Here is a 69,948-nt window from a genome sequence, read left to right on the forward strand (position 1 = left end):
GCCACTTCCCCCCTGTCCCTCACCTCCCCCCACCATCGGCCCCTCCGCTGGGGCACGCCACCCACAGGGCCCCGCACTGACCCCTTCCTCCTCCAGGGTCTTAGCTCTGCCGGTGGCACCACGGCCCTCCAGCTGCCCCAGCCAGGTACCTTATACCTGTCTCACCTGGAAGCGAGCCCGATCTCTTTAATCCACTCTCCTCACTGTAGTCGGGGAGGTCGTTCTCAGATGCAAATCCAGTCAACTATCCCAGCTTCTTAGCTTAGCTTAGAAAATCTGGATATCTAGCCCCTGCTGACGGCAGGCGCCAGCGCCCTCCATCCCAGCCCCGCCCCCTCCCATGTGTCTGGGATCGCTGCTCCTTCGGGGAAACACACCGCCTAAGCAGCTATCTCCTGCTCATCCCCAGAAGCCCCGCGCCGCACCGGGTCCGGGGCGCGCTCCCCACCCCGCACGCAGGCTGCCCGACGCCCGCACAGCGGTGCCGTCACCGGCCGGGAAGGTGGAGGAGGCAGCAGCAGCCTCGCCTCCTGTTTCACGGTCCGTTCCTGGCACACAGTAGGTCCTGGTAACATTGTGTGTCTCTTATCAGGTTGTACTCGTCAGTCCTCTGGACTCAAAGCTGCCCGGTGGCAGGCGGGTCCTTAGACTTTGTGTCCTCGCATGGTGCCTGGCGCAGAGCCCGCGACTCTTCAGCGGAGGAGTCTTTCGTGTTTCACAATCAGCCCCTCGAATGGATTTGCCAGCATCGGCCTCGGCAGTGAATTTGTGAAATACACGTTTGACAGCCTTCGATTTGAAATACAGCCCTCACAATCAATATTAGTATAAAAACAGCATTCGTCTTTATGTGACTAATAAGTCAGTCCGTGGGAGCAAACCCGATCCCAAATTCTAAATCCTGTGCACAACTTGGCACTAACGTTCCCAGCGTCTACAGAGCTTGGCCCGTTATTTCGTTATCAGCCTTTGTGATTTGATGCTGTGTCATATAATGACATTTTTTAAAAAATAAGCTATCTTTTATTTTAGGATATTCTTTTTTTTTTCTGTGAAAATGATAGATTTGTGTCTTATGAAGAAGTCTTAAAAAAAAAAAAAAAACCCGTAGGTCATGCTCATTCTCCTAGCCACACGCAGACCACACAAAGTCACCCCAACTGTGGTCCATGGGTGGGCCCCGCCCACAAGTGGAAAGCTTCACCCCGCAGGCAGGAAGGCAGATACCACCCACTGCAGTAGCCGGACGCCCCTCATATCAAAAGTTTCCATCAGCGTGACATCTTCCACTAGAGAAGAAAACAAAAATTTGTCTCAGAAGTAACCTAAGGCCATTTTTAGGCTTTTAGAAAACCATGCCCAACGTGTATATCCCAGAATGTTGTTCTTTATTGTGATCGTGGAAATTTACATTCGTGTCTACCAAGCTTAATTATTGAACTTCCTAAATTAACCCCCAAAGAAGATCGTTTTATTCTGCCTTGCTTGCCTCCCCTTTGCTAACTTCCATTTTGGGGAAAAGATGGCTCATACTCCAAGTTCCTGTGTTTTTCATTTATAAGTGTTATACATTATACCAAAATCTGCTATGACAAAAACGTTGTACATTCTGTGTAATAAACACAGCCTCTGTCAGAGAAGCAGAATAAACTGGGTTTTCTGGGCTTAGGATCTGGGACAAACGGGTTGAGGGAAGTTATCTTGGGTGACCTGAGCCTCTGGGGCATGGCCGTCGCCTCTGTGTGTGTGGATAAAGGACAACAGAGAGTTAAACGCCATGTGTTCAAAGCCGGGAGGAGAAGCCGTGCTATAATTCATACTGTTGTGGTTTGAAAGGGCGAAAAAAAAAAAAAAAAAAAAAAAAGAACGTCACACCTAGCCCTGTTTCTGAAGTGTCACTGGGAAACTCCCTAAGGTCTGCCTCCTACTTTTAAGGATTGTACCACCAATGACAGTTCTTAGTCTTGCCAGAAAACCAAGGCCCCAAGGTGAAAAGCCAGGTGAAGTTGCATCATCTAATTCAATTAAAAAAGCACATGCTTTCTGAACATCTGTGATTATATCATACATCAAAGCAAAAGTAAATACATCCTTTAAAAAAGGGGGCAGGAACACCTGTGATTACATTAAACTTGTCTCAGGTATCAATTTTCTTGGACTGTTGCTAAAGTTTAAACCCAAGTGATAGAACCATTCGCCGAGTCATCTGCAACTCGATGCTTCCCCCCACCAAGAAAAATCATTTGGTAATACTCATTCAAGATTTGAGAAATAAAAACCAAACCTCTTCGCAACCAGGAATGGGAGAATAGAAGGGCATTTCTTAACCTGATCATATATTTACAAATAAAGAAACAAACGAAAGACCCTGAGAGCATCCCCCGTAAATAAGATCAAAACAACAGATGACTACTTCGTACAGGGGGTTGTGGCAATTCGTCAAGCAGTACATTGAGCAAAAGGAATAAAATAAGAAGGACTAGGTAAGGAAGAAGCTGTTGTTATTGCAAATAACATGATGTCTACAAATCTGCAAAGAGTCTACATATATATTACTGGAAACAATAGAAAAGCAGTTTAGCAAAAAGCCTTATTTAAAGCAATATAAGCAAATCGGCTACACCTCTGTACTTCAGCAACAAACAAAACCACCTAAAAAAGCAACGGCAAGTGACCTAGAAATCTAATGAAAATGCACAAACAATTTCCGGAGAAATAGTATAAAACTTTATGGAAGGACTTAGAAACCTGTCCTACCCGGTACCGAGAACTGTTCTAAAGCTTCTGTAACAGAAACAGTGCAAATTGACCAACAGTACAGAATGGAGGGCCCGAAACTCACCCAAGAATATGTGAAAACTGGACGAATGTCAGAGGCAGCTCTGCCCACCACTGAAAAGCTGAGCCATCGAATAAATGGGACTGAACTGTGCTGATCCATGCAAGACACTCAGAATTGGATCACTGCCTCACAACAGTCATTCCTGATAGATGAGACTTAACTATGAAAGACAAAATTTAAGGCATTTAGAATGAAATGTGAAGCAATATCTTTATGATATTGGGGCAGGGAAAGAATTCTTCAACGAGGGAAAAACAAAAAAGTTAACTGTGTAACAGACGAGTTGGAAATTTAACCAAATTAAATTAAGCACGTTCCCTCTTGTTACCCAAAAGACACAATTAAAAAGAGAAAAAAAAGACGGACAAAGCCTATATTTATAACACATATGTGACGAACAATTGTTATCTAGAATAGATAAAGCATTTCTATGAATTGATAAGAAAAAGACCAACAAGCAAGTTTGAAAAATGAGCAAAAATCATGAGCAAGCATTTCACAAAAGGCTTTATAAAAGGACTTTAATGACAAGAGACTCATAAGGAATTAAGGAAACGCAAAATAAGACCACCGTGGGCTGCCGTCTCACACCAACTAGGGTGGGCAAAACTAAGTCCAACGATGCCAGAAGAGAGTAAGGATGGGTCAGTGGAACACTCGGACTTGGCTGACAAGAGCAGAAATTACAGCAGCCACTCCGAAAAGCAATTTGACACCAGAGTAACCTTTTTATTGTTCAGAAATATTTTCTGCCCCTCCCTGTGCGAAGGTGACACTTTATGCCCTATTGATGCCCGGCGTGGTGGCATGACTTACTCTAAAAGTTAGACTCTAACCAACTGCGTATGAGCAATGTGTATCCAACCCTTTGCCACCAGATGACCAATGTTCCAAGTATCAGCTGCCCCCTCCACCCAAATCCCAAGTGAAATAATAGGGGACAGACCACAGGCAGCCTGCAGTAGGTGAGTAGTGACAGCGAGAAATGCACCTCTGTTTTGTGGTAATACATTGAGTTGTGGGGGGTCGTTTGTTATTCCTGCATAATTGGGCTCATCCTAAGTGATATAGTACTCGCTCATAAAGTTGAACACTCATATGCCCTATGATCCAGAAATTCCCCTCTAAGAAAATGTCTCCAGAGACCCTCTTACACAGGAAACACATAAAATAGCATCCGTAGCAATGCTGTTCATAATTGAAAAAAACCTGGATACAGCCCTCATGTCCTTTGGGAGAAAATGAGTTGATAAATTATTGTATATGTGCAAAATTATACAGCAATTAAAACGAATGCATTCTAAGCAACACACGGCAATGTAAACGAGTCATAAATATAATTTTGTGTCATTAAAGCAAGTTAAAGACGTCTCCACACAGCACAATACCATTTTCAGAAAGCTGAAAAACAAACAGAAGGAAATAAAATAGTTTTAGGGTGCATAAGTATATAACACATGATTTCTTTTTAAGCAAGGAATGACAGCATTCCTGGGAGGCTGCCTGGAGGTGGGGAGGGAGGCGGGCGGAAGACGAAGGCGAGAAGCAACACCCAGACAGATGCTCTGATCCCGACTTTGACCCTATAAAGGGTCAGACAGTAAATATTTTAGGCTTTGTGGGCCATAGAGTCTCTCGTCCCAACTATTTAATGCAAGGGCTGCCTTTGACGATTTATAAACAAATGAGTGTGGCCGTGTGTCCCAGTAAGACTTCATTTATGGACTCTGAAATTTGAGTTTCCCCTGATTTTATATGCCATGAGATATGATTCTTTTTTTTTAATTGCTTTAAACCATTTAAACGTGTAAAAACCATCCTGAGCTCAAAAGCCATACGAAAATGCATAGTATCTCAGATATGACCCAAGAGCATTCTGCGACTCTCGCTCCAGTCCTCTGGTGTGGCTCATGGGTCTGCACGCTGTGATTTTGCTTCATACCTGTTTCATTTATTAGTTTAGATGTATAAAATATTATTTTTAAAGTTTTTAATAATAATAATAATAATGATAAAAACACAGCAGCCCCGGCTCGGAGAGGGGAGGGGCGTAGGACAAAGCCGGAAGGGTGGAGGATGGACAGGCCCACAGGATATGCGAGGACATTTGAACTCTTTCCAAAACACTTCCTCAAGGTCTGAGATGCTTTTGCTCTTGACCTAAGACGTTGGTACTGTCGTCATTCTCCCCTGACATAAGAGGAGGTCATTGTGTTAAATGACTGAACCGATGGAAAATTTGATCGGGGACATTTCCTGTACCTTGTGGCTGATTGCCATATGTCATATTAGTGTGCAAACTCACACACACACACACACACACACTCACACACACAACCTCAAATTCATTTTGATTATAACTTTAGCTGGACTATTGGTCTGCATGATTAAATTAAAAATAAGTCTCTAGATTTCAAAAGAACTAGCCCAAACCTGTCGAGCAGTATCTAGAAAATGCCCCTTTTACCACCCCCACCCCCCATTGTCCCACCCATCCTCTGTTCTGTCAGAAGTGGCACATTTTTAAAGGCTAACTCATTAGCATGTTCGAAGCAACGCATCGGGGTGAACCCTGGGTGCTGTCGAGGACCAGGACGGCGTCTTTTCTTTTAGAAGGACGGTAGCGAGATCACTCGTGTCTCTGTGTTGGTTTTCCTCAGCGGCGTCCGAACAGCTTTTGGGGTTCCTCGTCACAGTTCGCAGTCCCCTTCTTCTTCCTCCGGAAATCGGCAGCTACAGCTGTCTTCCTCTTGGGCAGTTTGTACTTGTTTCATAAACGCTAAAAAGATATTAAAAGATGTGTGTCGTTTAATGTTCGTTTTCTAAAAGCCGCAGCAGCGGAACCTCTCTCCCTAGCAAACGTTCTCCACTTCAGTTCGAACAAACACATCGACAAGAGAGGTGAGGGCCAGTGTGGACTTTTCCTCGGGATGTTTTGACTTAAGAGTGTTTCTTTTTACCAAATACTTTGATGGGTCCTGAGAAACTATAGCCTTTGTTTTCCACAATGGCTAAAATCAGTCTTGGGCGTGAATCGCTATAGCATAAAATTTGTCACGTCCCAAACATGGCTATGGTTTCAGCGAGGGTCACTCGGACTCCGTGCTGGAGAGTGTCTTGTGCACAAAGTGCCCGCGGCACCAGGACATCACAGGTCCTGCTACCATTTCCATCTATAAGTAAGGAAGGATCCGATTTAGGCATTAGTTTCCAGGTCTCCTTTTATCTATTAGTGTGAATATTTTTGTGCCCGCTAAGCAATGTGTAATCCTAAACAAACACTTGTTTTTATAGCCCGACAAAGCCCTCCCCCGATTTTACATGCCTGTAAGTAACTACAAAAAAATAACCCCAACCCAACAACGATACTATCTCCAGGAATTTATGAAAAAACTGGCAAGACATTCAGAAAGATCAAGGGGACGTCATGTCCCAATTCATTTTACGCAGCCCCTATAACTCTGATACCACAACCAAAGGCTGGAAACCTACGAGCCAATATCCCTCATGAACGTAGCTGTAGAAATGCTTAACAAAATATTAGCAAAAAGAATTCAGCACCATATAAAAGGAGTTATATACTATGAGCAAGAGAAGTTTAGTCCAGGGATGCAAGGCTGGTTCAATATTCGAAAATGAATCCACGTAATCCATCATCTCAAGAGGATAAAGAAGAAAATGACATGGTCTTATCAACTGATGCAGAAAAGGCATTGGACAAAATTTAACGTTCATTCATGACTCTAAAAATTTTCTCAGAAAACTAGAAACAGAGGAGGAAATTCGTCAACTTGATAAAGATCTAGTAAAAATCTACAGCTCACATCATACTTACTGGTAAAAAACTGAATGCTTTCCCCCTAAAATTGGAAGCAAGTTAAGGGTGTTCGCACTCAACACTCTCGTTCAGCATAGTGCTTGAATTTCTAGCCAGCACAGTAAACCAAGAAAAAGAAATAAAAAGCATACAGATAGGGAAAGAAAAAGTAAAAGTGTCCCTATTTGCAGATGACATCATGTTCTATATAGAAAATCCCAAGAAATGTACAAAATACTCCTAGAAGTAATAAGTGAGTTCAGCGAAATCACACGACACAAAATTAACCTATGAAAAAATTGTGTTCCTATATACTACAATGAACCCATGGAAACCAAAGTTTAGGATACTATACCATTTGCAGTTGTTTAAAAAATTTAAATACTAAGGCCTAAATGTAACAAAATAAATATGTACAGGGCTTGTATGATGAAAACTACAAAATACTGATGAACTAAATCAAAGAAAATATAAATAAATGGAGAGACAGACAGTATTCATAGATTGGAATAAATAACAGTAAACATGTCAATTCTCCTCAAATTGATGTACAGGTTTAACACAATTGCTATCAGAATCCCAGCTGATTTTTCGTAGGTACAGATAAGATTATTGTAAAATTTATGTGGAAGTGCAAAGGAACTAGAATAGCTACACAGTTTTGAAAAAGAAGAATAAAGCGAGAAGAATCACTCCAAACACCTAATTTTAAGACTTCTTCTATAGCTACAAGAATCAAGACTGTGTGGTATTGGCAGAAGAATAAATCAGTGGTACAGAAGAGAGAAACCAGAAACAACCCCCACGCAAGTATAGCCAACCGATTTTTGACAAAGGCACGGAAGCAGTTCAATGGAGGATGGATAATGTTTTCAGCAAATGATGCTGAGCCACTGGGCATCCAGAGGCAAACAAACAAACAAACAAACACAAATTGGATCGAAACGTCTCACGCCTAATACAACTTGACTAAAAAATGAGCCATAGTTTTAAATGAAAAACATTTAGTAGGGAGGTAGACAGAGAAGAAAAAAAATAAATGAAACAAACAAATGAACAAATAAATAAATTGCTCTTGCAAACAGCTTTAAAAAAGAAAAAGAAAAACATTTATAAGACAACATGGGAGAAAATCTAAATCTTTGTGACCTAGAACGTGGCGAAGCCTTCTTAGGCATGATTCCATAAATTAAAGAAAGGCAAATTGGACTTCATCAAAATTAAAAACTTTTTCTCTGCCAAAGGCCCTGTGAAGAGGATGAAAAGGAGAGCTGCGGACTGGGGGGGAACACTTGAACACCCCATAGCTGACCAAGGACTCATCTAGAAGACATAAAGAACTCTCAAAAGTCAACAGTGAAACAAGAAAAAAAATTCTATTGGAAAATGGGCAAAACACATGAAGGAACATTTCACTGAAGACGTCTAGATGGAAAGCAAGCAGAGGGGAAGATGGCCACCCTTTAGGGAAAGGCAAATTAAGACCATAAGGGGCTGTCACCACACACCTGCTAGAACACGTGGAAGAAGAAACCGTGGCAATACAAAGCACAGGCAAGGGCGAGGAGAAGCCAGGTCGCTCACGCATCGCTGGCGGAATGCTAAATGGTACAAGCCTCTGGAAAAATAGTTTGGTGGTTTCTTAAAAAACTAAACATGTACTTACCAGGGGACCTAGCAACTGACCGCTGGGCATTTATCTCAGAGACATGAAAACTTACGTCCACACGAAACCTCTACCTGATGATTCACAGTGGCTTTACATGCAATCGTCAAAAACTGGAAACAACCAAGATGCCCCTCGATGGGTGAATGACCAAACAAAGTGTGGCATGACCACACCGAGGAATACTAGTCAGCAATGAAAAAGAGCGAACTACGGAAACACACAGTGACCCGGATAAATCAACGGCACGAAGCCGAGTGGGAAAAAGCCAGTCTCGAAGGTCACATCTTCATGATCCATTTATACAGTGTAGGATTCCTTTTATATAACCTTCTTGAAATGACAAAATTGTAAAGATAGAAAACAGATTCGTGGGTGCCGGGGGGTAGGAATGATAAGGGGGACAGGGAGTGGATGTGACTTAAAGGTCTATCGGGAGGGGGGTCTTTGCGGTGATGGAATAGTTCTATGTTCTGGGTGTGCTGGTGGCTACGCCAATCCACGCGTGTGATAAAATGACATACAAGCATTCGCACCCAATGCACCAACGTCAGTCGCCTGGTTTGAATGACGCGTGACAGTTCCTAAAACGTAACCCCACGAATGGCCCATGAAACTTTTCCGCATTGTCAACAAAGCACGTATCGGATGCATTCGTGATAGTCTTACGTTGCTTGAGTAAACACAGGAATTTCTTTCTGCCCTGTTTAACAGCGGAGAAGCGAAGAGCGAGGAGGAACACCAGGAACAGCACGGCCGTCGATAACAGCGTGAGGAGGGAGACGACGATCGGGGGCACGCGACCTTCAAAAGAAGAGCACAGGGAGAAGCGCATGCAGCCGCGCAGCTCTGCGAGCGCACGTACGTATTCACACCCGTAAACCCCCGATCGCGCGAAGCGGCGCCTCGGGCATCTCTGACCAGCTACCTTAGTCGGCTTGCCTGCACGTGAAGAAAACTTTTTTTAAAAAAATATCTTCATAATTTTCTTAGAAGCCCACAAAAATTAAGTGCTTTGGCCTATCTATACTTGACCTTTCTATACGGTATACAGAATCCATGAGGCTCCATAATCCCCTTTCCTCGGCTTCGTGAAGCTGGAGTATCTTTTTGGGTCAAGCCTCGCCTTGCTCCGCTTACTCATGTGTAAACGACAAAATGACAAACTAAATGGCAAGTACCCCCCAAAATCAGTGGGTCCCTCGATGGCAGGATCAAAAAGGGAAGGCATGCTGGAAGCGCCTGCTGTTGGCAGAGATGTAAGACCTCAAGGTATCGGGGTGATTTAGAGTCCAGTGGGAATGGCTATGATACAGTCACATTGATTTAACAGAAACAAAATAGCTACCTGGCTCTGGCGCAGGGGCAGGCATGGTGACGGGGGGTGGACCTGGAGGGAAGGCAGCCGAGGTTGGTCCACATACCACGTCACTTTCCTTGGTCCCATTCACGAGCACAGATTTTCCGTCCAAAGAACAGCTGAGGGAGTCCGATGAAAACAGTTCAGATCATTAAGCAGGTACGGATAAGTTTAATTAAAAACATTAATATTTTCCACTCGATAAAGCAGCCTAGTCACAAAGATGTGTGGGTCTGTCCCTTTGCAGAATGACGTTGGACAAGTTATGAAATCTCTCTAAACCTCAGATTCTAATCTGCGAAATAAGATATACACACTCCCAGGACTGTTGTGAAGAGTAAAAGAATGACCTGTGACACTTTCATGTGTCTGATTCACTCCCAATAAATGGTAGCCACCATAATCACCACCATCACCATCACCATCACCATCACCATCACCATCACCATCATCATCACCATCACCATCATCATCTCCATCATCATCATCATCATCACCATCACCATCATCACCATCACCATCACCATCACCATCACCATCACCATCACCATCATCATCATCACCATCACCATCATCACCATCACCATCATCATCACCATCACCATCACCATCACCATCACCATCACCATCACCATCATCATCACCATCACCATCACCATCACCATCATCATCTCCATCATCATCACCATCATCATCACCATCACCATCACCATCACCATCACCATCACCATCACCATCACCATCATCATCTCCATCACCATCACCATCACCATCACCATCATCATCTCCATCAACATCACCATCATCATCACCATCACCATCATCATCACCATCACCATCATCATCATCACCATCACCATCATCATCACCATCACCATCATCATCATCATCACCATCACCATCACCATCACCATCACCATCACCATCACCATCACCATCACCATCATCATCTCCATCATCATCACCATCATCATCACCATCACCATCATCATCACCATCACCATCACCATCACCATCACCATCACCATCACCATCACCATCATCACCATCATCATCACCATCATCATCACCACCATCATCACCATCATCATCATTATCCTTATATCCCTTTCCCTTGCCCCTTTATATAACCCAAACCCTCCCATTCTCCAAAGCCAAGTTCAATCTCACTTTCTGTTCAGACTCATTTGACCACTCTAAACAATTTAAGTCAAAAGACCTTTCAAAACAATACAAAAAAACTTTCTATTTCAAACCAATACTTTTGTAAAACATAATAAAAATGTAATTGTAAAATAATAATAAAAATGACTTTTCTAGTAAGAAAATCGAATGAAAAAAGAACAACAGCATTTAAAATGCAAGCCCTAAATTTTTATTGTTAGAGCTGACAGACAGACACGAGTGACCGCCAACTTGCCTTAAAAGTTTCTAAATGCCTAAGGCCCTGCCTCCCTGAACGTGCTTCATCTTGTTTGATCCAGGAAGCTAAGCAGAGTCGGGCCTGGTTAGTACTCGCATGGGAAGACCACCTTAGGAAGACCAAGTACTATAGATGGTAAAAAAAAAAAAAAAAAAAAAAGCTCCTAAATGCCGTGTGTAACTGTGGCCCGGATTGCATGAGTGAAGAGCTATTCCCAAGTACACCGTTGGCTTTCTCGCTCCCTGCCACGGCTTTGTTTGCCCAAGTTCATGTTACGTTTTAGAGGGCAGGACACAGACTTCACCTTCTTCTCATTCTCAGCGCTGGCACTGAAGACTTAAGGATGAGCTGACCGAAGAGGGAAGACAAGAGGCAGCAAAGGGTGGAAGGAAACAGGAGGACAGCTGAGGCAGACAGTGGCAAAGTCGGCCAGCAACGCTGCCCGACGCCCTGGGCACCTTTGCTGGAGAAAACGCCCACTTCGCATTTCAAGGCACTGTTACCTCCTGCTGCTCCCACGCTGCCTGCAGCATGTTATTCTATGCCCGTGTTTTAAAAAGCTTCAATGATAACACTCTTTGTCTTTAAAAGAGTTAACCCAGATGCTTTATTTTGTAAGCAAAAGAAAATTAATACGTACTCTGTCCAGGGTCGACAGGTGCTACTTTTCTGATCGTTAAATGTCCCAAAGGAGCAGTCTTTGCAACCTTGCATAAAAATTAAAGCAGCAGTGAAAAAGGAAGAATTTTCATCATTTTGTAACTTTCCCTGTGATGAACATAATCACATAATAAAGCCAGTAACTTAATTCAATCTACACAGATTGTTCAATAGTTCCTGAAACAAAACCCTAACTAGACTGAAGTTTTTTTCCTAATTGTACCAGCATTGTATCTGTATGTAGAGGAAGTATGAAAATGCATGATCCTGGTGAATAACAAATGTCGTAATTTCAGATTATTGTTATTGATTGAAAAATAGTTTGTAAATATCATATACTTGACTCAGGGATCCATTGCTTGTTACTTGAAGGTTCTACAAATTTATATCTTAGTCTATATTCGAAGGACCAAAACCTAAGCTGATGACCTGTGCCTAGATGGTGAAATTGAGCTAGATCGAAGACGAGCACACCTACCCTCTTTGGCTAATTCTTGACCTTGCTGACAGTCCTGTTCACACATCCTGCATCCTGTCCCCAGGCAGTGGAATCCTGCGACGCACTCGCACTGCGCATCGCTGGTGGGGGAGCACGCCTTCTTAGTCCTGAAAACACCTACAAAATCCCCCAGCGTTATGTTACACTTGACCTCCAAATCTAGGAAGCAAATGTATGTTCTGCAATAAAAAATCGTGCTCACTCATAATGTCCCCGGTGACCTTGGAGTATAGAGTTTGCTTTTAAATCCCAATAGAAGACTTTTATGTGTTGCTAATGAAAATTTCCCCTTGTCAAAGAAAGGTTTCTTCTGATATTTCAAAAGCTCATTCCACAAATAATCGCTCTCATAGTAAATTACTTGACTGGACCTGCCCATTGACAAAGGCAATGGCATCTCTGACCCATAAGACTTTCAGTAGATCTAGGGAATACATGCTTGTCTTCCCGACACATATCGGAGTGAAGAACACACTTTCAATCTCATACCTTCACACCGCCTGCAGATGTCACAGGCCTTTTGTCCACTTGTGCTGGAGAAACTATTTGGAGGACAGGGACTGCAAGCCTGAGTCTTGTTTTTCACACAGTAAGTACCTAAAAAGGGTAGATCACAGCTGCATGTGTTTGACAATGGGCTGTCGTCACCCCAAGCATTGTGAAGTTAACAAGAGAACTAGAATGTGAAACGACAATTAGTTTTTTAGGTGCCACAGTGATAGATTTTATTTTGTAGTCTGACTTTTTCAAGTTACACATTTGCAAGATTGCCCTCAGCGTAATCACAGAATTAAGAATAACCAAGTATAGATATTGCAACAAATCAATCCACAGAAAGAAAACAGTTTCCTTTATCTACTGAAGAAAACAGAATGATTTCTGTTGATAGATCCAGGAGGTCAATATGATGGAATTCAGGAAGAGACCAATGTCCCTCATTGGTACACCAAAACTTAAAGGTGTCTGCCTTATCCCACTCTATTCCCCTTGCTGGCCCCTGTTTATTCCCTGCTGTACCCCAGTTTGAGCTCAGGTCCTCTCATGCAAAGCTAATATTTACTGCAATCTTGCCATGTGCACTGTTGTAAGCCCATATATGACCCTCCCAGCAACTCAATGAAATAGGTTCTCTTATTACCCCCAGATAACAAAGCCGGGGCACAAGAGGTTAAGTGACATGAATATGTCCACACAGCTAAGATGTAGCATCCAAGAAGTATTTATAAATGAATGAATGAAAGCTCATTAAAACAGAGCCCTGACCAATTGAACCATGTTTTCAACAGAACAGATCAACACACATGTCAATTTGGCTCTTACCAGCTGGACAGTTCCTACAGGAATCCTGCATCGCCCTCATCCTCTCTAAATTCATGACCACCAGCACAGTAGCCATGATGCTGCAATAACCATTTCTCATGATGAAACTTTGCATGCATATGACACTAGCAAAGCAAATTAAAAAAAGAAGAAGAATTTTAATCAAAGTTGCCATTTCACAAAGACTGCCCTGCAAAAAAGTAAACATTTCCAAAGATGAGATGGTTTCTCCATTCAGACTTATCTACATTTCAGCCATTATTTATACAATTCCACAAGACCAGATCTTGAGGTTTTTCAGGAACAATTAGTGAAGGAATAATATGGAAGAGATAGCAAATTCATAGAAACCTCTATTATAAGACACACAATTAAACACACAGCTTTATGAACGTTTGCCAAAGTCCAAGGGTACACTTTCCTGCATGTTTTGCCAATATGCAGAAATGACAATAGCAAGAACTTTTGGGGACTTTCATGAATTCTTAGTACTAGCACCCAGATTGCAACAATGCCAGTTGCTTGCTGCCCCTGAGATATAGTCCTTAAAAAGAGAATCTATCAGTGGTATCTGATAGGTCGGCTCAATGAGAAGCTATCTCATTATTGCTACTTATCTGAACAGCATATGGAAATTTCAACACCTAATTGCTAAAACGTTAAAACGCCTCTCTGCTCAACTCACTGTCACTATTTTCTTAATAGACAAATACTTGCCCATTTTGAGATCTGAAGCTCCTAAAGTAACAAAACTAAGGAGTAAAAAAAAAAAAAAAAGTCTCTTTACACTCTTGATCTTTATTTAATGGGCTATGAAACAGATGTTGTTAGAAATTAGAAGGAAAAATAAAAAGGCTAGAAAAATACAAAGAAAACAAAGCTTCTATCCTCACCCCATCTCGATTGCCCCATCTGCCCCAAACGGACAAACCTTGAGGTGAGCTGTCAGGGCCGGTGGACAACTTTCCACTCCTTGATCTCGAGAGCCTCTCTCTTCTACACAGCAAGGTTAGTGGGCAAACAGAGACGTCTGAGTGATTCAGCCGGGGCGGGGCCTCGTGGGAAATCCCCACCACAACTCTGTGATATCATTCAATATCTGCTAACGCAAAATTCCCACCCCCACCCCCCACCCCCCCTTAATGACGCTTCCTACCATTTCTTGGAGGCGTCATACTACTGTTGGGATCTTTCTCAGAGGACTTTGGGGAAAGGATTTTGTCACTTTCTGTAGTTCTTACGAGAGATTTAAGGGACGGAAGCCTCATCAAGGTAAAGCCCAGCGCGTGCGCCACTCGATGCCCGGTGTCCCCACGTTAGCGAGGCCGTGGCTGTGATTCGTGAACGCAGCTGATGCATCAGGCATCCGCGAAGCGCTGTGGTGAGCACTGTCTTCGGAGGGACTCTAGCAGTCGATATTACTATTGTTATTTTTTTATTATTAGAACATCATGCAAATGAGGACTCCTAGGCAATTCATCCTGCTAGGTTTGCGCGGAATGGGGAGGAGAGATTGGAACCCAGGACGACCTGACTCCTTGATACGGTGCTCCTCGTAGTGCGGGCGAGGTGGGGGGAGAAGGAGGGAGAGACGGAGGGAAACGGAGAGAAAGGGGCGCGTGGCATTGACGCGGCCGGGTTGCAAGGACCTCCGGGGATCTGACCTCAAGTTGCCTTTTGGTGGAAATTCAGGTGTAGTTCACGTAACTAAAATTCGCCATCTGAAAGTGCGCATTTCAGCGGGTTTCAGTACATTTACTCCGCGGTACAGCCGTCGCTGGCGTATCCTTCCAGAACATTGTTACCGGCCCCCAAAGAGGCTCCGCCCCCAGCGGCAGCCGCTTCCCAGGCCCCCCCGCCCCGCGGCCCCCCGAGGACCCAGGACCGCTGGCCTTTCCCGTCCCCGTCCCCGTCCCCGTCCCCGTCCCCAGCGGGCTCGCACCGCGCTCGGCCTTCAGGTGGGTCCGTCTCTCGCAGCGTCGTGTCTGCACGTCCGTCCGGCTGGCGGCGCGTGTCAGCGCTGCGTTCCCTTGACGACCGAAGGACACGCCGTCGCGTGGGTGGCCGCGCGGGCCCTGGCCCGTTCCTGCCGTGAGCAGCGCGGCTGTGAACGTCTGTGGACGAGTTCTCCGGCGGGACACGGAGGCCTGGAGGGGCCACATCGCCAGGTGCTTCTGTTTCACCTTTTTGAGGAAATGCCAGGTTGTTTCCCACGGCGGCCACATTTTCCATTTCCACCTGCAATGTGCAAGGATTCCAACGTCCCCGCATCCTTGCTCCCGCTTGTTATTTATTTATTTGTTTATTTATTTATTTATTTCTTATTTATTTATTTATTTTTTAGGTGAGCGACCAACCCTTGGTTAACCTCACAGATTACAAGGACCTTGTCAGCTTACGGTCACCTATTTTTAAATTTCCTAATTTATCGTTTTATGCCTATAGCACCTGGTCTTCCCAAATGGTCTCCGGTCCAAGCACTAACCAGGCCAGACCCTGCTTAGCTTCCGAGGTCAGAGGGGATGGGGCTTGTTCAGGGTGGCATGGCTGTAGACCTGGTTTTTTTTTTTTTTAATTGAAAAAAATTATTATAGCCATCCTAGTAGATGCGAAGTGGTTTTCATTTGTTTGCCCCGAATGTTAGGGCCCCATTCTCCATGGGACGGGAGCAGCAGAGGATAGCCCAAGCTTGGTGTCAGGCTAGCCTGGATGGGATCCAGGCTCCTGACCTTTGATGGCCATGTGACCTCGGGCAAATTTCCTAACCGCCCTAGGTCTCCATTTTTCCAAACACACCTTACAGATATAGAAACACTGTAGCTCGTCCTCATTTAGAGAGGTGTAAATGAGACATGAACACGAAGTACTTAGCTCAGTGCCTGGCACAGAGTTCTCCAGAAAAGAGTCATTGTTAGTATGAGATTTAATGTTTTGAAATGTTCCTTTCCATACCCATCAGCCGTAAAACAACCCCGAGCAAGGAGCGAAAGAGGAGAAAAAATGCTTGGGCCATCTACAGAACTTATTCTCAAAGTCTCAAAGTCATCTGAGAGCCATTCCACCTGTGGTAACTGTGGGATCCCCTGCACTGACTTCTCGGGGCAGGTGGGGGTGGGTTCGCTGAATGTAAAACTACACTGCCGATCACCTAACACTTTCAAAGTCGTGAACTAACTAAGTGGCCTCCTCATTTACATGTGGCACACGGGCTTAACGTTGCAGCATGACATTTAACCAAAATATAGTCTCACTAAACTAGATACTACTTACTACGTTTTGGATATTCTGTGGGCAAAGATATTACCTCCCTTGAAAGTGACATTTGTAGTTTCCCAGCACAGCAAGTAGCTCACTTTTTCAAGCCAGGCCATTGACATGAAAGTCTTTACTGAGCTAAAAGGTTCTCAAGATTGGTTTTATCAGCCTACGGTTAAACAAAATCAACCATTTCAGACTTATTCTGCTGGAGGCTAGGCACCGCTTTATTCAGGTGTCTAAAGAATTTTATTAAATGTGCTTATTACTGCGTTCCTGTTTGAGGAAATCCTCATGGGAAGCCGACACAGATTGCAGAGTGAATTAGATGCACGTCCGGTACAAGTTTCATTTGCTTTAAAATGTGTATCACGTTGCTTTAGTCATTTTAGAGTTCTGCTCTTTCAAATGTAACAAAAAATTCATCTCTTTTCTGAAGGCTAAGTCGGAGATGACCTCAAGCAAACGTCAACACCTCAGCAGTTCTGGCAATAATATATTTTGTCACTTTCTAAACATCACACCCAAAGCCAAGGAATAAGTTTTGTTTCATTTTCATTTACTATGGGTCTAATAATGAATATCTCAAGTGCATATGCTCTGAAGTTAAAGAACCTGAAGGTTCAACTGCTCTAAACAAGATAAAAGGCAATATTTGGAAAGAGAAAGAAAAACAGCACCTCAGAATGAGCTTTTTATAAGGTGTGCTCCTGTCACCCCAGGACACATCTTAGAGGCGCTCTAATGGAATACTCACTATTTGTACTTTTTATTTCCCGATGGATCAATTCTTTCAAGACTCAGAGTCCCCGCCCCTCCCCCAAGCACCTGTCTATTCTGGGCAGTGGTCGTTGTTGGAGATGTATGATGCTTTCGATGCCAACAGGAGTTTTGAGGCCTGGGAAGGAGAAGATTACAAAGGAATTAGAAGGAAAAAAAAATGAGTAGAAAATGAGAAGAGAGAGAGCAGAATAGGAAGAGAAGGAAGCACACATTGTGAGGGAAGATGTCATCAAATCGCTTACTCATCTTCCCAGCTCGCACTTTCTCCACGTAATACTGCTTATGTGTTACTGATTCATAAATATCCATCTCCACCTTCAGACCACCTCCAACTCCGAGCATCCAGGGCAAAAGTGCGAATGGAGGCTCACATCCCACGTGTCCAAATAGTTAGATGTTACACATCACGCTAACTGCACTGTTAAATAAAATACGTTCGGTCCAGGGCAGGGCACCACAGATTACACACACACATGCGCGCGCGCGCGCACACACGCACACACACACACATGGACTTAACAAGCGGGCACCTCTGTTGCTGGAGGTCTGACCCTTCATGCTGGTATAGAGCCGTAGAACCCTTCCGTGGCTCCATCGCCCTTGGGGATGACAGTCGGTCCCCAGGGACACACCCCACAGTTCCTGTGCTGTGTCTTGGGAACACAAGGTGACAGCGTCTCTGTGTTGTGGTCCTGCGAAGGGGAGCAGGGAGTGTGTGAACCCCAGAAGAGCCGGGAGGCAGGGGTGGGGAGAGGCACGCCCATTCATCAGATCCCTCATACCCGAAGGGAGCAGATCACTGCGAAATCTATCGCTATGCAAGAATATCATGGAAAGTGTAGTTTCCCAGAAATCCCAAGGGTCAATTTTCTCCATCCTATTTCTGTCCCCATTTGTGATTCCGGAAGTCCTTGCGAATTAGCATGGAGTTCACAACAGTTGCACATGAAGTCTGAGGAAGACTTTGCGATGTGAAAGTCTCTAACACTTATGCATTTATGGAGTGAGTAATATAGGAGCTGTAATACGGGCTCTCTACTAGAATCAGTTAGAAGAATGTTGAACCCCAGAATTGCAAACAATTTTAATTATTACAAAAATATTTAATACAATTTAATAACATTTCTAAAATTAAAAAGTCTCAGATAGATCTAAATAACTAGATATTTGATATTTGTTGATTATAATTTAAAATTTTTAATATATAATTTTGAAATTTTTAATACATAATTTTGAAATTTTTAGAAGAAAAATAACTTTTCTGAAGAAACAAAAAATAATTTTTAAAGAATTTTACATGCTTACATTTACATTTTATGTTACCTACATACAAATTCTGTATACTTGGACTGTACAATCATATTTGATTTTTTAAACTTTGACATCAGTACTGTCAAAAACCACAAATTATGTGAGATTCCCAATTGACAAATGAAATTAAGGCAAGAAAAATAAATTTATTTCTTGTTTAACTGTATAATAATTTATGAGTTACGTGCCATCAAAAAACATTCAGACACCTGCAAAAATGAAACTCGGTCAACTTTGACATTTTCCAAACTTTGTTCGTAAAAACAGTGGGTTTTTTTTTCCTAATTTTATTATTTTGGCGATTTCTCTGTTGAAGTGGTAGAAGACAACATAGTTAACACTTCTTTACTCGATTTCCCACGTTTTAAATATTTAGACATATGGCATGTGAGCGCCATTTGGACACTTGCTCCAGGCCCCACAAGTGGTGAGGGGCATATAGCAGGCATTCAAGAAACCTTTATTGAATGAAGGAAGGAAGGGGGGGAGGAAGGAATTGAACTCCAGTCTCATGGCCGCCTACCTCGTCATGGCCTAGTGTTTCCTTTCTCTCCCCGCTCCCCGGAACGTCCTCTGGCATGCACAGACTCCAACCCATGCTGTAGAGTTCTCCTCTCCTCCCATCTCGCATAAAATGCTTTTCCGCTAAAGGCCGACACTTCCTGAGGGCTTCCTACCTGCAAGGCACCGTTCCAGGTGTTTCTGTAGTTTCCTCAGTCGTACTGTATGATAGCCTTTGTTCCTTCTTTATAGGTGAGGCCACTAGAGCACAGAGAGGCTAGGTGGCCTGCCCAGTGTCGCCTGGTTGGTAAGGAACAGAGAAAGGGTTCAACTTTGGCTATCTGGCTCCAGAGCTCGCACTCTCACTGAGGACCCTTACCCTTCCCATGCCTGGGGCCCCTTCATCTTGTGGACTCCCTGCTTCTGAATCCCCCAGAATAATGTCCTTATGCTTGTAAAATATAATAAATACAAAGGATTACAAAGGAAACCAACTGTATTGAAACATACTCTCACCAAACATTTTAAAAACCTACTTGCAGTGTGGTAATGTATGGACTTCCTCATTAATATCTGCCTGTCATGATCTCAAATTCATCTAGAGCGTAACTGGTATTTTATGTGATGAGATATGAAAATACGTGATTTCTACTGGTGTGGCACCACAAACTGTTTCTTTGGCTACGCTTTGGGAATTTTTAAATTCAAAATAGAAGCAAATGTAAGATTTCCATTAGAGATTAGTGAAAATAAAAGATGCGATTTTCCTTATCCAAATTTACAGATACCAGAATTTTTTTATCTATGCCCCTTGGGCATCCATCAACCCCAGAATCATTCCAAGGCTACCTTAACATTTGGCCAGGAGTTATGACTAATTTGAGAGCTACTCCTAATGGATCTACTCATTCTTATGAATGAATAAAAAGAAGTGTTGACTCAACGTCCAAAAGTGAGACTATCAATTTAGTGGTTTGAGAGCCGAATTGGAAACCACATTCGATGTTGTCTACATGAATGATTGCCAAGAAACTGACAGTTTAAATTTAAACTTTAAGAAATGTTATGAAGAGCAGAATCAATAGCCCATAGTAGCCACTTTTCAGAGGGAGCCAGACTGGCTGAAAAAAGAAAAAGAGTAACCAAAATTATTAAATAAACAAATGTTCTGTATTTTTTAATTCTGCTCGAGAGTTGCCACATGCCACTAAGGAGCAAGGTGTTCCTTGGGCTGCAAGTGACAAGTATGATCAAAGCAACGTCACTCCAGCAAACAAGGTTACCCCAAAGCTATGACTTTATGCTGAAGGGTACTGGTTCCCTGCCCCCACTACTCGCCTTGACCTTGGAAAGTGCTCTTAAAAATATAAATTACAAGCTTATCTAATTATTTCATAAACTCAGCTTTTGTCAACTAACATTCAAGTATTTTCCCCCAAAAGAAAAAGCAAGACAACATCAGGACATAGATTTTTTTTTTCCCTTCAGAACTTTGTAATAGCCGTCAGTATTATCTACCAAATAATTTCACTCATGTGTCTATCAATTTACTTCTCCACAAAATCTGCCTCCTCGTCTTCTGGGTGTACACCATAATGGATAATTGCTGCATAAACTATTGGTTTTCATTAAGATTTTTTTTCAGTTAATATAAAGAGTTCCAACATACATGTGTCTAAGTTATGAATACTTTATATGTGCCTCCCGAGACTCCCACTCCAGAAATTTCCAAGTTTCATTGCGACTGTCATTAAATTATTCTCTATCCCTTAGAAACTCAATCCAACGAGTGTTGACTGAAGGTCTAATGCGAGCATGGACGCGAGCCTGCCCGGTTGCTTCTCTGGCTTTGCATCCCGCCGCCCCGCTCCCGCGGGACTCCCTTGATGTTCTTTACGGTACCAGATGCGCTCCCCCTTCTCACAGGCTCTCCCTCCCACCTTCCTAAGACTTGTTGCCTCATCCTCAGGAAAAAGCCTTCCTCGACCACTAAGAGAACACCCCTCTCGGCAATTCTCCATCTTCTTTCCCTCCTTCACAGTTCTTCGAAGTGCAGGTTACAAACTTGCACATATCATTTTTTGTGTGCTCGTTTGTTTCTCTTCTGCCCCTCAAGAACGTAAGCTCCAAGAGAGGTGGCGTTGTTTTTCCCCTGTTGTAGCCCCGACACTCAAAGCAGGGCAGGGCATATGACAGGCACTCCATAAATGCTTCCTGAGTTTCTCTGTCTTGTGACTCACATATAGACAAGGCGCCATCCCAACAGCATTCATGGGAAGGAAAAAAGCTTACACAAATAACCGAGATAAGGCCACACAGTCCTAGAAATTCTGTAGAAGGACAAAGAGCTATGGGAATGCAGGAAACGTTTCCTGGAGGGACTGGCGCTGTGAGCGGGTTTTGCAGGGCAGATGATACTGAGCCGAAAAGCTGGCAATGGAACAGAGGGCATTCCGGTTAGAGGAAACAAATATGGTCCACAGGGGAAGAGCAGGGGGTCAAGAAAATCCTGCTAGATTCAGATGTGTGCCGCTGGTTGGAATGATTACTTTGCCCATCGAGATAAATGTTGGCTTGGTTCCTGAATCATTGCATGTTTCTGAGATTATTGGAATCTGAAAACATTGCCGAAGCATAATAAGAACTAAAAAAAACCACAATAGGAAATAACGAGAAGGGACTCAAACGCTTCAATTCCTTAGAGCTTGGTGTCTTAGGTAAGAACTCACGAAGTCCTCGCCAAACTATGGGCAGGCGTTACTATTCACATTTTACAAATGAAAGGTGTTTTAAAGTGTTTGATAACTCATTATTGAAATCTTAATCGGATCTTACTCTACTTCCAGAAATAGGATGCCAATAACGCATCATGGCAGTGCCTTCCGAGTGACGAGCAACAGAAAACGGTACCTCACTCATCAATGAATGAGGTAATTAACACCCTGAATGCAGCAGAGCCTGGATTTAGATCCTTCAAAACACCCAGGGCTCCCGAGGCCGGGAACAGGTCCAACGCCCTCGTTCCCTTGGTCTATTTCCTGCCGCGCACTCGCAAGCCGCAAACTTCCCCGGAAGTCCGGGAAGTCACAGAGGCGTGGGGGACCCCAGGACGGCGGAGACCCCAGCGTGACTGGCCAGGTCATTTAGATACCTCTCGCCACCCACAAGGAAACGGCCCAGCGGGCACGCTTCCTGCAGACCGCGCACGGCGGCGGTGAACTTGACCCGAGCCAGCGGCCGCAGGCCCGCGCGCGGCGCGCAGGCGGCTGCGAACGCGCCCCGCCCACTGCGGTCGGGCTCGGCCAATCCCGGGCGCCGCCGGGGGCCGCGCGCCACGGCCGACGGAAGGGGCCTTACGTCACTGCGGGCCGGCCAGCCCACTTCCGGCGCCCAGCCGGCCGTGGGTGTCGTGCTGGTTGGCCCACGCTCGGGGGGCATTTCACACGGGGTGGGTGCAGAGGCGAAGCCGTCCCCGGGGCCCCTCGCAGACCTCGGCGTCAGAATTTCCCCCTTGCGCCAGCGCTGTCTCAAATGTCAGGGCTCGCCCACTCTTCTCTGGTCTCGTCTGCCTAACCTTTCGGGGTCTCCGGAGGGGAAATTCGCCGTTGCTGCCGGACCTCTCCAGAGCGGGCCCTGAACCCAACCTTTAGTGGATGTTGAAAAAGACAGTAATACCCCTAAATGGCTTCCTTATACCCAATAACTACAACTTAACACCCTCACCCCCTCCCCAGCTTAATGAATAGGACATAGAAATGATATTTAAGTTTACTTCTGCATATGCAATTCGCCATTCACTGTGTGGTGAAAGGAATTTGATGTGGAGAATACGATTAAGATAGGAATAAAGTTGATTGAAATCATACCGTAAACTAGTGTTCTACACATATATTAATCTATAACCATATTCAAAGGAAGAGGGCGTTGTTAGGGTAATACTTAGGAAGCGTTTACTGAGCACCTGCTATGTGCCAGAGACTGCAGTAGATGCTAGGGATTCAGCATTGACCGAGACAGGAAGGTTTTGTGACATTCACAGGATTAAGGGATTAAGGGGAGATAAAACAAGACAAAATCCTAGAATAAGTGCTAGCAATGAAATAAAAGGATACATTAATTGGAAATATGTGTGTTATTTAGTAAGATAAGATTTAAGATGTAAGTGATCCATGAAAAAATAACCCGGCAGCAGTTTCTTTGCTTTTTTTTTTTTTTTTTTTTTTTTTTTTTTTTTTTTTTTTTTGGTGACCAGGCGAATTCTGGGGAGAGTTGCTTTTGGAACCAGGATCAATAAGGTCATGAGGACTGTTGCTAATGTAGGGGAAGCACAGACCCTTCTCAGGGTCTCTGGTCGGGCCTGAGAATTAAATTGTCCTAAAAAGATAAACAGGAGAAAAGTACACACATTTATTTAATATAAGTTTTACTGTGACCTGGGAGCCTTCATAAGGAAACGAAGACCCAAAGCAGTGGCAAAACTTAAATGCTTATAAACTGAATTGAACGAAGAGTAGCAATTGTGAAAAGGTAACTAAAATAAAATGGGGAGACTGAAGGAAAATTGTTTTAAAAAAACAAAAACAAAAAAAGGTTTCTGTACAAATTCTGCCAGATTCAAGGCCCTCTCTTCTGATAAGAATGTTTCTTTCCTCCTGGCACAGGGAGGGCCGATCTCATATGAGAGTTTCATCTGCTTTCAGAGGAAAAGAATGGAAATTAGAGTGCCTGTTTTTGCACTGGTTTTCCAAAGGCCTTTAACTCAAAATAATCAATGTGCTAAGTAGTATATTAGTGAACTCCTTCACTAACGTTATCAACACCGTTTCTGCATGGTTGAATTGTGAGCTCCACAAGGCAGAACAATATTGCTTAATTAACTGTTGCTGCAAGAAACTGATGAAAACAGAGAATCTTTTAGTTTGTACTTCCCATAATGTGTAGAGACTTGTCAAGTGTTGAATAAAACTGTATTGGATGGGATGGGGTGGTTCTACCCGGAAATAAGAAACTGACCTGTCTTCGTTGAAGTGTCTTCATTGCCAACCGTTGATCAATGTCTTTTGGTAAATGGTTTAGTTTTTTTGACTTTGTTCTGTAAATGTGTGATGAGAAATAGGTATGAACTATAGAGTTAAGACAGTGTCATAAGTGTTAATGATTTATTATTAAGTAATACTGATAGAGTCTGTGGTGGGTAGAGTATGAAATTTGGCATGAAAATGAATCTGACCAAGCCTCTGCAAGACCTTATACAGTTATTTCACCCCTCTGGACTTCAACCTCTGCATTTGGGAAATGAAAATTATGGTAAAACATGCCAGGAAGTCAATATATAATGTCTAAAACCAATAAATGAGAAATAATAGTTCAGTTCAGCATATTGTTTTAAAATACTCAGATAATTACCAGAAGGAATAAAGAGTTGAAAAATCTTTGCCTCTGGAGAGTAAGGCTGAGAGGTATGAAGGACTGAGTCAGAGGCCGCTGTTTTTCATTCTGAGCCATTCACTGATGTATCAGTGAGCTACAGCTGTGTAACAAGATCTGAGTCAAGCCTGGCACTTGACTATGGTGATCTGCTTCAGGTACAAGTACAGGTTGGCTTGGGTAGCTCCTTTCCACATGCTCATTTTAAAACCCAAGTTGAGAGGGTGCCATTACCTCACTGGGAGAAAGCTCTGCCTATGAAAAGGCAGAAGTGCCAGTCAGCAAGCCTAACCATCGGGTCAGTGATTTTTTTAAGGCTTCGATCAGTTCATGTCTGTTAACATTCCATTAGCCAAAACAAGGACAAACCCAAACTCAAGGGGCAGTACCCTCCACTCCTGCAGGTGAAAAAGTGAGAGTGAACATTTCTGAAAAATAATCCAACTACTACCATAAGTAACATCTGAGTTTCTAAAACTGTGTGTAATATATTCATTTGATAAAAATTAATGGTGAGTTTAGGTACATTTCAGATCTTGAAGGTGATGCAACATCTCAGGAATGTTAACTCGGGTTCATTCTCTTAGTGCTGAACCATCTGTCTTGCCATTTTTATTGTCACGGTGATCTTACGCTGCAGCAAGCCACCAGTACTGTCACCTCACAAGAGTTTACTATGCAGACTAGATCAAAACAACCTGTCTTCTCTTGGTTTTCCTTTTATTGACCTAAACCCCTCAATGACTCTTGAAGCGTGTATCTGACCACCTGCCTCCTCTCCTTCCTATTTCTCATTCTCCAAGATAAAAGGGGGAAGCTTTTGCCTGCTTCCTTGGCAAATAGCCAAAAGAGAGGTCATTCCAGGACACCAAAAAGGTTTTCTTCAGAAAATGCAAAATTCCAGACACTTAAAATTTTTGCATCAGTGCTGTATGTATTGTAGAAATGAATCTATTTAGTTTTAAACATTAAATAAAAACCACTCTCACCACCATGATAAGCCTTGTATGAGATAAAGTGCTTTGTAAACCACCAAAGAAAAATAACATTATTTCTTTGAAAATAAACATGTTTTTAATATCTAAATTGAAACTCTAAGAACACAGCCAAACTTAAAATACTGTTCGATCTCCTATATTACTGGTGAGAGTGCTAAGCGATTCTTTTTGTATGGAGTTGCTCAAGTGTATTTCCCATTTCTGGCAATTTACCCTCCAGTTCCACCTGCACAAACAAGACATATGAATGTCATTCGATGCAGTTCTGTGTATAGAGAAAACGACTGGAAATAACCTAAATGTCATCAGCAGGGCACCAGTAAAAAAAACGACAAACATGGGACATGCCAACAATGGCATACCATCTGGGTGGAACAAAGGAGGAACTTTTTGATATGGAAAGATCTCCAACGTACTCATTAAGGCGGTGGTGGCGGGAGGAAGTACAGAACAATACATATAGTCTGTTACATTTCTATGAGAAAGGAAAATATAGTATATATTTGTATTTGCTTGTATTTGCATAAATACTGGAGAGACGCCCCAAAACTAATAACGTGGTTACCTGTAGGAGGTGGAGATGGAACTGGAAGGGGACACAGATGAGCAAAAGACTGTCTATTCAATATAACTCTTATTCCTTCGGTTTTTGAAACTAGTAAAAGTATGACTATTCAAAAACTTAAAAAAATTATGTTTTGAGATAATTTAATCAAATACTTGTTAGATTTACGTGCTCAGCGTTGCCCTAATCCTATGGATGCAAAAGCAGCATTGAGATCTTTAAAAAAAAACTCTGGGAAACTAATGTACGTGAAATTATCGCGTGTAACCGGGACTGGTGACCGAACGTGGGAGAGAGAGGCCGGATAGGCCTTGAAGTGTCCTAATAAAGCGGAGGCAACACGGGAAGTCAATCCAGGAAAGAGGAACAATACAAAGAGAAACCAAAGTGCACAGAGGAAGCGTGAAGGAACAGCTGTATTTTATAAATATGCATGTTTAAAACAGAGAACCAGGGCCCTTGAATCGGGCATTGTATCGATGGGCTGCGGCAAAAAGCGGGTTAAATCCAGCAGGTGTTGTGGGCAGGTCGGACCATTCGGGGCGGGGGGAATTTAGTGAGGATGCGTGAGTCCTCGTCGTGCTGGGTGTTCCAACTGGAACCATCCTAAGGACGCGGAAAGGCAGGCCGTCCCCTACGGTTCTCCGAAGTGGATTCGGCCGGAAGTGACGTACGCACGCGAGCGGCGCGCGTGTGCGCAGCGAGGGGCCGAGGAGGCGGGCCGGGCGGCGCGCGTCTGCGCAGTGAGGGGAGGTGAGAAACCCGGCGGCGTGCGCCTGCGCAGTGCGGAGCCGAGGGCGTTCGTGCGTGCACGGGTACGTTCCCGTTTTAGTCCTGCTTGAGTTTAGTTGTACGCGGCGCGGAAACGCCACCGAGGAACCGCGTCTGAGGAAGGAGAGGCGAGGTTTAGGTCGGGGCCTGGGGAGCGCGGCGCGCGCGCGTGCCGTGGCGCTGCGGGCGGTGAACGGGCTCGGGCCGCCGGCGGGACAGCCCCGCGCCGCTGGGGCGGGGCTTCGGGAGGAAGCGCCCAGAAACGGGGTCCTGGGTCCCCCGCGGACCCCCGCCCGCAGCCCGCCGCGTCTCAGGACGTGCGGCTTTCTAGCATAAGCGTGTCGACAGGCAGTGTAGTACTAAGTGTAAAGCTTCCCAAATCGTGTGCATAGCATCCCGCCAGTTTGGAAATGACCCCGTTTGTTGGAATCGTTTTATTAAAATCTACTTTGCACGGACATCAGACTCTACAGATAAAGATTAGGCTAAAACTTATTCAGACCCTGGCGTGGCAGCTGCGGTTTACGAGAGAACTAAGGGCAAAGAGAATGTTATTGGTTTGCTTTTAGTGAGGGGATTACCATCTCTATAATTAAAAAAAAAAAAAAAAAGTTCAAATATTTAACACTTCTAAACCGCCTGGCCCGAATTTTAAGTACAGTTATTGGAACTGAAAAAAAATCCCCTCCAAAAGCCTTATAGACTCATTGCTGTAGACTTTGTGTAGTTTTTTTGCCCATGAAATTTAGTTTAGTCATTTCTCTATAAAATAGTGCTTTAAAAAAAGACTTTTTATCTCCTGCATTGTGTGGAATGCAAGACCCATGTCCTTGTGTTGTAGCAAACTTCATTTGCAATATATTATTAGAAACCAGGTTTTAACAACATGGTAAGAAATTAGTACAAACACGTGTTAGCAGCCTAGCTGTGTTTTCATCTCACACAGTAATTGAGATTCTATTACGTAAACCAATATTACCTTCAGATGCGTTTTTTATATTCAGTTATGTTTGTAAGAAAATTTTCCCTGTTAGGCTGCTTACAAATGTTCCTGAACTTAAGATAGTTTGCTGTTCCATGGTTATAGTGAAAGTTTTTTGAAAATCTTTTTTTTTTTTTTTTTTTTAACTAAGCCTTTAAAAAATACAACTTAAAAATGGCTTCAAAGAGAGCTCTGGTCATCCTGGCTAAAGGAGCAGAGGAGATGGAGACGGTCATTCCTGTAGATGTCATGAGACGAGCTGGAGTAAGTCCCTCCGGGTTTTCTGGCCCTCCGCCACACTTCTAAAAACACTTTTGGATTTTTAAAAGTCATTTTGAATAAAATCACATTTACTTTATGACATATTTCAAACATAATCACCCGTTTGTTTTCCACATTTAATGCCTCTTTAACATTTTACCGTATTTCTTTCAGACACATTTCTTGAAGAACAAATGCCCTAAAGAAATAGAACTTCATAAAGCGCTCTGTAAATTTTCTTAATTCTGTTCCCCTTCCAATTCCAGAGATAAAGTAGCATTAGTTTTCATTTTGCATGTCTGTATTACATACTTGTATATGTATGTAGTATATCTGTATTACACATCCGTGTGTGTACGTATGTAGTATATGACCACACTGAACACTTCAATAGCATCTCCTGAGTATTTGGTATCGTTCTAAGGATTTATATAAATTTGTATAAATCTTACAACAACCCTGTGAGTTACTACCATCCTTATTCTACAGTTGAAGAAACTGAGGCACAGGGACACCAAATCGGGTGCCTGTGTTGCCGAGTTAGTGAGCAGAAGAGTGAGCGCGCAGGCCCAGGCCGCCTGGCCGGAGTGTTGACCTGCATTAGTGTGGTTCTCATGAGTGAAGATGCATATGGATCCAGGCTGTTTATTTAAAAATGCTGCTTAGTAGTATTACTGCAATCCATCTCTCTGAATCCGTTCTTTTATTACGTGGTTTCACGGCATTACATACTGTAATCTTCCTGTATAGGCTTCTGTGCAAACATCTGAAAGTTTTTTCACCTCGGTGCCTATAAGTGGACTTGCTAAGTCACAGGACAGCCCTTAGTTGGTGTGACCAGATTTTGTCAAATGACTCCAGAGTCTCAACACGTGGGACCGCTAGCAGTGTAGGGAAATTTCCATTTTTCCAGTACTAGCTTTTGATATTATGAACTTTGTAAATCTTTGCAAGATAAACTACTTCATTTTTTTAATTTGGATTTCTGCCTTAAGAGAATACCATGAGGTTTAAATGGCAAGTAACTTGGCAGGATAGATTATTAATGGAATGCTCAAATCATTTATTGGCCAAACCAGAACACCTGTGGGAGAAGGGACACTAACCAGACAGGGTGTCTGGACAGCATCTGTAAAATCAAGGCCGTCCTGGGCAAACTGGGACAAACCTAGTTACTAAGTATATTTTGCCAGCTCATGGTTTTGTTGCAGTATTTCCTGCCAAGTTATTTTAAAACAGGGCAGCTGTAAAAATGTTACTTTGTGGTGTTCTTAAATATCATGATGACGTTTTTCTCGTAGATCAAGGTCACCATCGCTGGTTTGGCTGGAAAAGACCCCGTGCAGTGTAGCCGAGATGTCGTCATTTGTCCTGATACCAGTCTGGAAGATGCAAAAAAAGAGGTTCGTTCTCCATACTTGGAATTATTCTGCCCTATGGCTTCTTTTACCTGTTTCTTGAGATGTCTTTTGACTGCATCTAAGGCCTTGTTAGCACACACATATGTTAAGAAAGTTACTTTGCTTTAGTATCTTCCCCACGGTGAGCCCTGGGAAGCAGAGGACTTTGCCGTTTTCCACACGGCCTCCGCAGACCCTGGCGGTCCCCCGCTGCCTCCTGTGCTCAGTAAGCAAGTGGGTGGGCTGGACACTTCAGCAGGGTTTTCCTTGCCTTCGCAGGCAGCCTGGCCTCCTGCTGCAGCTTCATTACTTGGTATTAAGAGAATCAGCTGCCACGTTTCCCATTCATTTTGGATGCTTTATTCAAAAGTGACTTTTTTCCTTTTTCAGTGACACAGAAGTGGTGGCGTGATTCATTTTATGTGAAATAACTCATAACTTGATCAGTGGTTAGATTAAGGGAGGAGTGGGAGTTCCACTCAAATTATGTCACTTTTTCAGTATCTTTAGAATTATAGTTCTTGTTATTGCTGGGAAACTGTCAGGAGCTGAGGTGTCTTTCCTCAGAAGCAAGCCTGCCCACACGTGTACAGACACACACCTCACGGGGGCGCAGGCTTTCCCGGCCAGTGTGACAGGAATGTGGACTGTACACTCTTGGAGTGAGAGTTGGCATGAAAGGAGGCAGAGCCAGCTCATGAATGTGTCCCCCTGAGGGTCCTGGGACTGTGATGCCCCATACTTAGCTGCCCACGAATGCATAGAAAAACGTTTATTACTTTTTAGTAAGTTCAGATATTTCAGTGGTAGATTGTGGAGTATTAGAATATTGGAATTTACATATAAATTGTTGAAACTTTCTAAATAGCATGTTAAAGTACGTAGAAGTAGGTATTCCTCCGTTCTTTTTCATCTTGTGTCTGGGTGTTTTAGGAAAGTTATTACTTTTTGTGTCTGTTGGTCACTTCAGATTCTAAAAGCAGTGAAAGAAATTCTGTACTTCATATATTCCCTTTTTAGTTTTGCTTTTAAAACAACAGTAGGATGATTATAGTCTTTAAAAGTAATTCTAAATACTAAATATTCCTTTAAATATGTTCTAAAGTTTTATAATTTGCTTGATGACTACATTTTTACCTTTCTAGCATTCGAAAGCATTGTTGAACCAATTTCCATTTTATAATTTTAGCAAGTTTGAAATCATTAGATTTCTAGGACATTTGGGGATACTAAAATGTCATTTCTCTCTCAAGTTTCATTTTTCATAAAGTTAAAATTTTTTCTGTGCCTTTTACTTAAAATGTTTTTTATTATATTTTATTATCATGTACATTCTTGTTGAAAAATAATTCATACAGCAAAGACAGACATAAAGTCAAAACGTGGACTGTCCCTTTCTCGTTCTTCCCCTCCCCAGTGGCGGGGGTATCTCCCTCGCATGTGAGCATCTGTGCAGCACGTGCGTGCGGCTGGGTCTATGTAGTGCACGGCCATCTGCACGCACACGGTTTGTTTCTGCAGGGACAGGACCGTGCTGCACCCACAGGGCCGCAGCACAGACACCGTCACCACTCTCCGGATGCTCTGCGTCCCGTCAGAGAGAGCCACCTGAATTCACTGTTCTGTGAACAGGGTTTCGTGATGACTGATATTTAGAATATGAAAGGGTTATTGACTGCCACTTCAGTGCACGCTTCAAATGGAAATGTCTTCAGTTTTATTTTTAAAACTCTTACAGGGACCGTATGACGTCGTGGTTCTGCCGGGCGGTAACCTGGGCGCACAGAACTTGTCTGAGGTAAACTGTCCGTATAACGGATCTGTCCGAAGTATTGCAACATCTGTTGACGTTCTCTTGATTTTGTTATTATTAAAATGTTTCGGGAAGGAGACCGTGACTAAAATAAGAACAGGTGACGTTAAAATGGTGTTCTAATTTAATTTTTAAAAGCTACTTCTAATGACATTTACTACAGAAATAAGCTGAATTGGTGGAACAATTTATGAACAGATTTGGTGAATACAGTCCAAACGTTAGACTACTTTATTCCTTCCCTGTCAAGAGCAAAAGAAAAATTTTGTGTTTTATGAAGGCTTAAGCATAGGAAGGTGAAAGATTGGTTGTCTTTTCAACAGTCAGGGTGCGGAGGGTCGCAGGGGGCTAGGGCTGCCAGCTCGAATGAACAATGGCATCCAGAGAAGCCCCTGCTTCTTGGCTTTAAGCCTTAGATGGGGTGTCAGCCTGATGGAAGGGGAGGGTCCCTGTGCCCCAGGAAAAGGGCTTTTCCCGTGCAGTCCTTCAGCGTCTTTAAGAAAAGCAGGCCTTTCCCTTACAATAAATGCCCTAGTTGGGTTTAGGAATGTAGACACATTATGCGTTTGATAACTTTTTATGTTAATGATTTAGAAAATTACTGAAAAATAGATTTAAAAATCTTTTGGTTTAAGCTCAAATTAGATTCTGCCAGTTTCTAGCGGGAGGTTGGCTGTGGCCTGGTGCTAACCTGGCGCTCTCTTGCTTTCCTTGGACTAGTCCGCTGTTGTGAAGGAGATTCTGAAGGAGCAGGAGAAGAGGAAGGGCCTCATCGCCGCCATCTGCGCAGGTAGAGTGTCCTTGGTTTTCTTAAAAACACATGGCGAGCGGGTCGTTTTAGTGGACTGTTCCAGATGCTTCTGCCCCTTCCCAGCGCGGGAGGGCCTCTGTGTCGGCATATCCACTTTGGGTGACGTGAACTTGGTGTCGTTTCAGAAATGAGTAGTAGTTGTTTTCCGCTGCTCTGTGCCTTCGGTCTCGTTCCTTGGAACTTAGTGTTTTCTCCGTTTGGTTGACCTCAGTGGCAAACAGGCCCGCTGGAATCCAGTAAACAGCCTGTCACAGCAAAACCCTGTGCCGGCACCCAGGCCGCAGGGGCCGGCCGGGCACTGGAGCGCCAGCTGCGCCCGTGCTCGCCCCGCTCATTCTCAGGCACTGCGTGACCTGCCACTTAACTCAGAGTAAGGCCCTTGGCGCTTCGTAGACGTCCCCACGTTGGAGACCGTGATTTCCTGATTTTTAAAATTCAGGCTCGCTCCGCCACCAGATGGTGTTCTGCCGTCCTGCTTGTTTGCCACAGCATCATTTGTGACCAGTGCCTTTTTTGTCACAGGTTTTCATTAAGTGTTTATCAGAGGAGTGAGTAAATGAACAGCTGGATTGGGTAAAATGGCCCAGAGATGTTTTATTCAATACCGTAGACTTTCAGAGACGTGGTGGACGGGGATCCTGGGGCTTCGCAGAGCCGTGGTTCTCGGTGTCCTTTCAAGGGGCTAGAAAGGTCAGAGCAACACTGAAGACACAGGAGTGGCCGCAGAGTGCGGCGAGCGTCATTCGGGCATGGTGTGTGTGTGCGGATATTCTCGTGTTGTAAAAATCACCCAGTTTTAATTTCTCACGGGGCAGTTACTGGTAGACGCAACCCACACGAAGGCTAAAGGGGTCTGAGACCCAGATGTTTGAGAATCGCCGCTGCATTAGAGACTGGGAAGGACCCCGGAGGCGGCCGCCTGCGGGCCCTGTCCTTGCGTCCCGCTCCACGCCAGCTTCCTGACCTGCCCGCAGGGCGCAGGGCCGGACTCCTGCTGCAGGACGCCGCCTTCCATGCAGCCCACGCAGCCGCCCCTCTCTGGGGAGGGAGTCGGAGGTGCATGGTCGTGGGAGGACTTGGTCCAGCTGTCCCAGCCTCATTCTCAGGTGCTCTCACCAGAGGAAGGAGGGGAGGGCTGGCCGGGGCTGCTCCCTTGTGACTCTGCTGAGAGTAAAAAGCACATGTCAGTTTGGGCTTTTGTGTCATTCAGGTGGCCAGATTAGCCACGTCTGGTTCACTGTTTTGTACTTAGGCTTGAATGCTTAGACCTTACAGTCATCTAAATAGACATTGAAAAGCAAACAGCGCCCCAGTGACGTTTGATTGCTGAATGTCCTGCGCTGCCCTTCTGGGGACTGCAGAAATAGCAAGAAGTGTGGTGAATATATGATGATTGGTGAATTTTGCGTTAGTGATTAGGGACTGTCCATTGAACTGAAAGAATATTAGCTTAGCCCCTAATGCCAGTGAGTGGGAGGGACAGACTTGGAAGGGCGACCGCCGGGGGAAGAACGAAGAATGCAAAATGAGGTCCCCTCTGTGTGGGGGAAGGAGGAGGGGAAGGAGGCCTGGAAGTTGTCAGTGCCTGGTCTACATAGTCTCGGGGACACTTGGAGGGGCCGGCGGTGGCTGTGGTGTTCCTCCTGTTACGTGCCACACGGTGGCGCTGGTGGCTTTCGCCTTGGCCACCCAAGGGGATTCCATCCCGTCCTCCCTCCACTTCCTGCGGGGACTTGACAGTCTTCTCCTCCATCAGAATTTCACGTCCTGATCTAGTTAACATCTCTTCCCTAATTCCCCAGATGGCATGTCTTAGGCCCCAGAAAGCAGAGGTGACGCGCTCACCGCGGTGAGTAGGACCTCAGTGACTCCCCGCCTGCAGCTGTAGCATGAGTTCATTGACGTTGCTATAGGCAGCCGTTGCCGCCCTGCGAGGAGCAGCTTACACGTTCCTGACGTCGTGTCTTGAGGGCTGCTTTAAAATGTAAGATGATGTAGGCAACTACTTGTTTTTTTAAGTCTTACAAAATAAGTATTATCTCTCATTCAAATAAGAATCGAGTGGTAATTCCGCAGATTTTATTTGCTGCCGTACGTAGCGGTCTCACACTGAGAATGAAAGTGAGGTGGAGAGAGACTTGCACTATATTTGCGGCTTTCGAGCTGAAAGAAAAGTCCAGACGTGGTCTGCAGCTGACACGGCGTGAGGCAGGGAGCTCGCGGAGCTCTGCCCTGTTCCTTTGCTCTTCCCTTGGAGCAGCTGTGGCCTGAGTGGCCCGTGGGTGTGCCACGTCACCACGTCTCACTTGGACTTGTGTCAAAAAGTGAAAGGCCAGCAAGGGCCAGTGCTTGGGCTTGGCGAAGCCCAAGTGCGCAGACGTCCGAGGGTCTGAGCTACGGCGTCCTAACCGCTGAAGGTCAGGGTGCCGCTCTAAAGCGTGTTTTTCTAGGTGTGACATGAAGTCTCAGAAGTGTGTGTGTGTGGCTTAGAGGAAAAAGGTAGACTACTTTTTTAAAAGTTTCAAGATAATATAGCAAAGGTTCACACCTTTTTGGTGTTAGTCCTTATTTGAGGACTATTACAAAATGTGCTTGTGATTGTCAACGAAATTGACCATATTTAGTGAGCGCATTTTGGTACAAAATCTCAAGTTAGCAACCGTGTATTTTTTAAAACTTCATTTTAGGAGGGAGGCATAGAGGATCACAACCTGAGATGCATGGATGGATGGATGAGTGCTAATTTTTTATTTTCAAGTAAAAAATAAAATTAGTCTGTGAAACAGCACTCAAGTCCGGAAGTTCGGAGAGTGCCAGTGGCCTTGAGCGTGTGACCGAAGTTTTTGATGGCTGAGGGTCAGGCAGGATGCTCAGGCCTCGGGTCTCCCCGCTCCTGTGCCCCCGACACCCGTGCTGCCTGTTCCCGGACCGGGGGCCACAGTCAGGTTGTCTGCGGGCTCCCTGCAGATTGAGGCACAGCTTTATGATTCCGTGGTATTGAAGCGTTTTGACTTCGTGCACCTTTGCCAGAAGCGCCCACCCGCTGGTTTGTTATAAATATACTTTGCTTCATACCGAGAAGTGTTTCATTTCAGAAGCATACGTCTCTTTTACGTGAGAGCCTCCTGATTTTGAATAATACTTTTGCTGTTGCAGTTTTTAACACGAGTTTCTACACATGTATCTACACTTAAATCTTTTTATTAATCTCTTTTTTAGGTCCTACGGCTCTGTTGGCTCATGAAATAGGGTTTGGAAGCAAAGTTACAACACACCCACTTGCTAAAGACAAAATGATGAATGGAAGTAAGTACGCGCTTACACGTTGACGTACAGTAAGGCCGTTCCTAAAGGCTGTAACTTGGCTCGGTTTCCCGTTCCGCATGATCTGAGGCGCAGAGTCGAGCGCAGGCGCGGTGTGGTCGTTGCTCGTGTGCTCTGCATGCGTTCGAACTGGAGAGACGGAGTGGGCTGCGGGACAGAGGCCTGTCTCCGGGTGCACCGTTGGGGGCTGGCGACTGAGCCGGGGGCCAGCCGAGTCCTGATGTCTCGGGTTGAAGAGATCATGACGTGCCAGTTTCACTAGTATTTTTACTAGACACTTGGCCAGAAACCTGAGGGTAAATTTTAAACCTCGACAGCAGTTTCAGAAAGCGCCCTTTGCCCGTGGTCCAAGGTGAAGTGACATCGCTCTGGCCCTTCAGGGGATGCCTGGGTGGCAGGCCAGGTTGCCGTGGGACACGCTTCTCTTATAAATAGCAGCCAGACGTTTACCTTTTATCAGTTTATTTTTGTAAAAACAGTTTCTTTTTCGTGGTAAGAGATGCAGACAGTGAGGGGGGCGAAGGAACGGACGCTGCTTCCCCGCCGGGCTCGCGCCCCGGCCCGTCTCTGCGCGTGCCCGTCACCCTCGTCGTTGGACATGTGTGCTCAGAGGAGGGCACCGCGCACATTCTGCAGCTTGCCTTCTAAACCTAACACCGACGTATCTTTTTAGTAATTTATCAAACATTTCTTTAAGTTTCTGATGCTGCTGCTTATTTGGAGGCTATGAATATAAAAGAAGCACAGCATGGTCTCTGTCCTCCAGGCGTCAACAGCTTGCAGAGACACATACGTCAGATTTTACAATGCGAGGCAGTATGTAATTAACAGCCAGACCCTGTAACCGAGCCCTGAATGTCCAGCTCCGTGAGCGTCAGGGCTTCCTCGGTGACAGCTGCTGCTTCGCCGCTGGCGTTCGGATCAGCCAGGTAGTGTCTTCTGTCAGGCAGGCGCTATCTTCCTCCGCCATCGGTCCCTGGAGCGCACGTGGCAGAAGCGGAGACCCTGGAGCTTACAGAGGGAGAGGAGCGTCACGCCAGTGCGGGCCGCTGCGGGAGGAGCGGGCGTGTCCTGCTAGAGGCCGAGCAGCTCACCTGCCGCTCAGCCGGCGAGGAGGACGAGCCCCTGGTTCTGCCTGAAGCTCCAGCCAACCAAAAATCAGTGAATGAACAAACAAAACCAAATAATAGTATCAAAGGCCGATTCGATGATAACTGCAACCAGCACGTTTTCTGCCCCATCTCGGTCCTCCTCTGCGCTAATTCTGAGCTAAAAAAGTAGAGCAACTAACACTACGTCTTACGTTTTCGCGTCAAAGGAAAGTGATGCATCTTTCATGATGTTGCTGTTTTTTAAATTAATGGACCTTATTTTTTAGAGCAGTTTTAGCATTATAGCAGAATCAAGCAGAAAGTGCAGAGTCCCTGAGACCTGCGCCTCACGCAGCAGTGGCCTCCTTTCCTGCGCCAGGCGCTGCCTTCGTTACGGTCCGTGCACCGGCATTGACGCGTCATCATCACCCAAAGTCCGTAGTTTACGTTGGGGTTCATGCTTGGCGTTGGACGTTCTGTATGTTCTTAAGAATACTTTGATCCAGAGTATTTCCTCGAAGACCTATAATTTTATAAAAGTTGCTAGAAAGATTCTAGGTTGTCAGAACCATCTTTACGGAAATCGATTCCAAAGAGGGCTCTTGCTCCTGGCGTGTCTCGATTTAGGAGTGTAATTCACTTTGAGCTGATGGAGGTTTCGGCAGGTTGGAAAAAACCAAGTCAGCCTTCATGCCGTGTGCGCCGCGTGAGGAGGACTTGAGGGGCACACGGTCCTCCAGGACCCGAAGGCGGGTCTGTTGTGAGTTTTTCCTGTAGCGCCTCCTGAGTGTGCCGGTTGATTGGGAGTGGGGAGGACCAGAAGGCCAACTCAGTTGTTGCACGGTCTCAGTGGGGCCTCACAGTCCCCAGTGCCCAGCGAGCCAGCTGTTGTCATCGCCGAGAAGCCAGGTGACTCCCCCAGAGTCAGGCCAGAGCCCAGGCCCCGCCCCTTGTCCTGGTGAGGTTCCCACACACGTGGACGCTACCAGGCGTCATGTGTAGTCAGTGAACCCTGGTGTGGAAAAAGGTGTTGGAAGTTTCTGCCCCCTAGAACATTCTGCGAAGTGGAGCTGGGATCACTTCCTGGGTGTCTCCTTGGGCGAGGCCCTTCTGCTGGTCACAGTGAACTTACTGGATCAGTATGAAACTTTTTGCTCAACATACAGTGCAGTCTGCGGGCAGGGTCTCTCCATTCTCCCTTTTTAGACTAAGTCATGACTATGATTCTCTTGGGCGGGCATCCGGAGGCTATGGCCGAGCTGTGGCGAGGAGCAGGACCCCTGGGGCCAGAGCTGTCGCCGTGCGCCTGGCGGGCTCCAGCCTGAGCCCCGCTCCTGGCCTGGCGTCTGGATGACCGCGCCTGCCTCAGGGTTGCTGGGGGCGCAGGGAGTGTTCAAGGCACTTAGAGCCCTGGCCGGGTGGCCGGAGGGCGCTGGGCGGCACTGGGACGCGGCAGGGGCCCGGCTCCCCGTGCCTGGCCATCTGTGTGTCGGCTTTGACTGGGCTCCCACGATAGTCCCGTTAGGGCGGAGTCGTCCCCGCTTTGCAGAAAAGAGGAGCGAGGCTTAGAGAGGTCAGACGGCAGCTACATGGCCGATCGGATCCCAGGTCTGCTCTGCTTGGCGACGTCCCCTTAAAGGGCCAAATAGAAAGGGTGTCAGGTTCTCGGGCCCTCAGGTCTCAGCAGCTACCTGCCCGTGGGAGCTTCCCGCAGCTTGCCGAGCCGCGGGAGCTGCTGACCCCTGGCCTCCCCGGATGCTTTTTTTCTGAATAGACTTTCTGGCTTTGCGGTGTTCGCTCAAGTTAAACGAAATGAACGCCACACGCCGGATTGAACGTGAGGTGTCAGTTTGCCACATTCCGGAATCACATCAGCGGGCGAGTGCACGTGCGTTGTTTTCTCTGTCATCGCCACTAGGTGGCGGTAGTTGCTAAGCGCAGACCATTTGCTCTTCCTGGTTGAAGTTTTGCAAAGACCCGTGGAACATCTTTAACCAGTTTAATCGGTATTTGTAATATTTTACCCACAAGAGAAGTGAACCATTTAGAACTGTGCCTCACGCCGCCCCAGTCTGGGCAGCTCATCCCAGCTCAGCTTTCCAGTTCAGCATTTAGAATCACCTCGGCCTGTTTAACCGTCTGTAAATGACGTTAGGTTATGAAGACTTTTCCCTCAAACTGGGGGTCCTCTTTTCTTCCACGTAGGAACTGGGGAACTTTAGCTCTACTGCGTGCGGTTATTTTAATGAGGAGTGTGAGACAGATTGTCACAGGCGGTGTTCGTCCACCTTGAGAGGACGTGACCATTGTGTGTGTGGTCTGTAAAGCCCGTCACAGCAGGGGAAGCGTCACTTCTGCTTTAAGCGGAGTCTTCAGCTGCCTTTTCCATGGCGTGCATTGAACCAGCGTCCCCTGAGCCCCGCCCCCTCCCACCCTCCCACCCCCCCACCCCCCCCACCCCGGGCTCTAGGGCTCTGGGGCTCTGGGGCGGGCTTGCCCTGGCTGGTGGGGGGCGGAGGCGTGGTGGTCCCCGGGCTTTCGGGGCCGGGGGAGGGTGGTCCAGAGCGTGTGTGCCTGGCCCCGCCTGCACTGACCACACAGGAAGAAGCCACGGAGTCTCCTCAGCTTTAACCCCTCCCCTAAATCTGTGTGTCCTTCATGTCCCCTGTCACTGTGTGGCACCACCATCCCCCAGTTGCTGGGGACAGACGGCTGGGAGGCATCTTTGACTCCTCTGCGCGTCCAACCCTTCACCGAGTTCCAGGCATCTTATCTCCAAGATGCATCTCAGACCTCCGTTTCCTCCCTGTCGCCACCGTCCTCAGCCAGGTCACCATTAGCTTCCACCGGGACGGCAGGATCTTTTCTGTCCCCCTTCTGGTTACTTCCATTCCAGTCTCTGTGCAGGCCGGACCCAGGGCGCTTGTGCACCGTGACCTGGAGTTCAAGGTCAGCTCACCCCACGGAGAACCTTTGCCCACTTTCTCCAGCACCCGTGGGGGGCAGAACCAGATGAGCTCCGCTCTGCACTTTGGGGTGGCCTCCTGTCCCGTGGTGCTGAACGTGGGGAGGTGGGGGGAGCAGGGAACCTGCCGGGGCCTGGAACTCAGACCCTGCGTCAGGTGGACAGGAGCACGGGGCACCGGGGCTGGCCGTCCTTCGCCCGGCCGCCCTCCGGGCACTTAGACGTCAGTGTTCCAGGTCGGCTGGAGGCAGGCAAAGGCCTGGCCTTGTGGAGGGGGGACCGAGGAGCTGTCGACAGGTCGTGTTGTGCGGGGAGGGTGCGGGGAGGGCGCTGCGACCTGAGGGGCCTGGCCTGGACCCGTCTGACCCAGGCACCGCCTCCCAGGCGGGACGCCGCTCTGGAGCGAAGGGGCAGGGCGCCAAGAGGCTCCTGGGGGGAGGCCGCTCGGCGTCCAGGATGCGGGAGCTCCACGTGGGGCAGTGCCCCGCGTGCGCTGGGGGGCCCTGCCCTTGTGGCCGAGACTCCCCGCACGCAGGAGAAGCATAGTTGTTACTAGAGTCGCAGAAGCGCGGCCGGTCGAGGGACGCAGAAGGCACGCGGCCCCGAGGAATGAGTGCGATTTCTTCCCCCTCACCTCGCTCCCTTCCCGACGCCTTGAGCTGTGCGTGTCGTCGAGACAGTGGAGCGTGTGTGCAGAACACAGGCGGTTCCTCCCCTCCGCTCTGCGCGCCACCCGCCCTCCCCCGCCAGGTCCCTGGCCGAGGGCGCTGTAGCAGGGGACGGGTTGGGGAGAGCACAGTTGGTCAGCACCTCTATCTCGCACTCGAGGGAGATACCCAGCGAGAAGGGCGACCTGGGCCGAGGCTGAGAATTCGGACCCAAGTGCCATCCAAGGGGAAGGGCGGGGCGGGGCCTGGGGGAGGCGGCCGGGCACTGAGAAGGGCAGATGGGGGTGTGGCAGCCTGGGGCAGTTCGGCTGGGGCGTCCCTCCTGGTCTCCCCCTGTGACAAGAGGCCAACCAGGGAGGGGCTTTGTGAGGGTCTGTGTTGGCAGATGGGGGGAGCTCAGAGAAAGCCTCTCCCCGCATCGTCGTTTTTCAAGAGCCTTCAGCTCAAATGTGTCAAAGCAGGACCTTTGGGGTGGCGTGTCCTACAGTCATGGGGGGCACAGTCTGCTTCCCTTCAGTTCAGGGACTTGGCGCGTCGTACAGAGCGAGTGTGAGTGATGGGCATTTGCCCTGAGACCTCCCGCAACACTCACAAGGTCTGACGCAACTTCGCCCGGCTCACACGTGTGTGTGTGTGTGTGTGTGTGTGTGTGTGTGTGTGTGTTTCCTGTCAGCAGCGGCGAGTGTGTGTCGCCCTTGGCGGTGCACGGCTCCTGCAATCTCACGCCGTGCTGGGGAGCACTGGGCGGCCTGGCCGTGTCGCGTGGCCGCCGTGCGCTGTTCTGGATCGAAGTGTGCGAGGCGGGCGGTAGGCCGCAGCGGGGGATCGCACGGCGGCGTGCTGCTCAGGGTCCGGCGTGGCCCGGCAGTCCGTAACCGTTTTTCACTTTCTCACACCCAAGGTCATTACAGCTATTCGGAGAGTCGCGTGGAGCGGGACGGCCAGATCCTGACGAGCCGGGGGCCGGGCACCAGCTTCGAGTTCGCTCTCGCTATAGTGGAGGCGCTGAGCAGCCCGGAGGTGGCCCAGCAGGTGAAGGCCCCGCTCGTCCTCAGGGACTAGGCCGCGGTGCCCGGCAGGGCTGGAAACGGGCCGCCCGTCACCCATTCTCACCGCACCGCTTTCAGCAAGAGCGGTGGCTTCCCGGGGGAGCCCTCGTCACCGTCCCCGCGAAGCGTCCCCTGCGCATCCTCCACCTGCGGTTATGTCCCCACATTTCAGAATAAACAGGATACGCAGCGACTACCGATTGTCCCTCACGTTGTCTCTCATTTCTTCTGTGAAACCGAATTCGTCATCAGCCTCCTTCGCAGCTCCGTTGGTGAAGCTGAGGTGAGAGGGCAGTGAGCACGGGATACCGTCACGTGACACCGTGGGCGGCCCCTGCACCCGACAGTTCCCAAATCCTTGGAATTTCCAGAAGCACTGAGTGATCAAGCTGTTCCTTGTCATGGTAACAAGGTGGCTTTCGGATCCCACGAAAGGGTGGTGCTGGTTACAGGGTAGCCATCCAACCAGTGGTTAGAGGGCTGGACTCCAGCTGCGCCCCCTGCCTTGGGGGGCGGGCAGAGGGCCTGGAGGCCCAGGCAGTAACAGTGGCCAAGGACTTAGTGCTGACCGTGTATGAAGTCTCCATAAAAACCCAGAAGGCCTGGTCATCGGTCCATTTCTCGGGGAGCTTCTGCGTTGGGGCGCCAGAGCGCTTCCGCGGGCCAGGCCCAGGCTCCACGGGACACACCCCTTCCCTCGAGCCCAGGCCCGTGTGTCTGCATCTGCGTGTGTCTCTGTCTGCGCCCCACACACGCCTGTCTCTCCGTCCAGGCCCCGCGCTTGTCCCAGTCCAGCTTCGAGTCGTGTCCATTAAGACCCTGTGTGGTAGACCCATCATCTAGTGAGTGGACCGGTGTTCCTGAGATTTCTGTGAGCTGTTCCAGCAAGTTCATGGAACCCAGGGAAGGGGTCGTTGGGCCCTCACATTGTCGCTGGCTAGTCACAGCCTGGGCCGTGACTGGCGCCTGTGGAGGAGGGTGGGCTCATGGGTCCAAGCTCGCACCCTGTGGAATCCGATTCTGTCTCGGGCAGTGTCCAAGTCGGGTTGAACCCTCCGAAACCCTGCTGGCGACAGCTGAGATTTGCTTAGTGTGGGAAGCCTGCGCGCACACGCACACGCACACACACACGTTGAAACTGGGTCCAGAGACCCCTTGCAACACGTGTTACACGGTAAGGACTAAAAGCCTAAAAGCGAAGATTTAAGAGGGTTGTCATTTCTCTCCGGTCAGTTAACTGTGTACCTTTAATAGGCGTCGGAAGACGCCAGTCCAGTTGGCGGTGGTGGCGAATTTTTGTGAAGCAGCAGAAAGGTGTTCGAGGCGGCCACAGTCTCTGCGTCCCTTCCTTAGGGCACAGCTGCAGCCCTTCACCCCCGCGGCCTACCCAGCACCCACCAGGGTGGGTGGCGACCAAGCCCAGCCCATCGGAGCCTTCGTGCCCCTGGCCACTGGGACCCCGTGGCCAGCCAGACTCGGTGTGGGGCCTCTGCCCTCCCGGGTGGTGTTCTTGCTGCCGGGTGGTCAAGAGGCCAGGCAGCAAACCTGGAGTCGCCCGCGGCCACCTTGTCACTGAGAGTGGCTCCAGCGCAAGACGAGGAGCTGGGACGTTACTTGACCCAAGATCCAGCTACACCTGAGCAAGAACAACTGGACCTGTGGACAGGAGCCAGCAAGTTCCTGGGCTTCCGCGTTTGTCTCATTCATATGCATAAGTGACCGATACGGTGACAGAGGAATTAAGTTAGTGGTCAGGTCCCTGAAAACAGCAGCTGCTAAGTAAAACATCTTAGCAGTCGCACTCCGCGAGCCACCTTGTCGTCGGCCCTCCTTACTGGCCTCCCCGCCCCCACCCCCCACCCCTGTTCCTCCTGCCCTCCACTCCTAGGAGAGTCCGAACGTCAGCAAATTCCTTCTGAAAAGGCCAGGTCGTAAACAGCGTAGCCAAGTGGACCATCAGGTCTGCTACAGCCAGTCTGTTCCTCCAGCCCAAAGCAGCCCTAGACTAGTACGTCAGGCGACGGGCACGGCCGGGTCCCCACAAAGCTTCCTTTACGAAGCAGGACTGTGGCCCTCGGGCTATGGTGCCAACTCCAGGACCGGGCAGCGAGGCGGCTGTAAATGTTTAAAGCTGTGGACCTCTGTAATTGCACATTTCGATGGCTGTGAAGATACAAAGCCAGCCAGGGGTGGGGGCAGCAGGGGTGACCGCACGGGGGTGGGGGGGGCGTCTCCGAGGAAGTGACTCTGGAGCTGAGACCTGAGGTTGGGGTGGGACTGGAGTACGTGCCCTCAGCAGCGATGTTTTGTGCCCACTAGGTGCCAAGCCCTGTTCCTGGTGCTGGGAATAAGCCCCGGGAGACACGCAGTCTGTCTCCGTGGAGCTGATGCTGTGGGTGAGGGGGAGAGAGAAACACAAGTTCGAGAGGATTTACTGTCAGTGAAGAAGAGTAGGGAACGGGAACAGCGCCTGGAAGTTGCCTGCGGGGCGGTTCGGGAAGGCCTCTCTGGAAAGGGGCCTTGGAGAGAAGCCGAGAGATCTGGGTGCGAAGAGGCAGGTGCCTGGGGTGCTTCTGAGCATCCCAGGCCAGACGCAGGAAGTGCAAAGGCCCCGAGGCAGGCGTGTTAGGGGCCAGGCCGAGGGGAGGCGAGGCAGACGTTGGGACTGACTCGGAGCTGGGGACCACTGGAGGAGGGCCCCGATCCTGCCTGGTCCACAGGCTCAGTCCGTCGGGAGGGAGCTGGGGCGGGAACAGGGGTGCAGGCCCCAGGTGGGAGGCCACAGGCACGGTTAGGACTGGGTGCCCACATGGGCGTGAGGGGGCCGGTTCCCACACTTCCAACTTGGAACACAAGGTCAGGCAGAGACTCCCGTCCTGAGCTCTGCACAGGGGTGTGGGGGGCCCGAGGGTGGGTTTAGAAGGAAGAAAAACCCAGAGCTGTGCCTTCGAAAGTCACAGGTTACTGACCCAGAAGTGCACGTGATGTGTCCCTAGTGAGGAGCCTCTGGAAACTCGTCGGAGTCCAGGGTGTTTTGCCCGTAGCCCCTGCCTCTGAGGAAGCTTCCTGGAATTTTAGAAGGGTCTGCAGGGAGGAGCTGTGGAAAGATGATCTCTTTGAATGCTCATTCCCCCGGGGCGGCCAGGAGAGATGGTCGGACCTGACTGCAGAGCATTTCCGAGAACCTCCACCCCTGGGTAGTGGCGGGGTGTTTTTCCAGAACGTGTGGGGGGTGGGGCTCCAGGGCCCACCTTATCTGAAGCTTGGGCCCTTGCTGACTAGGTCAAGAATTGCTGGCTTAGGCACATCGATAACGTTTAAAATCCTCTGCTCCCTCTCTGCCCGCTTTCCTGTGCTAAACGCACCTCAGCCCCTCCAGGGAGGGGGCTTGGGTGGGGTGAGGGCTGAGCGGACAGGGAGCACGGGAACTGAGGTGGGAGGGAGGTGTCGGCTTTCGAAAAGGACCTGGACTTGGAATTTGGGTGTGTGGCCCATCCGGCTTGACCTGGCCGCCTGCACCTGGGTGGCCCGAATCCGGGGATTCGGCCATCATTCTGCTCACTTGTCACTTCAGGGGCAGCTGCCGCCGCTCCTGGAGCCCCAGCGTGAGCGTTAGGGAGGTCGGTTGAGAATCCAAGGCTGGAGCCCAGAGCTCGGCTCCCCCAACCCAGTGGAGAACACAGCGGTCACAGGACGCGGCTCAGCCCTGGCCAGCCCTTGACTGTGGCTCCACCAGCGCAGGCAGGTGGCGTGCAGGCTCCGGTCCCTGAGGCCCCGGCCCAGAGCGTTGCTGTGGAGAAGTGACGGCCCAGCCTCCCTGTGAAGGCAGAGTTAGTCCCTGTGACTTTCGGATGTTACGTGAAAGCGGACGTGATAGTAATAACAGAGGTGGAGGGCATCTCGTTTCCTGGGGGAAAGGGGACCCCGCTCACTGGGCGCCTGCTGTGTGCGAATCACCCAGCGAGGGAGCTCCCTTCTTTCACACTTTGCAGGAAACGGATGATATCGTACGTCGCCCTGCTCTGCCCTCTTCCTTTTCACTTAGAGAGCTTTTTCTCTCCCGGCACGTGGAGAGTTCCTTGCCGGCTGCAGCTTTCAGCCCAGGCCCCCCAACAACCCTACAAAGCGACCATTGTCATTTACTGTCAAACGAATGTTTGTTTGACAACCAACCAGTGTCTCTAGAGCTCAAGAACCTGTCTGTCCCGTGCTGCAGGATTGTCTCAAGAATCAAAGGCTCCCGTCCAGGGGGACGTACGTTTCATAACCTGAAACGCTTAATTCAATGGAAAAGTGTCGTAGTGTGGCCAGCTGTGTCGTCCGGAGCCTGGCACGTGTTGCCTGGGGTGCGTTCTCTATTCTAGAGCTTTGGTTCCCTGAGGAATGAGGGGAACGTGAAGTTTTCCTGAGGCATCGTCTCATAGTTAAAGTCCCCGCCTTTGCCCTTCGTAAGGGACCAGGGTGCCTGAGGAGCAGCAGCGAGTTAGGGCTCCTCACGCACCTGCCTCGGTTCAGCGGCGGCATCTTCCCCTGCGAGTGCATCAGAGTCAGCGCCCTGCGGGATGAGCCGCAGGAAGTCGCCTCTGCATCTGGGCTGGACACACGCTGCTCGCTGCCGGCGTGGGGTCCGTGTGGAGCCGGCCCCTCTCCCCGGACCCAGCTCCAGCCTTGAGGCTCCCAGGGCCTGGGCTCTCCTGGGAGGCCACACGCCGGGGAAGAACTCGCCCTCACCACCATCACTATTGCCATTATCACCATCAGTGTAAAAACTGTCCAAACCCGTAGAGAATTTTTTAGGAGTAAATTTGAACCAAACTGACGACGTATACAGAGGAACAAGACCTCAAGTGCTCCCGAGACTACCGATTTTACACCTCGCATGCCTTCGAAATTAAGGAAGAAATTAAGGAGGGAACGGAGGGAAGATGCCTTGGAGGTGGGGGAGAGAGAGAGAGAGAGAGAGCCAGCGGGGTGGGGTTGCAGGCTGGGTTAGGGAGTTGTGCTCACTGGGGCCGGTTATGGGTTATTTCAAAGGCCTGTTGACCTAGGAACACAGAAACAATGGTCAGGGTCGCTTAAGGCAAAGATAAACCTTTAACTACAGAGTTTTAGGCCTGGGGCGTGACTGCCCACCTGGCCGGCCCAGTTAGGGATTTATCATCGGATCACCCTGTGAGGCCCAGTTAGGGATTTATCATCAGATCACCCTGTGAGGCCACTTTCCATAGAACCCCTTTTTCCGTCCTCATCACCATGGCTGTTATCGTCCTCATCATCCCATGGCTGTTATCATCCTCATCACCCTCGCTTCCTGTGGCCCCCAGGGGCTGTGTCAGGCTCCCAAACAAGTCCCAGGCCAGCCAGATCATCGACTGCTTCCTTCCTTTATTTATTCGTTTTCATTTCTGTGTATGATTGCATCTTCAGGTTTTCTCTTTAAAAAAAGAAGTTATTATTTTTTTAAAATTAGGCCTGAGCATGGAGATTTTTGCTTGGCTTAAAAATAATGTTAGAGCGACAAGTTCAATGTCTTCCAAAAAAAAAAGAAGAAGAAAAGAGAAACGCAGCAGTTCCCAGAGGGCCGTCGGCGGACACGGACCGTGGGTTACTGGCGGCAGAGCTGGGGTGCTGGGCCTCGTCACTGGCCACATCCTTTTTTGCTTGAGTGGTTTTTTAAAGGCCGAGCAGAGGCGAGCATATCCTTAAGGTGTGTGCTCGCTCAGGTTTCGTTTTTCGAAGGGGAGAATAATATTTCACAAAGTTTACTGAAGAGAAAGTCGTTCTTTGTTTTTAAACCCAGGTGGAATGTAGCCGGTGTCAACCCTGAATTCCTAAGTCCCCAGGGCTTGTCCTTAGGGTGGGGACTTGGCCCCGCCCATCTCCAGTCCCCAGGCCCCAGCAAGGTGTGCAGCCACTAGTCAAACAAAAAGCGGAATTCTCTCCATTCACCCCTGAATGACTAGCCCTGGATAACCCACAAGGACAAGGTGAGAGGCAAGTAAAAGGTGGTGATGATAAGTAGACTGATGGTGAGCCTCAGAGCCCGACACGTTCCCTCCGATCTGCCATCAGCGGTGACTCTGCAAGAATAACCTGCAAGTTCACGGCAGGATGAGATCACCCGTCTTCTAAGGCTTGCTTGTACTTCCACATCCCTTCTCCAAGGATGACAGCCACTCAGCATGCTTACGACAGGGTAAATCCCCTCCGGATTGTGGATAATACTATGTCATTAGTCCAAGAGGCAGCTAGTCAGTGCCACCTGGGTCTTAAGGTACTTTTAAAAATGTAATTATGCAATGGATATGTCAATACCTGCTCATCGGAGAAGACTCAAAGGACGCACGGATGCGTAAAGCGAACTCGAGCGTTCCCTGCGTGCCCTCTCCCCTCGTCCCCTCCCTTTCCCCAAATTCCCACTTTGGGGTCACTCCTCTTTCAGTCTGTTTTCCATGAACTTAGCAGATGTGTGACCGTCCACATCCACACCCACACGCGTTCGTCGCACCTATAGATATGTACGTTATAATTTTAAATGTCATTTTAAAGTAAATAGGATCCTGCCGTGCACATTCTTTTGCAAACTGAACTTTTAACAACTTGCCACGCCGCAGAGGCCTGCGTCCGGTCGACGTCACAGAGGCCCGCGTGGGGTCGACGTCGCGGAGGCGTCCGGTCAACGTCGCGGAGGCGTCGGGTCGACGTCACAGAGGCCCGCGTGGGGTCGACGTCGCGGAGGCGTCGGGTCGACGTCGCGGAGGCGTCGGGTCGACGTCGCGGAGGCCCAGGTGGGGTCGACGCGGACGGACAGCGGCGCCCCCTGTCGTCTAACCACGCACTCCTCTGCCGCCGCGTGGACCCTCGACCTTATTTACTGTGGTGAGATACACATAACGCACACTTGCCATCTTGTCACTTCTAAGTGTACAGTCAGTGGCCGCCGTCCGTCCGTCCCTGGAACGCTCTCCATCCTGCCAGGCTGCCGCTCTGTCCCCATCAGGCGCTGACGGCCGCTCGCCCCGCCCCCAGCCGCCGGCATTCGCCTTTCCACCGTCCGTCTCCGAGAACGTGACCCCGCGCGGCGTGCCATCCGGGGGGTGGAGGGGGGGACCCACCCGGCATCTGTGTTTCTGTGACCGGCTGATTTTGTCCGCACAGCGTCCCAGCGGAGCGCGCTGCCCCGCAGGCCGAGTGCCGCTCCGCGGTGTGCATCCAGCGCGTTTCGTCACCCATCCGTGTGCCGCTGGACCCTCCGGCGGCTTCCACGCCCATGCCATGAAGCTCGCCGTCACGAGCGTGCTTTGGGGGGCCGTAGCCCGCGGTGCAATGTGTCGCGGCCCGTGTCGCGATTCCGTTTTGCGCTTTTGAGGCACCGCCACGCGGCTTCGCACGGTGGCTGTGCGGGTTCCGGTTTCTCCGCATCCTCGCCGCACGTGTCCGTGTCTCTTGACGGGTGTGGGGTGACAGACACCTCATCGTGCCTTTGCTTTGCGTTTCCCTGATGGTTAGTGATGCCCAGCGTCTTTTCCTGTCCTTGTTGCCCATTGGTTCATTTACTCGGGGGAAACGTCTATTCAGAACTTTGTTTAAATTGGGTTTAGTTTCCTTTGTTGATACTAATGGTGTTTTTACAGTTATTAAATATTTTTAAAAGTTTCAGAGAATACGTTTGAGTGTACATTTCTGTGCAAGGGTGAATTTTTGGATCGAAGAGCGGGCACACCGATGTGATAGACGTGGCCGATTTGCCCTCCGATTTGCCCGCTTCCCCTGTACGATCAGCAACATCGATTATCATCCATCTTTTTCCTTGAAAATCTTTACCGTGAAATAGCTTACCTGCAGAGCTGGGATGTAGACACGGGTGTATGATTTCACGCGAATGCCCGTTTGCCCACATTAAGGAAGGAAACTTCGCCAGGGCTCGATTGCCTGGTCTTCCCCAGTCCTACCCCTCCCCGCCCCTCCCCCCCCCCACCCGAACCCCAGACTGACCCCTTTCATGACGTCACCACATAGACCACCCACAAGTCCCCCATCGTCCTCTGGTGACCACGGGCCGTTCCCCACGCTGCACCTGTGTCTCCCACTGCGGGCACCCGGGGTGGGTGCCTGGGCGCCCGCCCTGGCGTCCTGAGTAGCAGTGACGGTGGTTCTTACTACAGGGGAAACCAATCCTAAGGGCTGTAGTTTTCAAAATAGTAAAAAAAAATTGTGATAAAACAATATATATTCTTCAATTAAATGGTAATATTTACAGTTGGAAGTCATGACGAGAATAAATGATATTTTGAGATCTCTCCAGCAAGTTTGATGTGATATGCAAATGAATCTGTATTCTCTTGGTGGATGTGACAGGTCCGGCTTACACTACCTTGGTCCGATTCTACTAGAAAGCGGTACCAACGTTCAGTTAGTTAGAGATTAGTGAAAATGCAGAGGGCCTTTTTCCCCCATGTGAGTTCACAGAATTCTTCCCGTGCACCCCAGGTGAAGAACCCCTGCACCAGGAAACCACTGCCCGAGCAGTTACAGCCATTTATAATCCACGGGCAATGAATAAGAATGACTGTCCCGTGTCCTGACGCACGAGCTATTGTCCCGCGTTTTAATTATGGAGAATGTGCTGTGTGTGAAGGCCTTCATTTGCATTTTTCTGGTTACTCACGAAGCCTCGTTTTTACATGGTTCCTTCTTCTGTGTAATGACTATCCTTTGCTCATCATTCTGGTTTTTTTTTTTTTTTTGTCTTTGTCTTTTTAGCCTGTAGGAATTCTTTATATAGTCTGGATATAAGTCACTTGTTTATATGAGTGGCAAATATCTTCTTCTTTGGGATTGTGGCCTGCCTGTTCACTCTGTGGTATCTGTGATAAACAGAAATTTTTAATTTTAATATAGTAGAATTTACCTGTTTTTGTCTTTAGAGTTCGTGCCAAATTCTCAAGATCATAAAGATGTCCACTGAGATTATTTACGAAATTATTTGCCCTTTTGCATTCCACATCTGAACTTGATGTGTGACGCAGAAATCTGATTTCCTTTTTTCCACATGTGGTTAATTAGTTGTCCCAGTGCTGATGAGCGAAGGGGCCCCCTTTCCCCACCAATGTGCAGCTCAGCTCCACCTGAGTCGTTTCCTGAAGAGCTTGTCTTCATTCACGGACTCTGTTCTGTTAGTGTATGTGGTCCGGATTCTCCACCTGGTGGGGCCGATTCTCCCCACTGCCTCCGGAGTCCCCGGCTGACCATAGCCTCAGCTCTTCCACGGAGACGTTTAGCAAGTCCCACAAAGAATACCGTTGGATTTTTATTGGGATTGCATTAAATTCATAGAGCAGGTTGGGGAAGGCTGACATCTCGCTGATATTGAATCTTCTTATCCAAGAACAAAGCATACTTTCTATTCATTTCAGTGTTCTTTAATATCTAATATCGTTCAACAATGTTTTGTAATTTATCCGCCAAGGGCTAGGACATCTCATGTTAGATTTATTATTAGATCTGTCTGCCTGCCTGCCTTTCTTTCTCTCTCCCTTTCCTTCCTTCCTTCCTTCCTTCCTTCCTTCCTTCCTTCCTTCCTTCCTTCCTTCCTTCCTTCCCTCCCTCCTTCCTTCTTCCTTCCTTCTTTTCTGATTTTATAAATAAAATGGTAATTTAATTAACTCCCCCTTTTTTATATGTGTTTGCTGATGTTTTGACTTATTCCTGCCATCTTATTCTGTTTGCTTTTAACCATGGGTTTTTTAAACTGTTAAATTCTCCCCTTTTCTTACCATTTATTATATTGATCGTTTTTTCCTTTTTTTTTTTTTCTTCAAGTGATTTAGAAGTTGAACATATAATTTCTGCTATCCCAACTGAGATAACCTTCCAATCTTTTTTTTTTCCCCGTGCTATAGTTTGAGTACTTTCTATTTATCTGTCTTGATGTTCATGTTATAATTCTTTTTGCAATATCCAATCTGCCACCAGTTCTCTAAAGCAAATTTTTTTTCAGGTGTAGCTTTTTTCGGGTCTATAATTTTCGTTTGGTTCTTTTTTATGGTTTCTAGATCACTCCTAAAAATTCCTTATACTTTCACCCATTGTGGCCACTGTTATCTGTAGCATCTCTAACGTATTTATAATAATTATTTCAGAGAGTTTGCTAATTCCAGATCTTGGTTATCTGTGGGTCTGATTCTATTGACTGTTTTTTCCTCTTGCTTAGGGGAGGCATTCTCCCGATTCCTTACATGTCTTACAAACTTTGGTCATTCGCTGATGGCTGATACACTGTAGCACAGTGGTTCCTGTCCTCTTCCTCTGAAAAGTGACGCATTTCGTTCTAGAAGGCTGTTACATGACGGCTGATGACCCTGAACCTGTGGTGGCTTGTTTATAGGCTTGGTAGAGCAGGTTTATGTCAGTTTTGCCCTCAGTCTGGAACGTGGCCCTCACTTCTGAAACGTGGCCCTTCTGGGCATTTAGCAACAAGCCCAAGAGGTTTAGCAGGCGTCTCTAACTTGGCCCGACTTGAATGCCACACTTGGTGTTGGCAGCTGGGCAGCCGCGGAAACCTCGGCTCAGTCTTGGGCTTCCAGTTGTCACTTTCCACTGAGCCCCTTGCAGGTGGGACCTATAACGCACAGTTGAAGGTTCAGCCAAGGATTTAAGGGGTGTTCGTACCCAGACGTTAGGGCTTCCTCCTGCCACGGATCTGTCCCCCTCCCCCGCTAATTCTCAGCTACTCTGGCAGCCCTGAAATCTGGCTTCTGTCTCCTCAGCCCAGTACGACCGCTGGTGCTCTCCGTCTGAACTCTTTCTTGTGTGCCGGGAGAGTTAAGGAACATTCTTGTGAGAGAGCCGAGTTTACACGTCCCATCTCCACTAGTTTGTGTCTCTTCTCTGCAGGGCGCTGGTTGCCCTCCAGAACCTTCCCATCGTTGCTCTTTATGTTTTAGCCTTAGTTTCTAATTGCCACAGGCAGGATGGTTAATGTGATTCACGTTTCTAAACTCTTACCTGCAGTGGACCTTTTCCTCCGAATCTTTAATGCATACCTAATAGCATTCAATAATATCCAGGATTAACCAGTTCTGTCCTCTCCCCCTTAAAGAGGAAAACCTTAGTTTGTTTTCTCGTCCCTCCTCATTCTCCTTGAATCATCTGGAATCTTTGTTCCCTGTTGTTATTCATTTGTTAATCACACATACACGATTATGCAAATGTCACTGTAAGTTGTGCTGGCCTCTTCGCTGGCCACTGCCCCTCAGACACCCGTGGGCATCTCTGAGAGTGACAGGCTTTCTGAGGTTCGTGTGCCTGAAGTATGTCATTCTAACCTTTCACTTGGATGCAAATTTGGCAGAGTTAAAATTTAGTTTTTTCTTAGAACCTTGATACTACTGTTCCATTTTCTTCTAGTTTCCCATGTTGCTGGGATTCATGTAATTCATACACCTCGGTAAAGTAACTTTCTGCTTGTTTTTTCCCTTTGGAAGTTTTTTTTGTTTGTTTTTTTTCTTTGTCTTTCTTTTTTTTTTAATTCTTGGTATTCTGAAGTTCTGTGTCTGGCTTTGTCTTATTTTGAATTATTTGGCATCAGAGGGTCCTTTTCACATGAAGACCTGGGCAATTTTCTTCTATTGTGTTTTAATTGTTTCTTTTATGCCACTTTTATTCCTGTCTTTTAACTTTTCTTCACATTTCCTATCCCTTGGCTTTTTTTTTTTCATAACAGTTTATTTTTGTCTTATAGATGTACTATTCTGTCTAATATCTGAGGTATCTGAGGATTATTTTAACATTCGTGAAATATTCACATGGGTGCTGGTCTCTTGTGCTTTTCTTAGTATTAATTTTCCTCAAACGTTTGGCGATTTTTAATTTTATGCTCCTATTTTTGTTTGAAAATTCCCATCCTCTTGTCTGTGATGATGGCTCTGATTACATGAGCTTGGAAGAGGAAGGACAACGAGTCTGGACAGTCAGGACGGATACTGTCCATTGGGGCGGGGGGGAGGGCACGTTTTTCAGAGAGTTCTTGCTACCTAGGGCCTTTTCGTGTGGCTGACACCAGTGCTCTAACCTGTAGGCCCACTCACTGACAGCTGAGCGGAAGGTGGGGGTGGCGTGGGGGGAAGCTGGCTGGCCTACACTCTGCAGGTGGTTCTCCAGATACCCCCGCTGGCCACCGCCCAGGCTCCGGCCTGCTCCATCCCCACACAGGCCCCCTCCCAGAGCCCCTGGGGCTGCCGGCCATCCCGGAAGCCATCTCCTGTGACTGTTTTAGTGTTTCTTTTCCTTTGGGACGATTTCTCCATCAAACCACACCTCTCCCTGCTCCGTATCTTTCATGAATCCCTGAACCGATCGGTGTGCCAATAAATATGTTATTTTTTGCTTATAGATTTAGTCTCGATTTCAGGAGATTTCAGTAGCTGTTTAGCAGGGGGGCAGGAGGCCTGCATGCATCCAACTACGGATGGGCTCTCCATAACTCTATTTAATTCTGTTCCTGGCTATGAACTATAAAATAGGAGATCTACCCCACTCTAATGATGTTGCTTGTTGTGGTTGAGGTGCAAACTTAAAGGATAAAGGCCTGCCAACACCAGGACTTGTAACCAGAAAAGGAGTTGAAAACATAGCCTGAAAATGAGCAAATTTTAGAAGGAAACCTTTCAGTGAAATTCCCACGTGAAACGAGTTGTGGAGACGTGAGGGGGTAAACGAGTCCAGAAAAGTAGAACCGGACTTCTTCTAAGCCACCACTCGTGCCGGCAGACACTGATGTATAGATATTGTGGCCATGTTTTATGTGCAGCTCAGGGTGTGGCATTTATGTGTGATTCAGAAAGGATACCATGAGTTTGTATAGGTGGAAACGGGCTGTGGGGCGGGTTTAGGCGAGGACAGAATCGTCATGTGTGCTGGGTGGATGATAACCCCTCTTTTAGCCCAGAAGGCTCTTCAGAGGAAACTCTGTGTCCAGAAGACTGTCTTTTGGGATCGCCGAGTGCGTAGACTCCTCAGGAATACGAACTTAAGAAAAAAGATTACGGGAATAGAAGTTACGCACAGGCTGACACTTCAGGCTTTGGAGGCAAACATTTCACTTGAGCATTTCGGTTGCTAAATCCATTTCTTTATGGGATCCCAATCGATGAGCCAATGACATGTGTCAGTCTATCTATTATTGTTAAAACCTGTGGATTCCTGCAAAAGGAACAGTCGAACTGATTCAGCATCCACTTGGCTTGGAAGGAAAAAAAAAAGTGTAGCTTCAAAAACAAAAACAAAAACAGATTTCTGGCTGCCGTCCTCAAACTCCTCCTCCCCAGCTGCTTGCGGACAGGGTGAGCTGCTGCCGGCTCCTTCCCACACTGCGGCTTGGGTCCAGAAGCCTCTGAATGGCATGTGCCATCTCAGGTTCGTCCCAGTGACAGTGACTTTCTCTCCGGGCGCTGTCCACTTGTTTTTTCTTTGGAACGAAGCCCCCTGGTTCTCAGGCTGATTCTCATGACAATATTTCTTTCATTGTGTCCAGCACAGCGCTTGACAAATAGCAAGTTTCTGATAACCGGTGGCTGTTGATGATAGTTAGACACCTGCAAACAAGATAAATCTCCCAAAGTTCCACAGCCGCCCTGCGTGGAGGAAGGCACTCGGCTAGGGGACCCCAGCATCGTGCATACTGGCTCCAGCTGCCGTGCCCAGCAGTGCTCTAAGTTAGGGGGGCAGGTGCAAAGTCGAGATGGAAAACTCAAAAAGGCAGGGCCCGGAACGTTGATGGGAAGATAAAACTGTGGCAATGCTTTGAGAAGGAAGAACCGCCTGGCTCAGTGGACTCCTGTTGTCTTTGGAATGTGGTTATTATAATGTGCGTGGACTGACGCAAGGCGCCCGGCGCCTCCCCCAGTGAGAACCCAGGCCGCGCTATCTTCACGGTTCTGGGATCATGTGAGCCGGCCACCTGGGCTCCGGCAAGCCCCAGACGTGTAATTAGAGGCTCCGGGCCGGGGTGATGCGCAGACAAGTCTTATCATGTGTCTGGGCCGCTGCGGCCGCCTCTGCAGCTCTGTGAGCGGGGCCCACCACCTGGCTGAGGCGCAGGGACTGTCCCAGCACCGCGGTCATTACTTACTAGAACACTGTACACGAGGACACCAGGGCAGCCGGGGGTTTGGCACAGACAAGATGTAAAATGCAGCCTCCCGCGCGCACCGCGCCCGGGGCTGCTCAGGGCTGAGGCCAGAAAGACAGACTCATTAGCCTTACACAAGAAGGGAGTGTCCCAAACTCAGGCAGTCCCGGGGGGCGGCGCTGCGCTGACCCCGCCCACTGCAAAATGAAGAAACACGCACGCACGAAGCATGTGATTAAGATGTTTATTTGACGTGGATCCAAAGTTATTTGCGAGGAATGAAGGTGGTGCCTTTCTCCGGCAGGACAGAGTCGAGGTGACTGATACACATTCCCAAGGCCCGGCGCCTCCCAGCGGCCTTCTTACTGGGGGCAGTGGGGGGCGGGGAGGCGGGGAGCAGCAGGTTTATGTGTGGTGGGCCCTGTTTCAGTGAACTCGCCACAGGTTGCCTTGCTTGGGGTTCCCGGCAGTTTTCTGGAATCAGGGTGAGGGATGATGGACATCGAGAGGCAGGCTTCAGCCCATGGGCAGGTGAACACCAGCACCCGAAGAGTCCTTCCGCTTGTCCCCAGCCCTCTCTCTGTCCCCGAACCCCATCTGTTGCCCTGGGTGGCAGCAGACCTAGAGAAGCAAAGGGTCACCACAGAGTGGGAAAATTTTCTCAGGTGCAGAAGCACGTCCGCGCCAAGCGTGTTGGCCTCTGACTTGTGATCACGTGCGTCTCGACATGCCGCGTTGCGTGCTTCTCAGTGGCCCAGGCAGGAGCATCTTAGAGTGTGAGGCTCTGGAGCGAAAGGCAAGCATGAAAATTCACACCCGCAAACCGCACTAGCCACGCCTCACTCGCACTTCGCTGAGTGACGAGGAACATAGACGAGGCGGACCAAGTCTGGACACACCAGAACCTTCTCCCCAGTTCTCTCCCCTCTCTCCTTTGCCCAAAGAAAACCCCTAAACTTCTAAAAGTTGTGATTCCTGTGCACAGAGGAAAAGGGCCAAAACGTCTGTCAAATGGACATGTCCTCAAAGAAAAGCCATCTCTGAGTGTATTTTAGGTTGAACCAAGCTTATTTTCCTTGGGACAGGAATACCTCTAGCGCTGGTTTAGAAGTTCACTTTGCCTCCTGATTAGCCGACACGTTTCAGATCCAAAGATGTGTCCCCTCAAGGCTGCGTCTGTCTGAGGACCTTTAAAGGACACAGCATTCTGGAGTCCCCAGAGTCTGAAGTATTACCTTTACTACAGCGAACGCAAATGAGTCTTGCAGAAAAATCTGGGCAGATCACAGTTCATGTGCAGTTTCTTTCCTCATGGTTTTCATCATCGTCATGTGTGTAGTTACCTGGCAATATATTTTTTAACGCTTTATTAGCTTTTCACAGAATGCAAATTACTTTGTAAATTAATTTTAAAAAGTAGCACCTAAGTCCACTTTGACAGTAACTATTTCTAGATAAAATACTATATGAGTATTGTGATGATGTTGATTTTCTGGTTTTGATAACAGGCTATAATTATATAAGGTGTTATTCTTGAGAGAGCCTGGGTAATGGGTACAGGGGACCTCTGTACTATTTTTGAAATTTCTTTGGAGTCTATAATTATTTCAAAATAAGTAGTAAAAAAAAAACAAAAAAAAAACTATGTGCCATAACCATCCTAGGAGTTACTTTCAAGGAAAAGGCTCCATATACCCTAAAACTATAAATTATGTCATGAAATTAAGAACTAAAATAAGAATAACTTAATATATATTTCGGTTCTTGAGCTCGTAGGTAGATGGATGTACGGATATAGTTTTCTTTTCTCGATCTATGTAACACTCCAGAAAATCTGTGGCCTCTATTTTGGAATGGGACCCGTAGCAGTGAAGAAACATCCTCTTAAAGATGGTTCTTTTCATAACGTAGTTAAGACATCACTCGAGACCTAGAAATAATCAACATATAAACAAGATTTAACTTGCATTAGTGTGTGGAATTTAGTAAAAAGATAGGCCACGAATACTGGTTATTGCAACCTGGGCCAACCTAATATTTCACATTATCCAGATTTTGAGTTGACTTACACACGGGTCCTCTTGACTGACCGTAGTTTCTGCTTTGTGCCTTGAAGCAGTCCCTAATGACGCATCCCTTGGGGCTGTAGGGTACCGAGCCCTGCTCCGGCACCCTCCCGATGGGAAAGCGAGGCCCAGGAAAGCTATAGGAAGCCTTTGCTTGGGATTTGAGAGGCTGAGACTAGAGTCTGCAGGTCCTGCCCTTGGGACAGCATGTTGTTACTGAGAATACCTGACTGAAGAGAGAACTTGACGACGCACGAGTGGCGGCCAGTGGCCAGCCGTGTCCCCACTGGTTCTGGCCTTGGCAACAGCTAAGTGGGTAGCACGGGGCTGACGCAGGCCCTGGAATTCAATTCGCTCAGTGTTCTGGTTGAGGATCAAGCTGGCAGATGGTCCTGTGGACTGGGTTCCAGTCACGTGGCATTAGCAAAAATTAGCATGGCCAGGAAAAAGTAAGAAAATGTATATTCTCCCCAAATCGGGTAAGAGGGAAGCAAATATGGAACTAATTAGTCTCGACTGCAATGCAAAGAAAGGGCAGTGGAGGGGGCAGAAGAGGCAGAAGGGACGTGAGAGGCAGTCGTGGGGGCGCTGCACCCCGACTCTGCGGCTGCTCGGGGCTGGAAGACGCACGGCCCGCTGCGCTGCGTCCCATCTGAGCTCCCGAACCATTTCTACCTCCTAGACTCTTTCAAAGCCAGTCTTCCCCATCTCCACCACCCAGGCCTCATCCCCGTCAGCGCGGCCTCTGTCCTCAAGTCTCCCCATCTCCTCAGCTCCTCTCCGATCTGTTCTCCACGCGACGGCCACTGTCAACTTTTTACAACAAATCAGATCGTGCCACTGCCCCGCGGGGACTCCCGAGGGGCGTCCGCTGCCTCTTCCCGTTGCCCATCCCCGCCGTGACAGCTGCCAGCTGATGGGAAGGCCTAGCCTCAGGTGTCATTCTGCACCACCGCCATTCACTGCCTTTTAGCATGTACCATAAATTGGAATCACGTTCTGTTTTAAATCCCATTAGGGCCAGGGGGTGGGCAGGGTGGGGGGTGTCTTCCCCAGGTCTGGCACGAATGAACACACCGGGCCCATTTCTCCATCTGTCAGAGGCTGGAAACGACACCCAGCTTTCAGGGTGACGGCGAGTTGGCAGTTTGTGAGCAGGGCCTCACTGCGCCGTCGCTGGGGCTTATATGCACTTGTCACAGACAATTCCCTATCGTAGGTGCCACCCCTCCCCCCACTTTACCCATGAGAACACTGAGGTCTGAGGACTTTTAAGAACCTGCCCAACATACAATCAGAAAGAGGTGGAGTTGGATTCTGAGCCCAGATCACCAGTTGAACTCTCGAGGGTACCAAGGACACGCAGGTGCACGACTAAGGTCACGGAGAGCATCTCCATTCCCCAGGAACCTGGGCGGTGCTGAGAGCAGGAGGGCGGGCAGCTTGACTTTAGCCAAAGGGCAGAGGACGTTAGAGGAAGCGACCCTGGCTTCCTCCAAAAGCTGCCAGGGACACGCCCCCTCTGCAAGAGGCTGGGGCAGGCTGGGGGGTCCTTGGGTGACCTCATATCAAGCAAGAGGCGGAGCCTCCCAGGGGCCCAGAGTCCGGACCTGGTCCTAAAACTCAGTCACATGACAAGTCTATCAGAGCTGGTTTCTCCTGTCTCCTTCCCGTGGGTGGGCCACCCCTCCCAGACATCCGTTTTGATAGTAACAAACCAGCATTGATTCAAGTTCACTTTCATTAAAGGTAAATACCAACAGCTCATTTCACTATGCATTTGTATATTTAAATATGAATTGCCCAAATTACTTGTCATTTAGGGAATGACAGTAAATTTTAAGTGTATACTAACTTGCAAAAAAATTTGCCTTGTGCTTAAAAAGGGTGATGTCGTCAAATGACTTAAGACATAAAATTCTGTCAGTGTAGGCAAGAAACAGGAACGGTATTGTAAATAAGTATAACTTTATTAAAGTGAAAAGGCAATATTCAAAATAATGCAACAAAAATGAATAAAATCCTTTGTCCAATACTGTACACATGATGCAGAAATCAGTGCATTTTTCTAAAGCATGTTTTAACCTTCATTTAGTTCACACTAAAATACAAGCTTTAAATAGCTCAAATAGTATCATTCAGCAGTTTCAACTGTAAACAGCTTGTTTAACTGTTAAGAGAACATTGCAGTGATGTACGTTTAGTGAGCACCTTCTCGCCTGTGCTTAGCTACGTAGGATGACTACACGGGAGCCGTGGAGGGATGAACACGAGCTACATCTCGCTGAATTGCGGTGAAGCAGCCAGCTGTGAGAGTTTTAAAAGCAAGAGCGAGGCTGATGTGACCTCTGGTATCAGGACATACTGCATTCTTGGTCAGAAGTGTTTTACTTAAAAAGCAAACAATCCCCAGGAAATACTGAATAGGAACCAGCAACACAAGGCCAGCTTGTGCTGTTATCTGTTTTATTAAGTCTAAAAAAAACAAAAACAAAAACACACCACACACATCCCCACACGGAAACTCTCAATCACATAGCTGTTTCATTATTGCTTACAATGGACATGATGGACACGGGGACAGTCGGCCTCCCGCTGCTTCTGTAAGGCAAATGTGGCAATGGGCCGTTTTAGTGGGACAAAGGAAATGCACTAGTTCTATTAGCTTCTCATTTTTCAAGATGCAAGACATGAGCAGATGAGCAGGTGACGGGTGGTGGCCAAACCGCTGTGACCCCCCTCGGGGAAATCAGAAGCGAGGCGGGGTCCGCGGGCCTGGGCCGGCGGTGCCGACCCACAGCGAGCACACACACCCTGACCCGCTTGCAAAAATAAACAAAACAAAACAGAACAAGGCCAGAGACAGAAATCCTCAAACTTACTAGAATTTTTTTTTTTTTTTTTTTTTTATGATTGCGATCTAAATACTGCGGTTTTTTTTGCTCAATTTTCAGCCTATCGGGAATCATTCTGCAGCTTGAGTTTGTAGCATTCGGGGCATCTATTACTCTACGACAGCCACCAACTGGTTGGCCTGCACTACGGTCGACAGTGCAGTGTGCACGTGCGTGCGAGCCCCCGTCCTGCCCTCCCACCATGTCTTTGTGGCCTTGGACAGCCGACGAGACCAGGGACCCTCCGCATGAAGCCCCTCACAGCCACTCCCAGCCTCTCTAACACAGAGTCCAGTTGTTTTATTCTGCAGCTAAATTGTTTCCCGGTGAACCTCAGATGAACTGGAAAACAGCTCGGGAGCCACCTGCTGCGGTGGCTCCTCTGTGGCCCCGCGGCCCCGCGTCTAAGGGGACACGACGCAGGGCAGGTGCTTGCGCTTCCCGGGGCCGCCCGGGTCTGCTCTTGCTTTCGGGCCGGGCTTGTCTGTGGCCGGGGACCCGAGGCCGTCGGCAGCGGGCAGAGCCTGGATGTAGGTGCCTGCGTCTGCTTCTTCTGCTTCCTGAAAGAACTTCTCGTACCTGTCCAGGTACGGCGGCCTCTCAGGTAGGAGGTAATAATGTGTGGAGCTGACCTTCTTCCCATTCTCGATGATGGGCAGGATGCAGGGCGCCTTGTTGGCCGACCCCTCGCTGTTCTGTCTCTGCAGCACTTTGGGGCTGGTGTACTTGGGGTCGGGCGCGAAGCTCTGCGTGGGGGGCATGACCCCGTTGAGGTAAGACGGAAGGCTTTTGGGGCTCGGGGTGCGGGAGTTGCTCTGGGAGAGCGGCTCTCTGGGCGGCACTTTGGGAGGCCTGTCTTCGTCACTGTAGGTGCTGGACGCCACCTCCGCCGACCACCGTCGGTAGTCTGGCTTCACTGGCCTAGGAGGTATGGGGACCCGGGGGGGCACCTCGGGTTTCTCGTCGTCGGAGTTGGGCGAAGCTCTGTGCGGGTGGCCGGCGCCCCTGGTGTTGGCCTTGTTGAGGGACCCGGCCGGGCCCGAGTGGGACCTGCGCAGCCTGCGGTGGGCCTGGGACGGGGCGGGGTCGGGGTCGGGGTCGGGGTCAGGGTCGGGGGCGCCCCCGCTGGGCCCGGGCGCGGGGCGCAGGTCGAGCAGCGAAGGGGCCGGGCTCTCGTAGTAGGCGTAGTTGACCTGGCCGCAGCCGCGGAAGCTGCGGCGGCCGGGCGCGGCGGGGCGCAGCGCGCACACGCGGGCGCCCAGCAGCAGGTCGGTGTCGGCGGCCGTGAGGAACTCCACCTCGCAGTCGCAGTCCGCGCTGTGCGCCTGCGACACGGGCAGCGGCGGCAGAGGCCGCGCCCGGCGCTCGCACAGCGCGGCGCAGGTGCACGGCGACGCGCAGCCCCTGCCGGGCGTGAGCGGGGGGCTGGTGGCGCGGCCCCCCGACACCGAGAGTCTCTTAAAACCGCCCGCGACGCGGTCCTCGTCGTGCGCGCCCGCGGCGTCGCCCGCAGGAATGATGAGCGGCGGCAGGCTGGGCTTCCGCCGGGGGCCGTGCTCGGCGAAGCGGTGGCCGTTCATCGGGGCGGGGGTCGCCGTGCGCCCTGGAATGGACGAGGGGGGTCAGCAGAAGGCCAGGCACACGGCCACACCGCGAAGGTCGCGGCTGAGCAGCGTGTAACTGACGCGAATGCCACACTGCAGCAGCCTCGTCATCTCGGGGATGCGACCGCACAGGTGCCCACGGCCCAGGGGGATGAGACGAGGCCCTGGCGGGCAGCGCCACCTGCAGCACTGCCCGGGAGGGGGCCTGCCCGCCAGGTGACAAGCAGCTGGCGACAAAGTCTAAGGGACACAGTGTTCGCAGGAAAAGTACCATGCGGTCCACCGCCCACTTCTCCAAGGTGTGACATTCACACAACTCTCACTTTCAATCGGGCACTCCGTACAAACGCGGGAGGCCTCGTCCACTTTCTGAAGTACGTGTCACAGCTGGATCAGAACTTAATCCTTAATCTGCAAAGGGCACAGTGTCCCAAGTCCACCAGGACAGGGATCAGACTTGGGGTCAGGCCCCGGCGTGAGGGAAGCCAGTGACCTTCAGGCCCTGCTGCCACTAGGGGTCAGACTGCTACTGGAAACACTCAGGTCGTTCCCTCATTTAAAAGGGGCACAAGCTAACAGCCCAAACGGCACCCTCCTCTCCCAGGTCGACTTCCTGGATTTGCAGAACACGTACCAAGAGGGCCTAGGTGCGCCTGGCCAGGAGCGTTCAGACTGTAGCCCGTGCTGATTGGATGGATATTTAACAAGTTTCTGAAAGGAAAGGAGAGACATCTTGGTCACAAGCAGTGATCATATTCTCTATCCCATTTGAATATCACACCCTCAAGGGATTCCGGCGGCGTGAAGTCCCCTACGCACTTTTCAAACTCCCGGCGGCTGCCCCAGCAAGCCTTCACGCTCCCCAGGGCCTGGCCGTTATGCAGAAAGCCAGATTTGAGCGGGACCCGAATCTCCTGAGCAGCAACTCCTGCAGATGACATCGTGCCTTACTCTGCGATGTCACCGCACCTGGGTGGCTTTTGTGCTCTAGAGGGATAAAGAAGAGATGAGAGAATAAAGGAAACGATTCAGAAATACCCATGAATTGCTAATATTAAAGAATTTCAGGGGACGTTGACAAGTTCTGTTACAGACTGTCACTTCATTTTGACAGTTTTACATTCGTTCATACTTCTTATGAGAGTACTTAATGGTAGACAAGGAAAATCATTTTTTGTAGTACATGCTAATCCAAGGTTTGAAATGTTTCCAGCAAAGCGAGAAATGATCAGCAGCGAAAGGAGACCTAACGCAGAGCCTGACAGCTAGCTGCACGACAAACCCGCTCGCTGGCCAAAGCGCCGCCGTTTCTCTGCCCTCCCACTGTGCGACCTTCCAGGGCGTGAGCGCGCCCTGGGCACGGCGCTCACCTTCCCTCAAGCTAAAGAATGAAACTCGGAAATCACTGCAGGTCCTGGTCAGATGAGAGATTCTACAGCTGGCACCTGATTGTCCCACAGCCCGGCATTTACTTGGATTCTCTATTTCAGGGCTGGCCCCGGGACAGACAGACTCTCCAGTTATTACTTGTTCATAAAGAAACGTGAAGATACTAATTTCCATTATCCCATAAAAATCAAGTTCTGCAAGATTACTGGCCTCTGCAAAGGCCCTGGCCGGCTTCCTCCTCCCTTTAGAGACAAACTTAAAGGTACATTCTTCACATTCTCCTCTCCTAGGTGCCTAGCTGCAAGGCATGGGTGCCAAAGGCTAAGGAAGTACAATTTTCCTTAATCTAGTCCTTCCTCAACTTTAAACCACCCCCCTCCTTGTCAGATGTTACCTGTCTACAGTCCCCAGAGCCTCTGCTTAATTTTACGTTTATTACTCATTATAGCATCAATCTCGGCTCTGTCTTCAGATAACTCGGGTGTGCTTAGAATGCGGTTAGGACATCGTTTGTCAACTATCTGTGTCACACTGACCCTTTAATGGACTTTATAACGCTCCTTCTCACCAAATATCTGTGCTGAGGATTGAGGACTGAGGTGGGGGGAGGGGGTGCACAGGTTATTTTTTTGTTTTATGGACAAATCTGTCACCTCCTGCTAGACTGTGAGCTCAGATAAAAGGCTATGTTCCAATCATGAATCATCACTGCCTAGAACACTAGCAGGAGCTCAGTTGGGATGTTTGTTGAATGAATGTACGATACCACTTATCATCATTGGTGTCAATCAAATGTATACAATGTGAAAGGCATGAGTTTTTTAGCTACAAATCTAAAACAATACTTTGCAAGTGTTTAGTATGTTATTTCCCCCCCCACACACATGAAAAGGGATAAAGTCATATTAATGGTTTGATGGCAAAGTAAGGATGGGTCCCAAGCACTGGGCCTCAGCTTTTTGCTCCCATAATCAGCTGTTTTGACACACTAGGCAGAGGCTGAAATAAATTTAAAATATTATTTCAAATAGTCAAGCATTATTTTCCTTTAATCAGTCTCTCAGATATGTCATCAAGGGTGGCGGGGGCGGGGGGAAGCCAACATTTAAGAAATCTAAGTTATTGGGAAGTCTTTTTGTTTTTTGAAGGTTGGTTTTAGATTACTGAAACAAAAGCAAATGTGTTTTTTCCCTTTCTTTACCTGGACCAAATAAAGCTATATAAAAAAAAATTAAAAACCAGTTTTTAGAAAAAATTGCTATGCACTGTGTGCTGAGCAGGTGTTTAGGGGCTTTTCTCCGCAGACTATAGGCGCTGGCAAGACTCCTGGGAAGACATCTGTGGTGATACAAGAAAGAAAGGCCAGATAGGAAGAAGAGGATGGCGTTTAAGTAGTTGGAAAGCACACGTGTGAAGATTGTTCATCCTGATTACAGGAAAACGCTGCGGGGGAATCTGGAGGCCCAGCCCCCACCTGTCTGCAGGCCAACAAGCACTACTAGTAATTACTGTGTGTCAGCCTCCTAATGCCATCTAAATCTTAGCTTTCAACAGAACGATTGTGTAACCATCGCCTCTGCAGAAATTGCCTCAGAATGCTAAACTTACATTTCAATGGTCCTTTAAAATTATTTATATGTTCTAGAAAAAGTTATTTTTTATTCATTGTTTCCATCACCTACTTGTTAGCTTTCCTAAGAAAAAAATTTTTTTTAGTATAAAAAGAATTGTGTTCACTAAGCCAGCTCACTTCTGACCACAATAGTGTCTTTGTGTATTCATAGAAGGTGACCTGCCTCTAAATTTCAATGGGGAATTGTGAACGGGCAGCGTTATGAAACTGTCGGAACTTCCTACTGGCCTGCATGGGAGCAGCCAGGACGGCGATCTAATTGCATGTGGTCTTCGTTTGGAAAAGAACTTCAAGCTGTAGACTCAGGAAGGGCAACCTGCCATAGGTCTGGAAGCGGACTTTCAAAATGTGTTCTTCAGGTTGTGAGCTGTGGGTGTGAAAGCACCTGAAATTCTTTCACACCTCTCTCAAGCTCTGAGTGCTCACTATACATGCGTGCTCCTTGGGTGGGGAGAAGTGAATCAGTTTGGTCAAGCTCAAGTTAAAAAGAAACACGCTGCTCAAGAAAATTTAACTAATGCTGCGGTGTTTCAAATTCTGTTTCCTTGTAAATTTAAAACTAGCTCTGCCTTACAGTTGCAAAATATAAAGTAACGTTGGTCCGGGCAGCGTGGGGCCGACCGGGACCTAAGGAACTGGCATGACACCTTTTCTACAAAGTCAGTTAAATCCCAGATGTGAAAACCTTTTCCTGTTAAACGCCACTTGATTTTTATTTTTTAATTTGGGGTAGGGGGACCCTAAAACCATGTTTCTTGAGGCGGACCCTTCCTTTCTTTCCTGGAGTGTGGACCCGCTTTTCCAGCTGACCCTTCAGTCTGGACTCCAGCCCAGCTCCCGCTCCCACTTAGCACTTCCTATGGTCTGGCGATCTCCCCTGGCACCCCCGATTCCACACACCCAACTCCTGTCCCTTACTGACACCCCGCCCCCGTCCCACCCCAGTTCCCAGAGACACCTTTTAAAACCTGAGTCACAGCCACGTGTGTTTGATCACTGCCCTCCCTGGGGTCCGACAGCAGCCCACCTGTCCCACGTGCCAGTCCTGGCCCTACCTTCCTTGACCACAGTGGCTACTAAGTCCTTCTTCCATAGCTAACACCGGCTCAATAAAAGCGCCCCCGTCTGGCGGGACAGCCTCCAAATCAAGGCCCCAGCCCACCCATCAAGCTCCTGCTTCTCGTTCCTCCCACGTTAGATTCAACTCATCCTCCGGGGTCGCATCTCAGACCACCTTCTCCACCGACCCACGGGGCAGGGCCAGCTGTTCTGGGGGTTGCTCTGCGCTACGCCCCCACTCCTTTCCCATCCTCCACACCTTCTAGGACAGGACCTGTTTTTTCCCCTGGAGATCCTGGCATCCTTCATTTCCAATAAATATTTACTAAATGGACATTGAGAAAATATTCATCTTTAAAAAGTCATGACATGAAAGAGTCACGTGGACTATAAGTCAGTGAGGAACTAAGGGAAAAAGCAAAGGACCAGGAATAAATGTAACGGGTGTTGTAACCCGTTGAGAGTATTTAACAGGCAAGAGATTTCATTAAATTCATTTCCAGAATCCGCAGTGGACAGTTTGCAGCCTGGGTAGGAATTATAAGCTTAAACGGTTAATGATGTAACTTTCTCAACTGGTTTCTGTCGCTGTGTGTTTACTTAAGGCAATCATGAAAACCCTGGATCGCACCTTCTCTTACACTGTGTTCCTTCTGCATGATGCACAGTGCGTGCTGCTGTTAAAAACAAAGCAGAAAAGCCACACCAGAGAGCACACTGCGCATTCTTTATCAAGGTGAAGTCACATGCCTTTACCTTGAGGACAGTCTCTTTGAAACTGTTAAAAAAAAAAAAAAACAACAAAAAACAAACGAGGCTCCCTCAAGACATAACCTAGATCTGCTCACCTAGCCACCAGGTCTCATTAATAAAATCTCAGAAGCAATCCACAAGAGGAGGAGGGGCACATTTTTGTCACACAACTCATCCAGTTCTGCCCGGCGCTTCCTTATTTAAAAATGTGATGTAATTTCCTTCTTTCAATCTGGTTTTAGAACCTGATTTCTGTTTATTCAGGGCGATCAATGGTCTCTCCAGCTGCATTTAACAATTACCCACAGGACTACTCCCCTACCCAGAGAGAGATAAAGTAACTATACTTAGAGCCAAAATTTGTAAAAAGAAAACTGATTTAGGAACGCGGCAGAGCCCATGGCTTTAGCTCCTCCCAAATAAACCAACACTTGTGTGCTTATCTTCATTTTGAAAACGTCTAAAATAATCATCTTTTGAAAAAACGAAATTTTGATAGTGATTCCCATCTAAGGCATTAGTATCCCGGCCATCTGACACACTGAACGTTCAGTTGGGCTGTTACGGAATTTTAATTTTTACTAATAAGAAAACTTGCTGATTGATATTCATCTACACATCCAGCGTTTATGACAATTATAGTGTTATGCGACCTGCGTTAATTTACTGAAAGCAAAAGACTTAGAAACCACGGCCGCAATTGGGTTTTCCCAGGGTTTTCAGCGGGCCCAGATTTGGGGCAGGGAAGAGTGGCCCGCGAGTCAGGGACACGAGTCGGGGACACGCTGCGTCCTTCACTGTGCCCTGCGACTGCGGGAAGCGTAAACGGCCTTCGCGGTTAAAAGCATAGGCGACTTAAAACACGTAATTAAATAGTCTCGCATGAACTCAGGCTAACGTCAACGGCGCCCAGGCAGACGGGAGCAGACGCGAGCGGCGGCCGCCGCGGAGCCCTGCCCCCGCCCCCCACGCCGCCCCCCAGGCTCCGCGCCCCGCGGCAGCGCCAGCCCTGGCCCCTCTGCATGCTCCCACGCGACAGCCCACCCGCACGTGGCAGAAACTGAGGCAGCACGGAAGAGAATTGCTCTTGATTATCAAGATCAAAGCTGAGTGACATAATTTCTTGACTAATTCTGAAAGTTTTCTCGCTAAGTATTTTAAGAAACGGCGAGCTAACAAAAACCCTTCTCGCGATTCACTTCTCTCCTGCACGATTATGTCCGACGGCAGAGACAGTGTGTCCCGTGCGCTTCTCCTACGAAGCGCTACAACCAGCGGCCACACACACACACACACACACACACGGGGTGGAAAATATTCCTTTCAGACTCACGTAATAGGTTCCTATTGTAAAAGAGAGGTGAATTCTATCCTAACTTTAATGACAGCAAACACAATGGCCTAATGATGGGAAGCAGTCTTTAAAACTTCAAATTTACTTAACGAGCGTTTAAGTCACCCAATGGGTAACTCTTAGATTGTTACAATGAACATAAAACCAGTAAGAATAATAACTAATTCATCAGACACTTATCTGACAGGCATTGTTCTAAGCGCTTTATGTGTATTAACTTATTTAATGCTCCCCGCGGCCCCATGAATGGGCCGTCACCCCCCTTTTACGGACGAGGAGCTGGAGGTGCAGTGGTGGGGCCGCCACTTCGACCAGGGAGCCCACTTGTCACCGCCTCTCGTGGCCTCTTCAAGCCCCTCAGGCAGTTAAACTGGGGTAAGATATGACCCACTGCAATGCTCAGATTTTAGGGGGTGCTCAGGCGGGCTTTCTGGGGGTCTGCATCTTGGGTAACCCTTAGCCCACACAAGTTCCTGCTTTACGTCAACTCTCTCAAATTCTCCTGTAAAAATTATTAGCTACAGACCTGGCCTCTGTAGCCTCTGAAGGTGGGTGAAAGTACTTCTTTTACACCCATGACTACTCCAAACACTTGCCGCGAAGCCGTCAACCTCCGAGGCTGCGCCCACGCCCACCACCGCGGTCCACTGCGACACCGTATCTGACCTAACGCGGGTCTGGCTGTACCGGTAATGGGGTCACCCCGCCTACCCGGCAGGCCCCCCCTTAACACTCTCGCAGCACGCACCCCAGTGAGGGCATCGCCAGTATCTTCGCGAAGCACTTTCTAACGCATGCTCACTCGATCCCCGGGACACCCCCGTAAGAGGAGGCAGGGAGTAGAACCTCCGTTTGGCAGATGAGGAAATGCGGTGAGGTGAAACCTCCCGTTCAAGGCCATCCCCGCTCTGCTGCCCGGTGGGCCAGCGTCCCCCCGCCACTCACTGCCCCTCCCTTCCACCGCGTCTTCATTTTAGACAAGCACCTCATTTCTCCTAACATTCCTGTTTATAAATAAACGGGGAAACTGATGCTTTGTGGATGGCTAAGTGAGGTAAATGCTCAATACTTAAACATCAATCAACAGCAGAGAAAAACTGGAACTCACCTCAGTGCTGATCGCCCGAACTCCTAGAGGGAAGGACAGGTCACCTCCGCAAGGTTATCCAGTGCTTATTCTGGACTAGATACCATGCTCGGTGACAGAGACGTGGCTGCTGCTGTGTGACGAAGCCTCAGCCTCGTGAGGAAGCAAGCAAACAGTTCCAGACTGCGGTTTAACTTCGAGGGAAATGAGCAGGGAACTAAGAAGAGAAGGAGGAGAACGTATTTACACAGGTGGCAAGGGAAGGCCTCCCTGAGGTGACCCTCTATACTGAAATCCAAAAGGGTGGGAGAGACGCGGCCGCGGGGAGTTAGGGGAACGGCGCTCCAGGCACAGGGAGTAGTATTTTTAAGACAATCTGTAACTCAGTGACTTTCCTATTCCGTGGGCTTTTAATA

The 69,948-nt window shown here is 48.4% G+C and overlaps 3 protein-coding genes and 1 long non-coding RNA gene across 9 annotated transcripts in view; 1 reads left to right on the forward strand and 3 right to left on the reverse strand.

Moving 5' to 3' along the window:
- Window positions 1-956: 956 nt before the first annotated feature.
- Window positions 957-14,634, reverse strand: TNFRSF9 (TNF receptor superfamily member 9). Of its 2 annotated transcripts, XM_016158727.2 has the most exons (8): window positions 14,519-14,634; window positions 13,588-13,712; window positions 12,757-12,864; window positions 12,247-12,384; window positions 11,749-11,815; window positions 9,674-9,804; window positions 8,995-9,129; window positions 957-5,621 (listed from the first exon to the last, which is right to left on the reverse strand). In XM_016158727.2, the coding sequence occupies exons 2-8, from the start codon at window positions 13,700-13,702 to the stop codon at window positions 5,533-5,535; spliced, it is 783 nt and encodes a 260-aa protein (XP_016014213.2). In that variant the 5' UTR covers window positions 13,703-13,712; window positions 14,519-14,634; the 3' UTR covers window positions 957-5,532. The 2 variants fall into 2 exon arrangements, with proteins under 2 accessions (XP_016014213.2, XP_016014212.2); XM_016158726.2 differs by having other exon boundaries at window positions 13,588-14,634.
- A 2,376-nt stretch (window positions 14,635-17,010) lies between these two features.
- Window positions 17,011-19,733, reverse strand: LOC107517664. 2 transcript variants are annotated; one of them, XR_001598575.2, is made up of 3 exons: window positions 19,614-19,733; window positions 18,156-18,317; window positions 17,011-17,740 (listed from the first exon to the last, which is right to left on the reverse strand). It is a non-coding gene; the product is annotated as an uncharacterized LOC107517664 (long non-coding RNA). The 2 variants fall into 2 exon arrangements; XR_001598574.2 differs by lacking the exon at window positions 17,011-17,740 and adding an exon at window positions 17,878-18,043.
- Window positions 19,734-27,133: 7,400 nt separating this feature from the next.
- Window positions 27,134-41,760, forward strand: PARK7 (Parkinsonism associated deglycase). 2 transcript variants are annotated; one of them, XM_016158719.2, is made up of 7 exons: window positions 27,134-27,242; window positions 28,332-28,444; window positions 29,743-29,844; window positions 31,580-31,639; window positions 32,375-32,444; window positions 35,685-35,771; window positions 41,415-41,760. In XM_016158719.2, the coding sequence occupies exons 2-7, from the start codon at window positions 28,355-28,357 to the stop codon at window positions 41,573-41,575; spliced, it is 570 nt and encodes a 189-aa protein (XP_016014205.1). In that variant the 5' UTR covers window positions 27,134-27,242; window positions 28,332-28,354; the 3' UTR covers window positions 41,576-41,760. The 2 variants fall into 2 exon arrangements, with proteins under 2 accessions (XP_016014205.1, XP_016014206.1); XM_016158720.2 differs by having other exon boundaries at window positions 27,212-27,337.
- A 17,950-nt stretch (window positions 41,761-59,710) lies between these two features.
- ERRFI1 (ERBB receptor feedback inhibitor 1) overlaps window positions 59,711-69,948 on the reverse strand; it is a 12,694-nt gene continuing 2,456 nt past the window's right edge. For all 3 annotated transcript variants that reach the window (XM_036228282.1, XM_036228284.1, XM_036228283.1), the window contains exons 2-5: window positions 69,554-69,749; window positions 63,077-63,244; window positions 62,892-62,968; window positions 59,711-62,256 (exon numbers count right to left, since the gene is read on the reverse strand). In XM_036228282.1, coding sequence (XP_036084175.1) covers window positions 61,058-62,256; window positions 62,892-62,968; window positions 63,077-63,198 — 1,398 coding nt within the window. In that variant the 5' untranslated portion in view covers window positions 63,199-63,244; window positions 69,554-69,749 and the 3' untranslated portion in view covers window positions 59,711-61,057. The remainder of the gene's footprint in view (window positions 62,257-62,891; window positions 62,969-63,076; window positions 63,245-69,553; window positions 69,750-69,948) is intronic.

Source organism: Rousettus aegyptiacus, unplaced genomic scaffold, assembly GCF_014176215.1.
Source record: "Rousettus aegyptiacus isolate mRouAeg1 unplaced genomic scaffold, mRouAeg1.p scaffold_m13_p_1, whole genome shotgun sequence".
NCBI lineage: Eukaryota > Metazoa > Chordata > Mammalia > Chiroptera > Pteropodidae > Rousettus > Rousettus aegyptiacus.

Bases quoted from the DNA above. Each gene is read 5' to 3' on its own strand.
- TNFRSF9 (XM_016158726.2), bottom strand. From the start codon at position 13,795: ATGTTTACTTTTTTGCAGGGCAGTCTTTGTGAAATGGCAACTTTGATT. The intron at 12,385-12,756 runs GTATGAGATTGA...GGGATTTTGTAG, and splicing joins CATCTGCAGGCGGTGTGAAG to GTGTTTTCAGGACTAAGAAG. The intron at 5,622-8,994 runs GTAAGACTATCA...ATATCTTTTTAG, and splicing joins CCTGTGTTTACTCAAGCAAC to CGTTTATGAAACAAGTACAA.
- PARK7 (XM_016158719.2), top strand. From the start codon at position 28,355: ATGGCTTCAAAGAGAGCTCTGGTCATCCTGGCTAAAGGAGCAGAGGAG. The intron at 28,445-29,742 runs GTAAGTCCCTCC...TTTTTCTCGTAG, and splicing joins ATGTCATGAGACGAGCTGGA to ATCAAGGTCACCATCGCTGG. The intron at 32,445-35,684 runs GTAGAGTGTCCT...TCTCTTTTTTAG, and splicing joins CATCGCCGCCATCTGCGCAG to GTCCTACGGCTCTGTTGGCT.